General features: G+C 35.5%; 1 long non-coding RNA gene across 2 annotated transcripts; it reads left to right on the forward strand.

Moving 5' to 3' along the window:
* The first annotated feature begins 20,506 nt into the window (after positions 1-20,506).
* On the forward strand, positions 20,507-47,415 carry LOC134807689 (uncharacterized). 2 transcript variants are annotated; one of them, XR_010148772.1, is made up of 4 exons: positions 20,507-20,594; positions 29,449-29,537; positions 38,903-39,024; positions 47,177-47,320. It is a non-coding gene; the product is annotated as an uncharacterized LOC134807689 (long non-coding RNA). The 2 variants fall into 2 exon arrangements; XR_010148771.1 differs by lacking the exon at positions 38,903-39,024 and having other exon boundaries at positions 20,512-20,594; positions 47,177-47,415.
* The last annotated feature ends 24,674 nt before the right edge of the window (positions 47,416-72,089 follow it).

Here is a 72,089-nt window from a genome sequence, read left to right on the forward strand (position 1 = left end):
GCTCATTGTAGTCTCTAATTCCTGGGCTTAATGAATCCTCCCTTCTCAGCCTCCCCAGTAGCTGGGTCTACAGGCACATGTCACCACACCCAGCTAATTTTTTTAAAACATTTTGTACAGACGATCTCTCACTATTTTGCCTAGGCTACAACTTGCTTCTTTATAGCATGCATAAAAATAAATGTAAAAAAAAAAAGATAAAATTGCTCTACATTGAGAAAAAATGAATAAACTAGAGAGAAAAAAATGAATAAATAAGTTCTGGATGAAAGAGAGATGCGAGGAGACAGAGATTAAATAGAGAGAGAGAATCACTGAGAGAGTCAATGTAAACTTATTGTTTCCTGTGATATTTCCAAATCCTGTTTCTCATTTTTCCTGTTACCTTGAAGTATCTAAGACACCTTGTTGGGGTTGACAGATTTAGCAAATATAAGTACAGGGCATCCAGTTACATTTGAAATTTAGATAAACAATCAATCGAGTGTTTAGCATAAACATAGCATAATAGTGCAAGATTTGGGACAAGTTATGGTAGAAAATTATTTGTTGTTTATTTGAAATAACTATGGGTCATCCTGCATTTTGACAACTCTTCCCCCAGTATCCTTCCTAAAAGACAATTCTTATTTTAGCTAGAGGCCCCTTAAGAGGTTCTCTTTAAGGAGTCAAACTGTCGGTGCAACTGCAGCACACATTTCCCTGTATGTTTACACCTGGTTTCTTGAACTACAATATTTCACAATCATTATAAACTTCTGATTCTTCCACTGGCTAATTTCTGCAATCGCCTTTGTTCCAAGATAATAACCACCTCACAATTTTTTCTTCCTTACATAATGGCCTCTAAAAAAAAACCCCAAACTTCCATCTATTTCTTGTCATTTTCTATAGGTCATAATTCTGTGGTCTTCTAGTCCTTCTTTTGAAAAATATTTCTCAACAATATACGTGATACTTGTTATAACTTAACATGAAGAGAAATAAACAGGATGTTAAAAACTTGAAGGTAAATGTTTTATTTTAAGAAACATATTTTTTTCTTTACTATTTTCTTCTCAGCACCTGCTTGACTTCTCACAGTTCTCAGTATGTTAAGAATGTGGGCATTTTTTACTGCACAGGTGGTATTTGCTTTAATGTTGAAATAAAAAATAAAAGACTTTGCTACATTTCTTTAGGTTTTTCTTATAATGTGTTCATATGCCCTGACTCTTTAACTATTCACATTCATGAAATCAAGATGCAAAATTTTTAATCTATGCTTGGAATTCTGTATAAATTTAGGGAAAGGCATGCCACCAAGTGGTTTCACTGGTAGGTAACTGGTGAAATCGAGCCCTGAACCTCGCTTTGTGATGAAAGACATGCACTTTCTGTGTTTCTTTTAACTATATGAGAGCAAGCGGCTCTCAACAAAGATTGTAGATTGTGCATATGGCACCTAAACAGAAAGCATGCTACAGTCTTGAGTGTTTTGAAATGTTCTCTGGTAATACATGACATACATAACATGGATGTGAAACTATTACATTTTAGACTGGATAATTAACTATACTATCAATAACCTCTTTTTGGGAATATCCATTTCAGGTGAGTCTTTAAAAACATCCTGGGGTATATAATTGTCTTAAATTGTGAGTGTTTAGGTGCCAAAGGTAGATTATTTTTTCTACTCTTTACTGCACTGTCTTTTCAATCTAAATACATTCAGAAATGAAGAGGAAACAAAAGTTTCAGTTTTTCAGTTTCTTGGCATACTTTCCTAACTTCCCTTCAAATGGGTAAAGAGCAATACAGTTACAGAGAAATTAGAATGTACTAAACAGAATTTGTTCATATCTTTAACCTTGAGAATGAAAAGTAAATGTGCTCTTTTGCTCCCTCTAAACAAACATGCAATACTTATATTCATATATATGTACATACATATCTGTTATATATTTATATATTTATCCAAGAAGTGCATTTGACCACTATTCTAGCTCAGAGAAAGATCCTGAGTTGGTGACATTCATTTTCATATATGTTCAGGTGTTTGGCAATTTGTGTTTTATACAACCATTCCACTAGATGTCCAGGACTCCACCTTTTATCTCAGGCTATCAACATGGGCAAAAGTAGGATGGGGGCTGATATGGTTTGAATGTGTTGTCCTCTCCAAATCTTATGTTGACATGTAATCCCCAATGTTGGAGGTGGGGCCTACTGAGAGGTATTGGATCATACATGCAGATCCCTGGCTTAGTGCCACTCCCAGGCTAATGAGTAAGTATTTTCTCTGAATTTAAGTGAGATCTGGTTGTTTGAAGAGCCTATCTTATCCTTTCTCTCTCTTGTTCCTCCTCCCACCATGTGATACACTGGCTACACTTTAACTTCCGCCACTATTGAAATCTCCCTGAGGCCTCACCAGAAGCTGAGCAGATGTTGGCGCCTTGCCTGTACAGCCTGCAGAACCATGAGCCAAATTAAGCTTCTTTTCTTTATAAATTACACAGTCTCGGGTGACTATCTAAAGGAATGCCAGAATAGACAGACATGGTAGCTATATTAGTTACCTATAGATACTGTAATAGGTTAGATATAAAGTAGGCGATTATATATATATATGATATTGGAAAGGTAATATCCTGAGATAAAAGCCACAAACTCAATGGCTTGAAACAATAGAACTTTATTTTCTTAAGTTCTGTAGGTCAGAAGTCCAAAAAAGTGTCCACAGGGCCACATTTCCTCTGAAGGCTCTAAAGGAGAATGTGTTCCTTGCTTTTTCCATCTTCTGAGGGATGCTGGCATTCCTGGGCCCATGGTTATATCCCTTCAATCCCTGCCTTCATCCTCACAATGCCTTCTGCTCTGTGAGTCTGTGTTGTCTCCCTCTATCTTTCTCTTTGACTTGTCATGTTATTTAGGGCCCACCAGAATAATCCAGGATTATTCTCTCACTTAAGAGTTTTAACTAATTACATTGGCAAAGACTCTTTTCCACAATAAGGGTATCACAAGTTTGAGGGATTGGAAGGTGGGTATAGCTTTGGGAACTTTTTTTTAGCCTACCACAGGGCCTAGTTAGACCTAAAGCTACCAATAAGCATCACTCTAACAAGGCAATAACATCATGTGACTTTTTGGCTGTTACCAAGAGGATCTTCATGAGGCCACCTAGAAAGAAAACTAACAGTTCTTTGATACACACACCATATGACCATTCAGGTGAGGGCTGAATGGTTTCTGGATTCCAGTTGATGTGTTGGGCAGTAACTGGGTACTGGTGATAGAATCCACAAGAGGATAACCTGTGAATCTATGGCTACTGACTCAACTCCAGTCCACTGAAAAAAAAACTATTTGTGTCCCCCATCAACTTCTTCCTCATGATATCTCCACTTTCACTTTCTGACTTTGAGAATCTTTAAGTTGTCTTGAGAGTTAGGGGTTAGGCTTGTCTTTAGAGTTAGGGCTTAGGTCCTAATTTTTGCTCCTAGTCATCATATGTTCCTCAAACATTTATGGACCCAACTCCTGTGAGTGAGAAGTAAATCCCCCCAACCCATATTAATATATAATATTTTATAGAAATATATTCATTTCACTATATAAACGAACCCAGAGAACAGCAAACAGGTTGAATGAAAGTTACTAGTAACACAATGATTATTGCTAAACAAAGAAAAAAATAAACATATTTTGTATAAAAATCAACATGATTACTTCATGATAATAAATCTTCCAAAGAGGACTATAATATTTTATAAGATTATAATTTGACAGTTATGATGAAAATTTACTAGTTAAATTTACTAGTTAATTTACTAGAAAATTTACTAGTTAATTTACTGGAAAATTTACTAGTTAAAATAATCTGTGAGATTTGACGATTTTGAAATGTTCCAGAATTAAATTATTTAAAATTTTAAAAGATCAATGGCGATAGATAATATATGAGAATATGGAATATGTACAGACTCAAGAAAACTATGAAATGTTCTTTTATAACTAAAACCATATTAACTCAATTTATATTTAAAAACTTGACTAAAGCCTCTAGCTTATTATGATTAGGCATGGTTATAACAGAAAAAAAAGACAAATTATGCCACATTTTGCAACAACTTTCTAAGTTCATCATGAGCTAATTTTCTGGCTCTAATTTATATTAAAAATAAGTTATATTTGTTGTATTTGAATATGGCAGCTGTATTTTTCTTTTCTATATGTCATCCAAATAGATATTATTTAATTATGAAAAATTTATGTAACAGGACCTTTTCTTCAATGTAATCAGGTATGTTCGGTACATACTATGCCTGCTCAAAATAATTTCACAGCTTATACAGAGTAGGGAGATAATTAAAACACAAATAAACATCTTTTTTTTTTTTTTTTTTTTTTTTTTGAGATGTAGTCTCACTCTGTCACCCAGGCTGGAGTGCAGTGGCGCGATCTCGGCTCGCTGCAAACTCTGCCTTCCGGGTTCACGCCATTCTCCTGCCTCAGCCTCCTGAGTAGCTGGGACTACAGGCGCCCACCACCACGCCCGGTTTTTTTTTTTATTTTTAGTAGAGACGGGGTTTCACCGTGTTAGCCAAGATGGTCTCGATCTTCTGACCTCGTGATCCGCCCGCCTCGGCCTCCCAAAGTGCTGGGATTACAGGGGTGAGCCACCGCGCCCGGCCATAAATAAACATCTTGATTTTGTCTAAGGAAGTAAGAGGAATTTATCATAAGTATACAGATGTTGCCAGCCATGGTGGCTCATGCCTGTAATCCCAGCACTTTGGGAGACTGATGCCGGCATATCACTTAAGGTTAGGAGTTTGAGACCAGCCTGGCCAACATGGTGAAACTCTGTCTCTACTCAAAATACAAAAATTAGCCAGGCTTGGTGGTGGATGCCTGTAATCCCAGCTACTCAGGAGGCTGAGGCAGGAGAATCGCTTGAACCTGGGAGGCGGAGGTTGCAGTGAGCTGAGATTGTGCCAGTGCAGTCTAGCCTGGGTGACAAGAGCAAGACTCTGTCTCAAAAATAAATAAATAAATAAATGTATCTTGAAGAAACTGTGAGATATAATTTATTCCTATATCCAAGCTGCTCTTGCCTCCTCCACTTCTCCCTCCCTTTCTTATGACCTCATTTGGCATAGCATGGGATCCTATCACCAGCAGTAATTGTTCTATTTTTTTTATGTGCCTTACTTTCTTCATTCTCATAAACCCATTGGCAAAAACAGGTTTCATCTTTTAGTATAGACACCCAAAGGTGGAAAATGGTTCTATATCCATATGCTAATCATCAGGGAGGACCTCGGCACACTTGGTTGAGCGTTCCATCTTTGAACAGATTGAGTGTGGTTGTATGGGCAGAGCGGCATTGCTCAGAGATAATAGCTCCACAATGATCATGTGGATCAAGTGGGAGAGAAGCTATACTGAACAGAAGATTGCTAGCAGACATTTTTTTATGTTTCCACCATTCTGCTCATCAGCACTAGTCCGTTAGTCTTGAACATATTTAAGTCTTGGCTTTCTTTTCAGATATGTCACATCCACTCCTTCCTTCTAAGGAGTTTTGCCTTTGGATGAGAAAACTATATAGGAAGAAAGGAGAAAAATAACTCTATTTTACATTTATTATTCAAATTAGCCCTAATATATTATAATATATTATTTTCTCTCCTTACTATATACTTTAGCTGAGTTGCTTATTTTCTTCTGCTGCACCAATGCAATAGCCTTTGGACAGGGATGCCTCCTTCTGATTGAAACCTTTTTAAACACAGATACCATTACCATCTCAGATAAAATGTGGATATTTCAAGACCTCAGTCTTAAATATTTCACAGATTCTCATGTCTTATTCTAACTGTTGAGAAATTTTCAGTTAACAATAAAGGAGAGGAATCTTTGTGAAAATATGCAAAAGCAAAATAAATCATGTAGTTTAGTAAACAGGTGACTCAGAAGTTATGATTAGAAAGATTGTAAAAGAGTGGTTTGTATGTGGGAAATTCTTTATCAGCAATTTCTCATGGCATTCATTACTGATAATTTGTATTATATTTAATTTATATGTATGCCCCATCTGTCCTACCAGACAGCACCTCAAGGGCAGAATCCACACAATTGACATTGAACCATTTCGAAATTTAACATCAGGATTTGCACTAAATGGTTTTTGTCTGTTTTTGTTTTTAAAGAAAGTAAAGAAATAAAAGAATGGCTACTTCATGGGAAGAGCAGACAGGATTTGCACTACATAGGTTTATAACATATGGTAAAAGAAAAAAATAAAGAAGGTAAAAGATCAAAAGACAGCAAAAAGAGAAACAAAAAGTAAAGAAAAAAGGATAAAAATGGTGGAAAAAGAAAATAGTAGAGGTAAGCATTTAAAGGTATGTGGAAAGGAATAGCTGAATAAATATTTGTTTTGATACCACATTGGTATAACAACGCTGAGGGAGGCAGTATGCTAAGATACAAGTTATAAACTATATGTAAATGAAGAAAGGTATTAAGTGTGCAAGAATTAGTCATAAACTTTTATTTATTTATTTTACTTTAAGTTCCAGGATATATGTGCAGCGTACAGGTTTGTTACATAGGTAAATGTGTGCCATGGTGGTTTGCTGCACCTATAAACCCATCACCTAGGTACTAAGCCCCAAGTGCATTAGCTAATTATCCTGATGCTCTCCTTTCCCCTGCACCCCTACAGGCCCCAGTGTGTATTGTTCTCTTCCCTGTGTCCATGTGTTCTCATTGTTCAGCTCCCACTTACGAGTGAGAACATGTGGTGTTTGGTTTTCTGTTCCTGTGTTAGTTTGCTGAGGATAAGGGCTTCCAGCTCCATCCATGTCCCTGCAAAGGACATAATCTCAAGCAATAAACTTTTAATTAGAACATTAAGGTTGTTATCCATGGGATCAATAATTCACATATTCTAGTCTAATACTATCCACAAAGTTAGAGGCTTTGAAAAACTTTACTGGGAAAATATACAACAGTTAATATAGAAACCAGAGAAAAGAAGGAAGGCTTTTTTCCTTTATATTTTCTCCATTTGAAGGTAGAAGTGAAGCTCATTGTCATCAAGTTTATTAATAAGAAGTTAGCCACAGGATTTTAGGGTCTCTTATGTGATGACAATACAGATGTTTATAATTTTGCCAGAGGATCTTCCCATTTACACTTTATGATTGAGTGTGATATTACTTGAGATTTCATGGTCAAATGTAAGTTATAAGCATACTGTTAACATAACTGGTTAACATATGAAATATGTGTACATAAATTTTTATCAAGCAATCAGCAAATCTTGCAAATATTTTCTTAACTTTCTATTTTCTATGTGGTTGCCACTCTATGAGGCAGTGTGGAAAGATAAAAGACATATGTGACATAGCTCATTCCCCTACAAAAGTTAGTGTCTATTTTGGAATGACATCGTAAATACTAAGACTACACATATATAAAGGCAATATCCTATGATTAGGAGGGAAACTGAAAGAATAATCAGAGGTACAAGAGAGCTAGAAAAGTTGCCCTAGTAAAGGGAGATTCATCAAAAAGTAGAATATGGGAAGCAAGATGGCCAAATAGAACTGTCTAGGTATCATCCCCCTGCAAGAACACCAAACTGAACAACGATTCACACAAGAAAGCAGCTTCATAAGAACCAAACAATTAGGTGAATGATCATAGTACCTGCTTTTAGCATAGTAACAAAGAAAGGCACATTGAAGAGAGTAGGAAAGTTAACCCGCCACTGCTTAAACCACCCTTCCCCCAGTCTCAGGACGCCCTGTATGGAGAGAATCTGTGTGCTTCAAGAGCAAAGTACTGTGGAACTTTGCATTGTAATTCAGGGCTGCGCTTTCACAGCAGAACACAACACAAGACAGAATTCTGCCAGTGCCCACAGAATGAGCATTTAGACCAGCCATGGGCCAGCGGGGAATCTTCTGCCTAAGCAGGAGGAACTCAAGCCTTGGATGACTTCACCACCAGCTAAGTAAAGTGGTCTGGGGCCCTGAATGCATTTGAATGGAAGTTAAGCTACAAGGACTCCAGTCCTGGGGAAAGTCCTGGTGCCACACTGGTCTTGGAGGCAATGGGACTTGAGTGCAGTCCAGTTCAACACCAGCTATAGGGGATATTGAGTGCCTGCATAACCCCTCCCCCAACTCTAGCAGGGCCACTCTATGAGAGACTCCTTTCACTTGGGGAAAGGATAGGGAAGAATACAGAGGACTTTGTCTTGCAACTTGGTACCAGCTCAGCTGCAGTAAAATAAAGCACCAAGTAGATTCCTAAAGCCCCTAATTCCAGGCCTTAGCCCCTGGCCAATGTTTCTAGACCCACCATGGACCAGAAGAGATTCATCCCTGAGATGGAAGGGTAGTTCAACATATCCAAATCAATAAATGTGATACTGGCATCAACAGAATGAAGGACACACTATATGAACATTTCAATAGATGCCAAACAATAGTCAATAAAATTCAATCTTCCTTCATAATAAAAACTCTCAACAAACTGGGTATAGAAGGAACATACCTCAACATGATAAAAGCCATATATGACAAACACACAGCTAGCATCACACTGAATAGGAAAAGACTAGAAGGCTTTCTTCTAAGATCTGGAACAAGACAAGGATGGCCATTTTCACCACTGTTATCCAACAGGTACTGGTAGTCCTAGCCAGAGCAATTAGACATGAGAAAGAAATAAAGGCATCCAAATTGGAAAGAAACAAGTCAGATTATTCTTGTTTGCAAATGATATAACCTTATATTTAGAAAAACCTAAAGACTTCACCAAAAACATTAGAACTGATAAATTCAATAAAGTTGCAGGACATAGTATCAACATAGAAAATTCAGTAGTATTTCTACATGACAATGGTGAGCAATCTGAAAAAGAAACCAAGAAAGTATTCCCATTTGCAATAGCTACAAATAAAATAAAATACATAAAAATAAACATGACCAAAGATGTGGAAGATAAAAATAATAAAAACTATAAAACATGAATTAAAAACTTTGAAGAAGGCAAAAAAAAAAAAAAAATAGAAAAAGTTTCCAGGCTTATGGATTGAAAGAATCAATGTTGCTAAAATATCCCTAGTATGTAAAGCAATCTACCGATTCAATGCAATATCTTTCAAAATACCAATGACATTTTCATGGAAATCGAAAAAAAAATATATCATTTTATGGAACCACTAAAGACCCAGAATAACCAAAGTCATTCTGAGCAAAAAGAGCGAAGCTGGGGGCACCACATTACCTGACTCAAAATTATACTTCAGTGCTATATCGACCCAAACAGCAAGATACCAACATGAAAACAGACACATATACCAATGGAACATAATACAGAACCCAGAAATAAATCCATACATTTATGGTCGACTCATTTTTGACAAAGCTTCTAGGAACACACATTGGTGAAAGAACAGTTTCTTTAGTGAATGGTGCAGGAAAATGTGGATGTCCATATGCAGAAGAATGAAACTAGACCTTGCTATATACAAAAGTCAAGTTAAAATGAATTAATGACCTAAATCTAGGACATGAAACTACTAGAAGAAAACATTGGTGTGACACTCAAGGACATTGGTCTGAGTAAAGGTTTCTTGAGTAAGACCTCAAAACACAAGCAATGAAAAAAAATGGACAAAAAGGATCACATCAAGCAAAGAAAACAATCAGTAAAGTGAAGAGACAGCCCACAGAGTGAGAGATAATATTTGCAAATTACCCATCTAACAGGATTAATAATCAGAATGTATAAGGAGCTCAAACTGCTCAATATGAAAAAAATATAATAATCTAGTTAAAAAATGGGCAAAATACCGAAGAGACATTTTTCAAAGGAAGACGTCAAAATGGCCAACATGGAAAAATGCTCAACATCACTCATTTGCATTTGCATTTGCATTTCTCTCATGAGAATGCAAAACTACAATGAGATATCATCTCACCCCAGTTAAAATGGCTTTTATCAAAAAGACAGGCAATAACAGATGCTGGCAAGAATGTGAACTCTTGCATACTGTTGATGACAATGTAAATTAGTACAACCACTATAAAGAATACTGTAGACGTCCCTAAAAAAAACTAAAAATAGAACTACCATATGATCTAGCAATCTCACTATGGGGTATATACCCCTCAAAAAAGAAATCAGTATATCGAAGATATATCCACACTCCCTTGTTTACTGCGGCACCATTCACAATAGCCAAGATATGAAATTAACCTAAGCAGTGTCCATCAGTGTTTAAATAGATAAAGACAATGTGGTACAAATACACAATGGAATATTATTCATCCATAATAAAGAATGAAATTCTGTCTTCTGAAACAATGTGGATGGACCTGGAGGACAGTTAGGTTAAGTGAAATAAGTCAAGCACAGAAAGACAAATATTACATGTTCTTACTCATATGTGGGAGCAAAAAAATATTGAACTCGTAGAGATAGAAACTAGAATGATGGATACCAGAAGCTGGGAAGAGAATAAAGAAGAGGTGGTTAATGGGTACAAAATACAGTTAGATAGAATAAGATCTAGTGTTCAGTAGCATAACAGGGTGACTAAAGTTAACAATACTTTATTGTATATTTCAACATAACTAGAAAATTGGAAATGGAATGCTCATAACACAAAGGAATGATAAATTGGGTGGTTTCCCAATCACCTTGACTTGATCATTACACACTATATACATATCAAAATGTCATATGTACCTGATAAATATGTACAACTATTATGTGTCCCCAATAGCATGTTGTCGACCCTAAAACAACAACAACAACAACAACAAAACCCAGTAGAATATAAACAAGGTCTTGAAACAATATGTAGGGTTTGGGCAAATCATTTGGGCTTTGGCAAAATTTCATGATTCCACAGCAATTGAAACAACTAAAGAAATTTATTTATTTTTTATCTTTGTATGAGAGGGTTGGGGGGTTAGGGTGGTGACAGTGTAATCATTGTATGTAATTTTATGTTTGTCTTTTTTTTGTAACCTGTAAAGAAAATGTGATAATGATGATTATTTCATAATCAAATTGATATTTTCTTTTTTGCTTCATATTAAACCATTCTCTGCAGAATATGCAGAGGCTGCCATCATGTCTTACCATGTTTATGTATTTAATTCTAATTTAAAACAGCAGTTGCAAAACTCATCAGATGCTGGGAGGTCAAACAAAATCAACCTTCTCAGAATTATTTCATAATCTGAAGATACTATAAAAAATAACAGAGCTTTTGGGAGGTACGATATTAGCGACTTACTTAAAGGCATTTCTGTCTACTATCCAGGATCTACACTTACATTAAACATACAACATAATGTGGATGTAAGTATCCCCTTTCCTTGTGGTTTCAGTTCATTTTACCTGCCTGGGTATATCAATGTAATTGGTTATAGCAATAAATTTTGTGTTACAAAACATATTAGATAATAATTAGATAATGAGTCTAAAAGACTTTTTTCTTTTAAACATACAGTATATTTATTGATTCAAAATCTCATAATCTTATCCATTCAATTTCTTGTTTGATGGGTCTCACTTTTTTCCTAAAGGAGACATTAGGACAATCATCATAAAGACTGTCTCTTATTGTGAAATATCATATGTCTGTAACGGACATTAGCTTAACTAGACTGGAAGTTGTTCTCCCTCCCTCAAGAGTTGTGTTTATACCTTCTTCAAGACATGATATACTCAGTAGCCAATCTACATTAGTGGGAGATGCTATTTATCAGGATTCTTGCTCTCTCTGGTGAAACTACAAAAGAAGTAAAAATACTGTTTGAAATATTGATGGGAAATTTGAATGGAAAATTCGATGGGAATGAAAATTCCATCATCACCATGTCTTTCCATAATTTAATAGTGTTTTACATATTGAAAAAGTCAAAAACATATTTAGTAGCGCCTGTGAATAGCTGAGGCACAGATGCCTAGCACCTGTTGGCTACAGGTCTCTGCGTGGCAAAGTAGTTCAGGAACACAGAGGCTTCACACTCAAAATGCATAAGTTCAGGGATTTACAACACTATTTAACTTTTTTAAACCTTGGATATTTAATGAAACTAAAGAAAAAAACTTGGCTGGGCACGTTGGCTCACGCCTGTAATCCCAGCACTTTGGGAGGCCGAGGCAGGTGGATCAGGAGGTCAGGAGACCGAGACCATCCTGGCTGACACGGTGAAACCACGTCTCTACTGAAAATACAAAAATTAGCCAGGCGTGGTGGTGGGCGCCTGTAGTCCCAGCTACTCGGGAGGCTGAGGCAGGAGAACGGCAGGACCCCGGGAGGGGGAGCTTGCAGTGAGCTGAGATTGTGCCACTGCACTCCAGCCTGGGCGACAGAACGAGACTCTGTCTCAAAAAAAAAAAAAAAAAAAAAGAAAGAAAGAAAGAAAAGAAAAAAACTATAATGGATGAATAAAAATAGAAAACAAAATTCGAAAACAAAGTCGACTCATTGTTTTACCAATAAGCACAAAGATAATAAGCAAAGATTCATATTACTGAATCCTAAACACACCGGTAATAAAAAACTAGGAGATGACTAATATAAAGAAGTGGAATAAAAGTTGCTTGGCAGAACAATAAACATCAAAATTAAATATATATGTATATAATATAAAAAATAAATCCTCTTATATATAGGAAAACCTTAAAGGCATTTATATTAGGGACAGTACATCTCTCTTCTTATGTACCCACCAACTAGGGAAAGAGGGCCAAATGTGTCTGTATATTGCTCAAAAACATATTATAAATTTGCATATGGATATTTAGATTTTCCCATAATTAAGTTACAGTGTGGATATTCATTAACTATGTCAATAAAATAATTATGCTTTCATTTGTATTGGAAACTATATAATTGTCTGCATGTAGGTTTAAATTATTGCAATTGTATTTGACCCATCTCTAGTCAAAGTGTTTGAAAACACCATAGGTGACCACTTCCAATGAAATAAGAAATATTGAAACTGGAAGTCACTGGCATGCAGACACCCACATCACTTAAAGAACAAAAACAATTCAGCTATGAAATAACATATATTACAACAAAAACGTTTGGGCAGGGTGATGACAGTCACACATTGTGTGAAATCAAGCCATTCATTTTTCATGGGAACTGACAGATGAGACTACAAGGCAGGCAGCTAACATAAGCAGCCACTACTGTAAAATGTTTAATAAATGCCAGAATGAACAGTTGGAGATGCAGCCACCTCTCCAAATTAGTCAAAATTACAACCATATCCTAATATAGTCTGAGATAAACAGAAGGAATTAGTCCACTCTGAAGCTCTTGTCCTTCCCTCCAATAACAGGGAACAGAAAGATATGGTTTGGCATACGTACTACTAATTTTCATCTCTAACATACAGTTCAATACCACGAGGAGTCAAAAGCAGAGTTAACCTGATTCCTTAAAAGTAGCACTGCTTTTCAAATAAGCAGCAGTATAAATACTGTTAGATGTTTGCTAATACACCATAACCTTCTTATGTGAAAACTATTATTAAGAAAATACTTGTGCCTTACCAAGTTTGAAAATTTTGTTTCTCTGTTTTAATCTTCAATATGCAAGGCTTTGATTGGGCAGCTGTGTGTTGTTCGTTAGGTGAGCAACAGAAGAAGACTATTATACTCATTCTTTAAAAAGAATTCTTTACTGAGTTATTATTAATTTAACATTTCTCCAATCCCTGGGTTCTTCTCTTCTATACAGAAATAATATGAATTTTTGGCTTAAATATTGGAGTGATTTTGTTTCAATAAGATAGTTAAATCATTTTGAACAAATGTAGGAGGCTTAAAATTGCTAAATTGTTTGTTGATTTTGTTGCTGTTTTTAATCATCAGACATTAGTGCATATATGGTCTCCCTAAGGCCAAAGTTGGATTATTTTTGTGCCACATTGTAAGAGCTGAGTTTGCATCTTTTACTAAATCTACTATTTTGAGAAAATAAATAAAGCAAAACCTATAATATAAAGAAGACATTTGTTTCTGGTGGTGATTCAGAGTATTTGTTTGGAGTATAAAAATAAAATAAGAGGCATGTATTCTAATGACTAAATAGCAAAGTGAGATTCCATGGAAAAATATTAATCTACATACATCCATAAATCAAGAAAACTACACAGGTGATCTTGCCACTATTGTGCCAATTTAAATATATCTAGCAACCAAAAGAATGCTGTAGAAATCTGTCCAGATTTTCACGTGACTCTAACCATTAAATAAGCTCTGCTTCAGTCTGGTTGTTTGGTATGCAAAGTCCTAGCCTTAGGATACTGAAACAGTGTATATTTTAAATGGATAATATTATATGAATTACTGTTTTTTTCATTAATGAAAATAATTTTTATAGAAAGATTAACTTTTATTCTTTAACTATTTTTCAGTAAATACAGAAACAAGTTGTATATTGATGCCTGGCATTTGATGAAACACATGCTTATTTTCTGGGACTCCAAAGATATTTAGGAGACTATTACACGGGATATAATGCTGATAAGGATTATAGAGTTGGAAGGGTTAACATATGTATTCTCAGGGCAACTGTGAAAGGAGCAGCATTTAGAACTGTCATTTAGATTTAGTGTGAGATAATGGAAGTAAAAGTATTTTGTAAACAGTTAATACTTGTAGAGAGTATTGTTATTTTCCAATAACATTGTAGGCCTCTCTTTTTTGTTCAGCTGTCTTATATTTTGAAGACAGCTTATATTTTGTTCCAATCTCACACAGTAGGTCATGATTAAAACTCACATAATTATGATCAGTCATCTCCTTTGTTGATGATCTGTCAGAAACCCAGACTGAAGTCTAAAGGTTAGTTCATGAATGGGCATATAACCCAGCTGGGGTCATGGACAGCCAAGGGGAAGCATACTGGAGATTATGGATGAAAGTCCTTACTGTTAAAAGAAAGTTAGGAAGAAGAAATTGGTCTTAATTTGCTAGAAATGCAAATGAAAGGCTTAGGAAAGCTAGAGCCATTTTTCTATGAACATGAATGATTAAGAGGTACCCCAGAGGGCCCAGAGTGGTGATCCATGCCTGTAATCCCAGCACTTTGGGAGGCTGAGGTAGGCAGACCACATGAGGTCTGGAGTTTGACACCAGCCTGGCCAACATGGTGAAACCCCTACTCTACTGGCAATACAAAAATTACCCAGGCTGGTGGCATGTGCCTATAGTCCCAGCTACTCTAGATGCTGAGGCACGAGAATCACTTGAACCCAGGAGGCGGAGGTTGCAATGAGCCACAACTATGCCACTACACTCCAGCCTGGGCAACAGAGTGAGACTTCATCTAAAACACACACACAAACACAAAACCACGAAACAAAATTAAAAAACAGAGATACCCCAGAGGAGGGAGATATCCAAACAATTAGAGAAATGAGACCACGCTGGCTGAATTAAATCCAACTAAAGCCTCTTATACATCTGAATTCCAATTGTATGAGCTAATTAAGTTTCTTATTTTTAAGTCATTTTAAGTTTTCTGTAACTATTGACAAAAGCAGTCTAAGTAATCAATGCAATCCCACAAAAATGTAGTGAATAAAATGCCTCAATAATATAGCCTACCACTGTAATTTTAAAATAACACTGGCCTAACAAGTTTGAAATGGCCTAAAAGTATGATGACATATGGATAAACTATCAATGATTGTAATAGAAAGTCCATCTCAAATGGTTTTATCTTAGCTGAAAAATAATGTAGTCAGATATTGTAAAGAGATGATATAAAATAGAGTAAGTCATTGTCACTTCAAAACTACATATGTAAATTCTAATCCTATATTTTAAATGATGTGTTAAAAGCCCCCTTTTTACCTTTAATAAATATGGTAACAAAACTATAAATATGTATATGAACATAATTATTTTCAAACTGATTTCAACATTTAAAAATAAGGCAAACCCCTCCAAAAAGCACACAAAAAAACTGACTTCAAGTTTATCTTGAATTAATACAGAATATAAATTTACTTATTAATTTCCCCTTCCAAATTTTTATGGTTATATCGTTATCTAGTAGAGAGCATGAAAATATAATTTGTAAGGTGCAATCTGAAAAATAAAGAAAATGGCAAAAAATTACTTTGAAATTGTATTTCTGAGATGAACATAGGTAATGAGCAGTATTTTCATTCTAAAGAAAAATTGCAAAACATAACTGAAAAATTACTATCATTATTAGAAACATACTTGGCTAAAACATGTAATTTTATTGGCATTTCTAAAACATCTGTCATCCTCATAAAATACAATAAAAATGCTTAAACTAAATTTATCTTAATTATTCATTTATGATTTTCTATGTTATGAATTTAAAAATAATAATAATATAACATTTTACAGATAGTGCCTACATACATTTAACCTTAAAAGTGCCCTGGAAATTTATAGAATGAGGAAGAGAAACTCAGAGGGTTCTGTGACTTCTACAACAATGTATAATTACTAAATAGTTAAGATTCTACTGAGGCTTCTAACATAATTTCTTAAACTGTGGTCCTTCAAACATTTAGAAAAAAAGAAATATTTGCACTTACATGATAAACTATTTAGAATGTTTTCTTTTACCAATTTTTTATAGATATAGCATATTTATAAAGTAATAATAAGTAATTAAGAATTGCATATTTTTTAAAGTCCCATGGTCACATTTGCATAAAATTTATTTCATAGATATTTAAGTGTATACTTATCTTGCACATCCTGTGGGAATATAGTTTATCCCACTATTGTTAAAACTTTTTTTCTATATGAGATTTTGATGAATATTGTATTTCATTCATGATTATCTAATTTATGATTATGTTGATATATTTTACATATGAAACCATTCAAAATCAATATATGTTTTGACTTCAACCAACAGCACACCATTTTTTAAATTACTGTGTAATCAACTCAATATGTACAACCAAGATGTCTGTGTCTATTGATCATAAAAATACAGTAAAGGAGAAAGGATATTTTTTATGACGTATCTCCCTACTATTAATATCTACAGTACCAATAACCATGCAATGGATATAGTAGTGAAGGAAATGTTTTTTGTCTTCAAATAATGTTTTCACCAGTAGACACTTATGATTAACTGGGCACAAAAAGGAAGGTGTGGTCAGATTTGTATGAGGGAGAGATTAATAATAGTATCTGAGTGTCAAAAGTTAATTAGACATTTTCTAAGCTGGCTAGAATGAGAAAGGAATTTTAATCAGAGGGAGCAACATAAATGACAACACAGATACTTACACATCCAATTAATCATGTCTATTAAGCACCCACTCAGGCTTACTCTGCTGTTTGGATAATGGAAAAGTTACATAAAGCATTGTCAAAGTATTAGTGTTCCCTAAATCAGCACAAAAATAATGTTTTTTTTTTAAATTTTCCTACTGAAATTTTCTTAGGGTGACAATGAATATCAATAGTAAACTCAAGAAGAACAGATAGTTATGTGCTTTCACTTTTTTAAAAAGATTCTAAGTCATACTATAAAGGTATGTATAATTACTAAATACTTAATAAGTTGTAATCATTACCACTATAACGTTTTCCCCTTCTGTTTCCATTTTTACCCAAATAAAAGAGACAATATTAAAAAAAAAAAATGTTGGCTAGCATATTCTGGATTGCCTGTGCATACCACCTACATTCCACCAAAAATTGCCAGTCTCTATGCACTGTGTAGACATGGCAACTAAGTTATTTTGGGTAAGTCATTTGTTTTATTTGCAACACATGAGCCTTCATTTTCATGGAATAGAGAAAACCCAAATAATACTAAAGTGCTCTATAGAATATACTGGAGTCAATTTTAAAGACAATTACTTTTATTTAATACATTTGAGCTTTCAAAATTATGTTTACTTTTTAAGCATATTTCTGAAATTTTATATTCTCAGAATACATTTCTCTCTGTATATGCAGAATTATAGAATTTCCAAAGAAGTATTACAATTTAAGAGATAATTTAAGGCAGCATACTAAGAAGGCTCATCTTTAGTAATGGAACAAGAAAGAAAACTCAGATGAATTTAAAACTTCAACTACGACTTTACAAAGACCCAAAAAAAGTGAGCTTAATCAATGCAAGGGTAAGCATTCATTCCAATTGCTCTAGAAATGTTTTATAAAACAAATAACTTTTTGTTTGAATTTTTTCACATTTCAAATTCTGCATACAACTAGAAAATACATATTCCTTTTTTGTATCTAGCCATAAAAATTATGGGATTCAAATTGTTTTTAATATTCAATATTTTATATATATTTGTCTCTCATAATCGAGATTTCCACAGGAAAATATGGATCTTCTTGCCTTATACTCAAGAATTATGGGGACATTAATTTCCAGATGTTATATTCTTTTGTCCTGCAGTAGGCACGGCTCTGTCTCAAATGTCACTGGATATGGGTTGATTGGATAGCATGCAGACCCACCTAGGAAACTCAAGATTCCGTTTAGTCTTTCCTCTATAAAGCAAGAGCTGTGTGATATTTAAAAGAATATCACTTGCCTATCTAAGCCTCAACAGTTGCAACTGAAAAGACATAGAATAATAAGAGTATAATTTCTTAGAGTCTGGGATTCAAAGTAACATTAGATGTCAGAAGCAAGGCTAATTTGATTTTGGACGTCTTTACTTGAACCAGAAATTCTTTACTAAAACTCAAGAAATGAGAGTCTATAATTATCTGATATAGAAACTTTGAAATTTTATGTAGTAGAACTTACATATAGCACAATGCCAGAAGTTCATGCTTTGATACAAGTGTTCGGCTAGAAATACATACCAATGACAGGTAATTTTAAATATGGCTAAAGCAAAAAAGACCTAATTGAGCAAAGAAGAGAAAAAGAGGACCAACAACTAAACAAACAAAGAACGAATTGAATTTTGTTACTTATAGATACGCTGGGCTCCTTGTGAAGGAGAGGCAATAGTGGCTGGGATATTGACATTCTAGAGGCAACAGAAACTAAAGATGCTCCATAGGAGGTGCAAGAGTAAAGTTCAAAGCTTGAAATCTGAGTTTAGGGTGGAGCTAGCCCATGCTCTACAATGGAGAATAAATAAAATTCCCAGTCCAATCATAGGCTTGGTTATCATTTACAGAAAGTTCTATGTATCAGGAGGCAAGAAGACATAGAAAGAAGCAGGCTTGCCTCGAGAGTATGAACTCATCTCCCCATTCAGTAGTTAACTATATCTGTAATATCAAAAGAAGACAAGAACCCAAAGCAACGTTACAAAATGGGGTTGTACATTGGGGACCCTGGGTGATAAGTTGCCAAAAAAAAAAAAAAAAAAAAAGCTACATAAGAAATACTGAGAGAAAGAATAAGACAGAGAGAAAGAAAACTATAAACAAACACAAAAAATGGGCCAGCCAATTGACCTTGTATAAAATTTTTCAAAAATATGTAAAAATTCTGATGCTAAGACAGGTAATAGTAAACATATTTTTAAAAACACCATTTAAAAGACATCAAAAATATTCTATACAAAGTAGTACATTTAAAATATTCACAACCTTTCACTAATATTTATAAAATATTGCTGAAAGAATTTAAGAAGATCTTAATGAATGAACACAGACTCAATGTTCTTAAAGACTCAATATTATTAAGATGTCAATTCTTCCCAAATTGATTTATAGGCTCAATAAAATACCTATTAAAATTCCAACAAGCTCTTGTTATAGAAGTACAAAAGCTGAATCTAAAATTATTAACTGAAGTAGTCAAAGTGAAGTGGCATCACTGTCTGGGATAAATACATGAAATTTGTTGTCTCACAGCCACGTAAAACTAGAAGAACACAAAGAGTGAGGTTCAGAGAGGAAGTTTAAAGGGCAAAAGAAAGAGAAAATCTCATGCCGGGCATGACATGCCTATAATCCCAGCACTTTGGGAGACTGAGGCAGGGGGATCACTTGAGATCAGGAGTTTGAGACCAGCCTGGCCAATACAAAAATCAGCAGGGTGTGGTGGCACGCACCTGTAATCTCAGCTACTCGGGAGGCTGAGGCAGGAGAATTGCTTGAACCTGGGAGGTGGAGGTTGCAGTGAGCCAAGATCTTGCCACTGAAACCCAGCCTGGATGACAAGAGCAAGAATGTCTTAAAAAAATATATATATATAGAAAAGAAAAAGAAAGAGAAAATCTTTCTCTGCTGCAGAGAGGGGTGCTGGAGAAACGGGTTGCTGGCTCCCTGGTGCAATGCAAAGGGTTTTATATATGGGCTTCAGGAGGTGGTGTCTGATTTACATAGGGCACAAAAGATAGGTCAGACCAAGTGTGTCATTTGCATAAGGCACAAAAAACTTGTTAGGACTAGGTGTACATTTGCATAGTGCACGGGAACGGGGCTGCCCCCACCCTAATCTTTTATCACGCAGGCGTGTTCGCTTCCTGACCTGCGCCATGTTGCCTGTTTCTTTACATGTGCTGACGAAGAAAAGGGAAGATGAAGCGTCCATGTTGAACATGCCTGGCCCTCAGGTAACCCTTTTCTGTTGGCACAACTGCTGGCATTCACCTGTGCAAGCTTCCAGCTTGCTTATCTGTGTTTGCAGCTCGATATTTCAGGCTGCTCTTTGTTAGAAAATAAATGATTTGGGGGCTGCTTTTTGTTAAAAGGGAAATTCTGCCGAGGACTCTGTTCTCCTTACTATCTGCCTAAATAATTTCTTTCTAGCTCCTGTATCAAAAGCATTTTTTAATATTATAAATTTGGAATATTTTGTTACCTGATTTTAAGACTGCTTTAAAGCTAGAGTAAATTAAATGTGTGAGATGAACATAAGAACAAACATATGGATAAGTGAAACAAAACGGAGTTCAGAAATAAACCCACACGTATATAGAAAATTAATATTGGATCTAGGGGCGAAGTAATTAAATTTAGGAAGTTTTTTTTCATTTAATGATACCAGAACAAGTGACTATTCCTGTGCACAAAAATAAACCTTGCTTCTTTCCTCATATATATCAAAATTAATTGAATGCCAAAATTTTAACCAACCTAAATGTCATCTACTGGTGAATGGATGACCAAATCGTGGTTACATTTTACAATGGAGCACTGATGAGCAATACAAAGAAACAAATAACTGATAGACAACTGATAGGAAAAAATCCATCCTGCTAAGTGAAAGAAGGAAGACACAAATGGCTACCCTGTGTATAATTTCTTTTAAATAAATTATAGAATACATAAAATTATAGCAACAGAAAACAAATCAGCTGTTGCTAGAGGCTCAGGGTAAGGGTTGGCAATTGATTGAAAAGAGTACAAGGGGAAATATTTTAGTTAGTGAAAGGAATTCCCCATCATTGAGATAATGGTTACTTTACATTTATCAAATTCATCAAATTTTATATTTAACATTGGTCAAATTTCATATGTAAATTATGTACCTAAATAAATTGACTTACAAAAAAATAGATCTTTTCAACTAAATATAGGGAAAACTGTTGTCAACTTACACTCTTATAACATGCAATTTACCTGTCATGCATGGGAAAATAATAACATTTTGGTATTTACATAAAAATTAGTATTTAACACCAAAAATCAGTTCATCAAAGTGAACATTATTGGGGCACAGAGAAAAATAACCCAAAATTGGTGCTTTGGCATGCTAAGCACTTTTAAATTAAAGGCAATTAGAAGGCCTAGAAGCTACCTGAGAATCAAGGACTTGCTAGCTTTCTCTTTTTTCTTTCTCCCAAGTGCAGGGAGTGTCTGTCTCTGGAAGTTCTCTTATCTGTCTGAGAAAAACTTCTTTCAAAAAAATGCAATTGCCTTAAGACCTTCTCCCTAGAATTCTTATCAAATTATCAGAAAAGATTAACCACCAGAGAAGAGGAAATACTAAACTTTGCCACCATGCTGAGATAGCCTTTCCAGCTATTCTTTGAGACAGCTCTAGAGGTTACCTGGGATACTTTACCTGCATAATAAGGTAACTTTTGTTCATGGCTAAGTTCCACCCCTCACCTTCCCACCACCTTCTCCTGCCAGAGCTCAGAGGAACTTTGTCCCTGGCTATTGTCTGTTGTTTGGGCTCACATATCTCTCCTGAAAATCACTTAACTACCCCTCATAATACTTACATTCCCTATCTTCCTCTCTCCTGTGAGAAGTGTGCTCTTTAAACCTCAACCATCTGACTCTTCCTGGAGTCTCATATTTGGAAAACCCCTTTGTCTATGTGCAGATTAATCGATTTACATGCCTTTTCTCCTGTTAATCTGTCCATTATAAGTATATTTTGACAGGATGACTCAATCATCAACCCTTCAGAGAAAAGGTTTAAACTTTACTACAACATTGAAAGATAAATATATGAGAAGACAGAAATAATCAGTTACAAGCAACATTGTTAATCACTGAAAAATAATAAATTTAACTGTACATATTTCAAAAATAATTATTTTGAATTAAAATAAGAAAATCTAAAATTCTGAACAATAATAAGATGAAGGATGAAGAAAGTTTAATAAGCAGCTAGAGTAAGTTCTTACTAAGTTCAGGCAGTGGATTAAAATATTAATAACTAAAATGCAAGAAAAAATAGCATTAAATAGTTTTGCATGATAAAGCTTTAATACCAATTTCTAAAAATTATATTTCAAACTAAAATAGAATAATATGAAAAAAATTACCAATTCAAGCCTGAAATGGAGGGAAAAACAGAAAAGGATGGTAAATAGCACAAAATGAGATTAAACTAATATTAATTATATCAGTAATTACAATAAATGAAAGAATATTAAATTACCTATTTAAAAAAACAAAGGTGTTAAGTTCAGCTGAAAAATATAGCAAAGCACATGTAAAACTTACAGAAAAATGAAAACAAAAGGATGAGCCATTTTATAGGCAGCAATGAATAATCCAAAATTACTCACATATAAAAACTAATAAGTAAAAAGAATATTACAAAATGACAAAAGGAATAATCTACTATAAACTTCTATGCTTCTAAAAATGTATCTTCAAAATATATACAAACCACATGTAAAATTTTTGAAGGCAAACATTGACCAATTTACAGTTGTTAGGGACATACAATCTTGATGAGGGATTAGTAAGAATTAGTACAATTTGAAAATCCAGTTTTATACATGTATAACTTATTTATATAGATATATACATACATATATATTTATTTTTTCAAAAATTTCAACAATTTTTATTGAAAGTAATTGAAACTGAAAGACAACTCATAATAGTTTAAGAAAACAATGCAGTGCACACTGCAATTTGATTCAAAATGAGAGGAGGGAAGTGCCCTGGAAGCCATTCACCTCCTTTACTTGAAGTGGGAGAGTTGTCTTATTAAAAAATAACAAAACAACAAAAAGCCTATAACCTACATAGCATAGTGACCTCATCTTTTCAACTCTATCTCTAAAGTAAATAGGCTAGCAATATTTTTTACAAAGAGGAGGCTTTGCCTCTGAAATGTCCTTACCAGGACATCACTCGCTAAGGGCAGAACCTAGGATCTATGAAGCTATACAACTGTTTGAAGTATAAAATAGAGAGGTTTCATAATTTAAATGATCTAGCTATATGAGAAACTGCGCGACCCTCACGTTAAGATCATTTATTCTAGGCCAGAAAGGCATGTCTGACTGGGAAAGACAGACACAAGTAACAACCCAGTCCTGGACCTCTCTCTTTGAGCCTTTTGATTGCCTGTATCCTTAAAATTACTTAGAAGAGTGATACTGGGTTAGATGTCTGGCTTGTGTGCATCTGATTTGATAGTCTAATTCTGTGTGTTTGCTCAATGATAAAGGGAAATCTATTTTTATATTATAATCACTTACTGAAAAATTTAAAATACATTTCTTAATAACTCACAGATTAAAGAAGAAATCAGAGTAGAAAATATAACATCTTTTTGAATAAAACAATGATGAATGTGTCATTTGTAAAAAATGTCAGGGTGTAGCTAAAATAGTAAATATAATTTTAGGTTTTCAGTGAATTTATGTGTAATAATGAAGTTTCAAATATGTGACACACTTATGTTAAATAAAGGAATATGAGATAAACAAAGAAATATATTGAAGAAAAATATGTGTATAAATGAACAAATAGAAAACTAACACTCAAGAAAATAGACAATAAAAAATCCGCTTACTTAAAAAGAAATAGACATTTATCAGTCTAAATGGTATTAATTCTTCAAAATTCCATATAAAAGGTAGCTTTACCTGATTTATCATACATTAAAACCATACAATTAAAAGGGAGAAATAGAAACATTGTTAAAAGATTGAAGAAGAGTTAAATATGAGAAAATGCTATGAACAAATTCTTGGTTAAAAATTTAAAATGGAGGAAAACTGGCATTTTTATGTAAAAATATTCATTATCAAATTTACTTGGGAAAAACATAGGATCATTTTTAAGATCACAATTTTTAAAATTTAATTTTTTTGAGGTCCCTATATCCCCGCAAATCGCACTGGATATGTATTATTCTATGATCATATTCTATCAAGTCTCCAACTTGCAGTTAATTCCTGTGTTATCCAACACATTTTAGAGAATTCAAATTAAACATAAAAAGGAAATGTTACCAAACTCATTTTATGAGGATAGAATGAAAGAAGCGAGAACAGAAGTGAGAGCAGAAAATAACATTAAAAAATCAATATGAATATAGACATAAAGCACTAAGTAAAATATTACGAAGCTGAATTCTTCAGTGTATTAAAAATGCATCATAGTCAAGTAAAATTTATATAATGAGTGCCTTTTGGGGAGATATTAGACAATAGTTAATAACATTGCAGACCTGCCTATGGAATTCCAGTTCTTACTCTTCAACTATTCCACCTGAAGTATTTTTCTCTGAAAGCACTTTTACACATAAATATGTATAATGAAACATACTAGACAACTCATTGTCATATGGTTTGTAAGATACTCTGAATATTGAGGGGAAACCTACATGCTATTTAATAGGGAATAAAGAAATAAACATTTGTATGATGGAAAACAGTGAAAATAATTGACTAGAGCTGTTTACAGCAACATTGTTATATATAAAATTAAATTAAAAATTCATATTTCAGAGAGTTACATAAATTATGAAAAATTCATGTAAAGTTTAAAAACATTCTGAACAATTCTATTATTATATTTGGACATATATGTATGCAGTGAAAATAAAAAAGCAGGCATGGAAATGATAAACTCAAAATTTAGGATGGTATTTACCTCTATGCAACAATAGGAATATATAGAAGCTTTTAAATTGTTATTCTTAATATAGTTACTTAAAAAATATATATACTGACATTAATATCCTGGAATGTTTATGTCTGAGAAAGCTAATCATGGTACATGAATGTTATCATTTTATGTATATTTTTAAACAATTTAAAATAAAAAACAATGTTAAAAAATAAAATTGGCCAGGCACGGTGGCTCACGCCTGTAAACCCAACACTTTGGGAGGCCGAGGTGGGTGGAACACCTGAAATTAGGAGTTTGAGACCAGCCTGGCCAACATAGTGAACCCCGTTTCTACTAAAAATACAAAAAGTAGCCAGGTGTGATGGTGTGCACCTGTAATCCCAGCTGCTTGGGAGGCAGAGTCAGGAAAATCGCTTGAACCCGGGAGGCAGAAGCTGCAGTGAGCCGAGATGGTGCCACTGTACTTCAGCCTGGGCAACAAAGACTCTGTCTCAAAAATAAATACATAAACATAAAAAATGAAATAAAATTATATTCAATCATGTATTTCTGTAAACATCAAAAATGTTTAAATCTGAGTTCTAAAAGCATAATGGTTTGTTTACATTGTCATACAAATCTGGAATTAGATAAGAAGAAACCAGTTTGAAAAGATTATTAAAATAAGGTGAAGGGAACTCTTGATGGCAATGGGAGAAACTTCCTACCATAAGATCTGTAAAAGTCTTCAAGGTCAGGCAGAAAAAGGCTCTTCTTTTAATAGGCAGGCGCAGACAAGGCTAGAAAAAAATGGAGTATGGGCGAGTGGAAAGAGGTGAGTGGTATGATGGGACCACAGGGAATGTGTGTTTCCCTGAGTTAAGCAGCTTCTCAGAAGGGTCCCTTAGAGAATAAGTGTGTTTCTGGATCAAAATGAGGATGAGTCAAAGTTCAGGGGCCTAAGGAAAGGAGAGAAGTTTCACTAAAGTCAGATAAGCCAGGGATTTAGTCCAGATTTCTTTGTGGGTAAAAACAGCTAAGCTATTCATCATTCAGGTAAAGAATGAGAATTTGGAGGGTATGTCTGGTCTTGTCATAGGGAACAAAGGTGTCATCTGCAAATCATTTGAAGAAGGGTGATTCTTTGCAGTAGCCTTGTCAGGAATACACAGGTTGGAGATTTCTTTAACCATCACTCTTTAGAAACCACAGGTCTCAGGTTAAGTTTAACATTATCAAAATTTGAAAGTAAGTAAACGGTAATCTGTGTATATGGTGTCTCCAAAACCTATTTGGCAAGTTTTTTTAGGTCTAGTCTTTTAAGTAAAACTAGTACATTTCCTTATCTAACATTAGAAACTGGGTTATATTGGAAAGAGACTTGGAGTGGTCAGTGGAAGATCTAAGTCACAGCTCTCAAACTCATAGCCAAATCAGGCCAGCAGCATTATTAAGAATGACTGGCTCAGTTTATGTTGCTTGCCTGCTTGGATAGTCTATATTTTTTGTTTGTTTGCTAATAGATTTCAGTGCATTTCAGTTGGCATGCACTCTTCACTTCCCAAAGACAAGCCACGGCCCCATTGCTTTCGCTGTTTGTCTCACAGGTTTATATTTCTTTTCTGACCACTGAAGAATGTGAGCTTGCCACCCCTAGTCTAAATCATAATCCAGCTATTCTAGAAGCCCATGTCATATGGTTTTCTTGAATGTTACTATTTTCATATAATTACTTTAAGACTAGACTAGATTAAATCGAAAGTACCTTCTGAGCTCTAAAATGTTGCACTATTAGTAGATATTTTAGTAAGGACATTTCTCACAAGCAAGATATTTAGTTATAATATGACATAAATAAAAACATTGAAGACATAATAACTTCAGTTAATTTATTTACTTAAAATAGTTGTTTTTCTAAATAAAATATTTTTAAAAGACCAAACCAAAACTGTATACAGAAGATACATTTGAACCTATTTATCTCTCAGTAAATAAAAATGTTAAAAACACATTCATAAGAAAATGTGATCTTTAGCTTAAGCATAAGCATATTTCTGTGTAATTCTGCAGAACAGCAGAACAAAAGTGATTAAATTTGAAACACTATTACATTTCTAAAGAATAAAGTTTAAAGCCATTACAGAATGCAATTGCAGCAAAAGTGCGAATATCTAGATAGATATTTATACTTTGTCTCAGACTAACACAAAACATTTTAAGATACTTTTGTTCATATGTTAAAAAAATGAATACAAGTGAAAATGAATGTATATAAAATAGTGTGTTTAATTATCAGAGTCCTAAGATATTTGTTTTGATTAAAACACACATTTATATCTGCATTTTATCATTGGTTTTAACTTGATTCTTTTACTAACTATTGAAAAGTAATTTTCATAATAAAATATTAAAGCAATAACTACAAATCAATGTTATCTAACAAAATTAAGCATTGAACAAGAACTATTTTTGTTTTCACAAATTAAAATATATCATAAATATCTCATCTTTTTGCTTTTTTTTTTACAAAGTTGACAAAACCTGATTTGGGTCGGAATCTGTAAGGTATAGAATGGGGGCCAACTGCTGATAAGAGAGACAGAGGGAATGTTATAGCTAATTAACATTGTTTCATGCAGAACATCTGTTCTGCCCATTCTCCTGGCAATTTTTTTGTCTATTCCCAGAATGTACAGTAACATTGATCTCTAGTTTAAAGCCACACACTACTAGAAACATCAGTTTCTGTATGATTTTGAATTAATAACCCTACTTTACTTGTCTAACAGTGTAAAATAAGATAATAGATGTGACAGCACCAAGGGGGATGGTGTTAAACCATGAGAAACCACCCCCATGATCTAATTACCTCCCACTAGGCCCTGCCTCCGACACTGGAGAATACAATTTGATGTGAGTTTTGAGCGGGGACACAGAACCACACCATATTAACCTTTATGGCATATTGAGTATTTTGAAGAAAACGCATGTTAAAAATGGCAGGTGCAAAAATAATGCTCTCTGATAGCTTTCAATTTTTGTTCTTGTTTTAAACTTCCACATGATACTAAAAGATCCTATTATTGTTTACTTTTTTATACATGAAAGTTAAGGCTAAGAAAAATTACTAATGTCACACTCTCATTAAAACAAACAATGCACAACTCCAGGAAATGTGGTGAAAGAGTTTGGAATATATCACCCCAAAATATATCTCTGTAGATATATCTTTATAGTATTGTCCCTTAACCTAAGATATCTCTTAATCTAAACCAGTGTAAAAATAATTGCATTGGTTTAGTGTATTAGTCCATTTTCACACTGCTGATAAAGACATACCTGAGGCTGAGAAGAAAAATAGGTTTAATTGGACTTACAGTTCCACATGGCTGGGAAGGCCCCCAGAATCATAGTGGGAGGCAAAAGGCACTTCTTACATGGAAGTGGCAAGAGAAAATGAGGAAGATGCAAAAATGGAAACCCCTGATAAAACCATCAGATCTCGTGAGACTTATTCACTACCACAACAACAGTATGGGGGAAACCACGCTCATGATTCAAATTATCTCCCACCAGGTCCCCCCGACAATACGTGGGAATTATGGTAATACAATTCAAGATGAGATTTGGGTGGGGACACAGAGCCAAACCATATGATTCTGCCCCTGGCCCCTCCAAATCTCATGTCCTCACATTTCAAAACCAATCATGCATTCTCAACAGTCCCCTAAAGTCTTAACTCATTTCAGCATTCACCAAAATGTTCACAGTCCAAAGTCTCATCTAAAACAAGGCAAGTCCCTTCCACCTATGATCCTGTAAAATCAAAAGCAAGCTACTTACTTTCTAGATACAATGGAGGTACAGGTATTGGGTAAATACCTGTACCAAATGGGAGCTATTCCAAATGGGAGAAATTGGCCAAAACAAAGGAGTGACAGGGTCCATGCAAGTCTGAAATCCGGTGGGACAGTCAAATTCTAAAACTCCAGAATGATCTCCTTTGTCTCCACCTCTTGCATCCAGGTCACACTGATGCAAGAGGTACGTTCCCATAGTCTTTGGCAGCTCCGCCCCTGTGGCTTTGCAAGGTATAGCCCCCATTCCTGGCTGCTTTCCCAGGCTGGCATTCAGTGTCTGCTGCTTTTCCAGGTGCATGGTGCAAGCTGTTGGTGGATCTACCATTCAGGAGTCTGGAGGATGGTGGCCTTCTTCTCAGAGCTCCACTAGACGGTGCCCCAGTAAGTACTCTGTAGGGGGGCTCTGACTCCACATTTCCCTTCAGCACTGCCCTAGCAGAGGTTCTCCATGAGGGCTCTGCCCCTGCAACAAACTTGTCTTGGCATCCAGGCGTTTCCATACATCTTCCGAAATCTAGGTGGAGGATCCCAAACCTCAGTTCTTGACTTCTGTGCACCTGAAGGCTCAACACCACATGGAAGCTGCCAAGGTTTGGGGCTTACACCCTCTGAAACAATGGGCCACGCTGTACCTTGGCCCCTTTTAACAATGGCTGGAGCAGCTGAGATGCAGGGCAGTAAGTCCCTAGGCTGCAAACAGCATGAGAACCCTGGTCCTGGCACAGGAAACCATTTTTTCCTTCTAGGTTTCCTGATCTGTGATGGGAGAGGCTGCCATGAAGATCTATGACATGCCCTGGAGACATTTATCCATCCTCTTGGGGATTAACATTGGCTCCTTTTTACTTATGCAAATTTCTGGAATCAGCTTGAATTTCTCCTCAAAAAAATGTGTTTCTCTTTTCTAATGCATTATCAAGCTGCAGATTTTCTGAATTTTTATGCTCTGTTTCCCTTTTAAAATGGAATGCTTTTAACAGCACCCAAGTCACCTTTTTATGAATGCTCCGCTGCTTAGAAATTTCTTTTGCCAGATACCCTAAATCATCTCTCTCAAGTTGAAAGTTCCACACATTTTTAGGACAGGGGTAAAATGCTGCCAGACTCTTTGCTAAAGCATAACAAGAGTCACCTTTGTTCCAGTTCTCAACAAGTTCCTAATCTCCATCTGAGACCACCTCAGCCTAGACTTGTTCATATCATTATCAACATTTTTGTCAAAGGCATTCAACAACTCTCCAGGAGGTTCCAAACTTTCCCACATTTTTTTCTGTCTTCTGAGCCCTCCACACTGCTCCAACCTTGGCCTGATACCCAGTTCCAAAGTAGTTTCCACATTTCTGGGTATCATTTTTAGCAACAAGCAACTCCTGGTACCAATTTACCATATTAGTCCTTTTTCACACTGCTGATAAAGACATACCCGAGACTGGGAAGGGAAAGAGATTTAATTGGACTTACAGTTCCACGTGGCTGGGGAAGCCTCAGAATCATGTCGGGTTGGGAAAGGCACTTTTTACATGGCAGCAGCGAGAGAAAAATGAGGAAGATGCAAAAGCAGAAACCCCTTATCCTATCAGATCTCATAAGTCTTATTCACTACCATGAGAACAGTATGGGGGAAACCACCCTGATGATTCAAATTATCTCTCACATGTGGGAATTGTGGGAGTATAATTCAAGATGAGATTTGGGTGGGGACACAGAACCAAACCATATTATTTAGGTTATCTATTTACCCAAATAGACAGTAAAATAAGGTACTGTCTGAGCTTTGGTTCCTCATCATTTTAGTCACTCCTGATCATCAAAAATAGATAGGTTTGTTTAAATAAGATAATAAATGGAATGTATTTCATACAGTGCCTGCCAATATACCATAATAAGAACAGCTATGTCCACTATAACCTTTAGATTAACTAGAATGGGCCAAATACTTTGCTTGATTAGATGAGAGAGAGAGAGAAAGAGAGGGAGGAGAGAGAGAGATCACGGCTAACATTTACATTAACACAGAAGGTAAGTATTATATTCATAACCATTTTAAAGTTGAATAAGCACAGAGAATTTAAGTAACTGAACAAAGGACACATAGCCAGTAGGATATGTCTTTCTACTCCTGTATCCCTGCTCAAAGCCTGTTCTCATTTTACTATGCCAGTGTAGTAGAGGCATATTTTTAGCTTTATTATTTTAGGGTTTTGTGCTGGCCTTGAGAATTAAATTGACATAAGACAGATTAACAAGGAACATGCGTGCACATTTGTTTAACATGAGTTTTACATGACACAAGAGCTTTCATAAAGAAATGAAGATTCTCTAAACAAATGAAGACCCAAAGAAGCAGTTAGTGTTGAATGTTTATGTAATGGGTTTGACAAAGAGTGGTCAATTGTGAAAATGTGAAAAGGCAAAGGGATTTAGGTTAAGAGAGTTCACTGGGTGGAAAAGTGACTAGAAAGGTAAGGGTAAGTTTAACAAAGTTTGTGTTTACAGATGTCCCTTACTCTCAACTTTTTGCCCTTGATGATAAGAATGATGTTTTCCTTGTGGTATAGAGAGGGCATTTTTTATGTGAGAATTTTATCTCCTGCTTTTAAGAAGAAAGAACATCAGCTTTATTTTTGCACCTGCCATTTTTAAAGTGCATTTACTTCAAAATAGTCAATATGCCATAGAGATTGATATGGCTTGGCTCCATGTCCCAGCGCAAATCTCACGCCAAATTGTAATCCCCAATGTTGGAGGTGGGGCCTGGTGGGAGGTAATTGGATCATGGGGGCAGTTCTCATGGTTTAACACCATCCCCTTTGGTGTTGTCACTCATGATAGTGAGTGAATTCTCAAGAGACCTGGTTGTTGAAAAGTGTGTAGCACCTTCCCCCTCTCTGTTTCTGCTGCTCTGGCCATGTGAAGTGCCTGGCTCTCCCTTTGCCTTTTGCCATGACTGGAAACTTCCTGAGGACTTCCCAGAATCAGAAGCCAGTATGCTTTCTGTACAGTCTGCAGAACCGTGAGCCAGTTAAACCTCTTTTCTTCATAAATTACCCAGTCTTATGTATTTTTTTATAGTAGTACAAGAAGAGGCTAATACAGAGTTATATTTCGGAGTGACATATACTGAACTCTTTCACCACATTTCTCGGAGTTGTACAGTATGTGTTTGTTTAATAAGAGTGACAGTTATTTTTCTTAGCCTTAAATTTCACATATAAAAAAGTAAGCATAATAATAAAGTCTTCATAGTGTTATGTGGCAGTTTAAAACAAGAAAAATAATTGAGAGATATCTGAAATTTGTCCTGACACACAGTAGGCCTTATTAAATATACTTTATCAACTGGGAACCAATGGCAGCTGTTAAACATAAAGCTTACATTTGCACAAGTTAGATTATTTTTGAACTAAATACCTCTATTACCTCCATTCCAGCCAAAATAATTTATATTTCAATATTTTACCTGTTCCTTGATCATATTGCTTTAATACAAGATCTAATAATGCTCTAAACTGTTGTATGTTTTCCCACAAATTGGATGTAGTCACTTAAAATTTTCTGTAGTTCAATTTAAAATAATTTATTTCTTTCCTAAGACAGTTTTACAGATCACTCCACAGTCCAGACTACTTTAAATATTGTCATAGGATGTTCTACAAGACAAGAATATTGCTATTTTCACACAATGCTTAGATGCAAAGGATTTTTAGGTAGCATTTTCCATGTACGTGAGCCAATCCATATCGTTTTAAAAATATTTATTCAAATATGCAACTCTAAATCATTACCAATCAGGGCTTTAATTTTTACAAATTTTGTATTTATATAAAATATATTATTTTGGAATTTGCTCTTTCCTGATGTTCTATTAGTTGAGCTGTGAGTTTACGGCCATTATATTCAACAATGGATTTTTTAACCTCTCAGAATAGGAGAGATGTTTCTATAACGGGTTTCTTTCCTGCTATAGGTTTCTAAGAATAGAAGATACAAATTTCTACCTCCGCATTAAAAAAATCTAATAATGCTATATATTAGTGATGAATAAATACCCAAACTCTCATCTTCAGGGCAACTTCTTCTCTTACCTAACTATATAAGACCCAAAATACCACTGGCCACTGCATGCAAACAAAGATGCAAATAGGGTTTTCATAAATTTTTCCTTGACCCAGTGTCACCGCCAAATGCATATTCTAAGTATGAGAGTCTAGTCACCATGTTAACATAAACTATTGCTTACGAGCTCCTTTTAGCTAAATAAGAGAGAGAGACAGGCTCTCATTTTACCTCAGTTAATGGGAGTTAATTAGAAGGATTCCTGGGAATTTAGTTTAAATAGGAAAAAAGACTCAATAGCTACACAGAAAAGGCCTGAAGGAAGACAGAACACTGTGAAATATCACAAAGAACTTGTTCATAGTGCATCTGAGTTGAGCAGTGGTACTGGAGGTTCTGTGGTGGTAATAAATAAAAGGTTAGATTAGAGATTTTTCAAAGGTGTAATTAACATTTAATAAGATAAACCAATAAAGCCATTGTCTTTCCTGGAAATTCCTGCATAGGGGCCTTCATTGCCTAAACATTTTAAGTACACATGTCTCAGTACTTCTGGTGTTTTTCATCAGGTTTAACTATTATGTCAATATATTGCAATTAAAAATGGCTAAACAGACTTCTGCTTTTAAATTTGAAAGTATAACTCCTCCATGACTCACATGCCATTATAAATAACTAGAAAATAATGCACAAGATTTGCAACAATTGTTTTAAGACATTGTACGGTAGTCAAGACAGGACTGTGATTTCAGCAAGAAAAAAAAGAATGAGGTAAATCCTACAACTATTCCAGTGTTTTTCCAGGAGGAGATTTTCTCACTATGGAGGAAGAAAGGGAAAACTCCAAACACAAAAAGCCTACGGTCTTAGTGAATTGAGGAGGAAAAAAAAATATCAGAGGGTTCTGCTAGAGGCCACTACATAAAGAGGACTCTGAGGGTAAAGGCTATACAGAAGTAAGCATAACTCAGAGATAAGAAAGAGGTGAATCTTAAAAAATCATTGGAGGCTGATGGATCAAGTCATATCTGAAAACTCATCCTAGACTTTTCATTTATGCAAAAGCACTTATGATGTCTGTTTCTGACTCTTGTAATTAGAAAGACTGATCTAATAAGGATATACCATCTTTTTCATTCTAAACTCAATTTTCCCTACTACTTTATAATTTTAAGATGTAATGATAAATTGGTATTTTATAACAATATAATTTTAAGATGTAAAGTAATGATAAATTGGTATTTTATAACAATAATAAAAATCAGAAAGTGCTTAATAGATGAGTACTTGGATGGACGATTTGTAGTTAGTTAAGTTGGTGTTTTTATGGTTTCACATAGTTTAGACACTAGCAATATAGTCAATTCCCTGAAATTTGCATTATGCTTTTCAAAGAAAATTAATTTAAAGGCAGTTCTGTTCATTTTTACCATGTTAAAGAAAAGAATGCAATGGGTAAGACCTTATGTCTGACAATATACATTCAAATATATCAGAAAAAAATGCAGGTAAAACTCACAGAAGAAATATATCTGATTTTTTAATGTTAGAACAATCATGATAAAGGTAATGAAAGACTTAAATATTAAATTTCACAGTAAAACTAAACAAGAAGAAAAATGTTCTTTTAAAATTCTCACAGAAGACTTTGTCATACATTTCACAACATGTATCACAAATGTCCTACCATGCTCCTGTAAAATGATTAAATCTAGTTGTTTTTCTCAAGCAAACTCATTCAGATTTTAGCTAAAAACATTTTTCTTCACAATTCTAGAGTTCGAATTTAATTTTCAAATTACTACTAAATGTCATAGCTCTGATTACCCATATTAAAATTAGCAGCATTTAGCATGGCTCTCATATCAGAGTATAAATGAATGAAAACAATAGACTAAATTTATCGTTAAAATGTAATATGGTCTTGATTTGTTTCATATGGACTGGTGAATAAACAGAAAATAGAACTTTTTTTAAAACTTATTAAGTTTCAATACTTAGCAGTGATACAGGGACTTATCAGGTGTCCCAGCCTGTCTTTAAAAGATTTAATATGGCTTTCTGGTACACTATTTATACAGACTTTGTACGGTAACTGGTCTATTTAAAAACTTGTTCAGATTCAGTCTTTACTTTAAACCTATCGTATCCATAAACCATATGACTTATGGGAAATGATCTGTGCGGTATGGTACCCTGGAGTTGATCTTGAGCAGAAAAAGTGGAAAAAGTGAGGAAATCCAAATAAAATCTGTAGTTTAGCTTATTGTTTCAATGTTACCATTTAATTTTTGATGGATGCTTTATAGTTATATAAAAGAAACATCATAAATGTAATATGTTAACTTTAGAAGATGTTATGTTATGTAACATGTTAACTTTAGAAAATGTTATGTAATATGTTAACTTTAGAAGATGGACAAATATATTATTGTTAGGTTGTTAAGAAAGATGGATGGATGGTATAAAGAAACTATGTTTTATTGTTAAACTTTTCTGTGAATCTAAAATCACTCCCCCAAAATGTGTATTTTATAAAACAAATTACACTTGGGCCTCATATATTTTATTCACTTTCATATCTCTTGGAGATACCTTCTTAAATTCTGAGACAGAAAAAATCACTTGGCAGCCACTCAGTTTGATGGCTATTTTACTTTATTAATAGCCGTAAAATACAGCTTAACTTGGTCTCTGACTCTGCCGGTGAAGGATGAGATGTGGTTTTCCCTTTAGAGGATCATCTCACAGAGTGCTCTGTGCTCTTGCATATGGTGCTTCCTATTCCTGGAATATTCTGCTTTCCTACTAAATTCATGCTCTTTCTTCAAGACTGCTTCAGTATCTTCTCTTCTGCATATTTTTCTCTAACTTTCCCTACTCTTTAGAAAAATGACATACACTTAAATGTATTAAAAAATTTATACTTTACAGATTTATAAATCTCTCGCTGTAGTTCTGAAATAGTGTTTATCACAATTAACTGTGGAACTTCTTTTCCCAGCATCAAACTCTCATTTCATTTAGGATAACACCTTAGAATCTGAGTCTTTAGTAGGAATTCTCCCTTCAGAGAAACTATACTTTGAGATATACTGTCTTATGTAACAGTAACACACTTCATATATGATTCTGTTCCAAGCATGATAATTTATTGAAAAGTGTACTCACAAAATTGAATTAGTTAAATAATTAAAAATAGGTTAAAAAAGGCAAAAGCAAGTTATATTTAAATTCTCAAGACTTAGCTTGAAAAACGTATTCATGAAACTTAAGCAAAGACAGCCAGGCTCCAAGGTTGCACTTTACTCATAGAACCTTACTGGTACCCCACTTACGTTTGGTTTTCATTGAAAGTGTTTTCAAATGAATGCAAAATTTGTAGTTTTCCCTTATTGAAGACTTTAATGGTTTTTTTAAAAGAGCAAAACATGTGATTGATGTGTTGAAATTGCCTAGGCTGAGAGAGTTTATCAAAGCAATTGGTGTTTGCAAGTGGCCCTGACAATTCTAACAATTAGAAGGTGCTCTACAGCAATAATCTCCAAGCACATCTGTTTGTACCTACCATAAATGAATTTCAAGAATGTTCTCACTTATACATTTTGAGTTGAAATTTAACATTTTTCACCTTAAATTCTAATATAATTGAAAGGGTATAATTTATTGTGTATTCTATATATTGGTATTTTAAAATAAATAATCATATCACCCATTTCGTTTTATCCAATGGAAACTAAATATTTTGCAATACACTGCCCAATATCAACTCTTTAAATACTGCCATAAAAAAGCTTTTATTTAATACCTATTCTCTTATAAATATGTTTTTGTTATACTCTGACTGCTGAGTTTCACTTTACTGTAATTTTTTTATGCTGACAAGTTTTTTTAATCACTTACCATAGTCCTTCTCCAACAAAATTATGTACATAATATGTAATTATTTACAAAATATATTTCCTGTGATTGTACATAAAATGAGAAAATACTGTAGAATTTGAAGAAACAGTTGTATAATCTGATGTAAGATTTTTAAAGTGGATATTTTTATTATGGCTTCTGTTTTGTGAACAGATGGAAATGAAGTACAATGGAAAAATGAAGAATAGTTAGGATGATATTGGTAATAAGGCAAGAGATTTTGAGGATCAGATTATTATGGCAACCGTAATCATGGTGAAAATTGATACCTCCCTGATTATATTTTGAAAGTAGAGGCACAGAATTTACTAATAGCGGTTGGGAGAGAAAAAGAGAGAGAGAGAAGGAAATGCAGAGATATCAGTAATTTCTTTTTAAGACAGAAAGGAACTAGAAGAATGTAATTATCATGTACTACTTGGGGAGCTACATTTGGGACATATTAAGATGACACTTATCCATCCAAGTGACAATGTGGTAGAGGAAATTTGATTTGTGTCTGAAATTCAGAATAGATTTCTAGGCTAGAGACATGAAGTTGGAAGTCTACAGCATAAAGATTGTGCTTAAAGCTATGCAACTTGCTTAGGTTCCTGGAAAGTGAGTAAAGAAGAGGGTTAAGATGAAAAGAAACCGTTAAGAAGACTAAAACAGAGTCGAACCTGTCATGAATACAGAATGTAGCCAATGCTTCCAGAAGGAAGTAATTGGCTGCTTAAAATACTCTTGATGTTAGCTACAGGCAGTATGCTCTATAGTAGACATTCGGAACTTATTTTTTTAAAAATTTGCTAAGGGGGTACATCTTATGTTAAGTGTTTGGGTTGGGGGAGGAAATCTGGTAGATGATGAATATATCTATGGCCTTGATGGTAGTCATGATTTCATAGGTATATACTCATCCCCAAGGTATTGGTTTGTGTACAAAAATAGGTACAGTTTTTACATGTCAATCACACCACAATTAAGTGGTTTTAAAAAATACTGGTGATGAATGAAGTAAGGTAGGGGATAAGAATTAACCATTGGATTTAACATTGTGTAGCTTAGGGCTGACTGACAAGAGACGTGTGATGGTGGAGGAACAGTAAAAGCCCGTTTGGAATAGTATTAAGAGAATATGTAAGAGAATGTTCGTGTGCTGATGATAATGATCCAGTAGAGACATGGCAAAAAAATGATAATTCAGAAGAAGTTGAGAGGGGATGTTATTGAAGCAACAGCTCTTATTGGGTGAGAGGACTTACTGCACAAGTGGAAGGTTGTCCTCAGCTAGAAACAGTCTACTCCTATTAAGAGGAGTGAAAGCAGTTGAGAAACATAGATGTTGAAAGGTAGATAGGTATATGGGATTGGTGGCTAAAATCTAGTCATCTGAAATGACTTCTGGATTTTCATTACAGAATTAAGATATCAAATCTTTGGCCGGGAAGGCATTTTTAATGTGTTTATATTACATTATGAACATAATGGGGGTGGGAGTTTACAAAGAAAACGTTTTAACTGGAAGCACATCTGTATTTTGTAACTGTGATTAAAAGGCATTATCCTTTTATGTCATCTATTATATTAGTAGGGGAGATGCTATTTATAAAAAAGAAAAACATAAAATCCGTGGGCAGATTAAAAGGCATAGTGAAAAACAAAATTAATTTCAATGATCTCTATAATAATTCAGAAGTAAAAATGTTTACAAGTGTACACACTATCAATCAAGCTCTGGTGATTAAACTTATAGTAATTCTTTTTATTTTTTTGTTTTTGAGATGGAGCCTTGTCCTATCGCCCAGGCTGGAGTGCAATGGCGCGATCTCGGCTCACTGCAACCTCCGCCTCCCGGGTTCAAGGAATTCTCCTTCCTCAGCCTCCCGAGTACCTGGGATTACAGGTACACACCACGGCGCCCAGCTAATTTTTTGTATATTTAGTAGAGACAGCATTTCACCATGTTGGCCAGGCTGGTCTCAAACTCCTGACCTCGTGATCCGCCTGCCTCGGCCTCCCAGAGTGCTAGGATTACAGGCGTGAGTCACTGTGCCAGGCCAGTAATTCTTTTTAAATCATCCTTGTTTGCTACATAACTTGTCAGAAATTGGTTAACTCAACCTAAGGAGTACGCTACCCTTATTACTATCCCCCTAAAAAGAAAATCTGACAAAAGTGAGATTGTTTTTTTGTGAAGTTGTGAATTATTTTATGTACTTCAAGGCTTGATAATTTATCCATAAGTGTATCATGATAAGGTAAGGACTTATTTAAAAGTCTATTTTTTAAATTATTAGTTGAAAACCATTAAAATTCACATGCTTTAGAGATTATTCTTAAAAATGGTAGAAACCTCTACCATAATTGAATTATACGGTAATTTTAAAACATTGTATTATGCACTTCCAAAAATATGTCCTGTGGTATACATATTATCAGCTTCATTTCATAGATGAGAAAAGAGTCTCAAAATATGTAGTTTCCCCCAAAACATAAAGACAAGTCTTTGAAAAAGACCGTACTGCAATTAAGAATTCTGAGACTCCAGTGTTCTTTCTAAAGAGTTCTGTGCTCCCAGTCAAGAGGTTTTTGTCAGAATTAGCTTACACTGTCATGCATCCTTCCCTCATGGCATCCCAGTAAAGGCTTCCAGGTTTTGTAGTTCTACTAGCTGACCACAAGAGACTTTTAAGGAAGATTAAGAAGTTTTACTCTGTAGCTAGAATACATTTGGCTCTCTCATCTTTCTGTCTTATTGATTCCCTCCAAGTCACTGCATCATTGAGTGCCCTGGAAAAGTATTTTGCTGCCATTCTTTCACCACTTATTTTTTTGATACTCTGGATGATAGCAGTGGAGGGAAGAATTTCTGACAATGTATTTTGATATCTTCCTGTTATCACATAAGCACTGGGAAACTATCATCACACAAAACCTCAACTGGCCTAGTTTCCCATTTCTTAGGTCGTATTCTATTTCTACACAGCTTTGAAAGTAAAATGTTAAATGCAATGCGTCATTTACTTCAATTTAATGTACTGTTTATGATTTTGTGTTTGCTCCATATTATATATGCCCTATTTTCCTTAAATATGAAAAGGCAAAAAATGCACACAATTTAACTATTTTTAAAGTGCATTTTAATGAAGGATTAAAAAAAATCCTATTTGGAAAAGCTAAGAAGTAAAAACCACAGCATTTGGCTCCTTTTCAATGTAAGTAAATATATAAACAGCCTGTTGAAATGCAGATCTTCTAGCTCACAGATGATTTTTCTTTTCTTAGAAGCTTAGTTAGAATCGTCATTGATCTCCTTCATAAGACAGGTTCCCATTGGAGTTGGACTGGCATGTTCATTTTTACTTTATTGATATTTAAGGCTTTGAAAACATAAAAATATACTCCTAAAATATGTTCTTTAAAATTTAATAAGAAAAATCTGAGTAGGTTTAGATGTGGGTATTTTAGTCCATGACAGCTTTTAAAAAATAATTTTGAAAACAAATTAGGGTGTAACTGCAATTAATTCTTTTAGATCAATTAATGTAAAAATATGTACGTCATAAACCTTTCACCTAAAGCATCTTCTTTATTCTGTACAATGTATAGCAACATCACAGGTATTTTAATGATCGAACAAATAAATTTATTTAACAAATCAAGTGAAAGTGACTCTAAAGAAACACATTAGAAAACATTACAAGTTTTCACATTATGTTTAGAGGTGGCACAAATGAATGACCCGCGTTTGCACTAGGAAAGGAACTTATAATTTAATAGGCCAAAAATTCGTGTAGTATTAGAAATCATCTGTTGTTTTTATATTAAATAAACCCAAAAATAATATGAAGTACACCGACATAATCATAGGTTATATATCAGCAGGCTAATAAGTTGAAGAAATGTCTTTTCTTTATATACCCATGCTAGAAGGAATATTGCAGAAACATACTAAGAAAAAATGTAATCCTGGCGAAGGAGATTACCCAAAAGCAGAGATTTAGGAATAGCAAAAATGAAGTTTTCTCTGCAAGTAATGAAATTTGTACCATTAATTATTCACTATCTACTGATCTACTGAACACCCAAAATGTGATAGACATTATGCCTTTTTTCACTGTACACCTTTAAAAAAATCAACCCTTCAAATTACTTATTAAAAATTTTAATTCAATGTAATTTATTGAAAACTGCATAACTCTAAGGAGGGTGGGAAAAATTCATCTTAAAAATTAGGGATATTGTATTATTTGGACATACTAGGTAGGGTCTATGAGATTTGCATGGCCTGAGATGATATTTGGCATCAGAAAAAAATGCATGGCTCTAAAAATAAAATTAATATTTAATAATGAACACCAACAAATGTTTAATTAGATGATTATTAAACAGTATTATAGTAACTAACCAACAAGAATTCAACTTATTTAGTTCAGAAATAAAACTAAAATCACAAGGATAAAATTGGTAAATTATTTTTAAATGCAAACATTATTTTAAAAGACCATTTTAACATGTAATGTAAGGACTTCAGAAATAAATACCCAGAGCCTACTTAAAATTTAAGATGGTAAATATATTCTTACCAATTATGTTTTAACAGAATGTTAGATATCATGTACTTTGTTAACCAAAACAGACTATATTTCATATGATGATTAGAGGAAGAAGGCAAATATACATGGAGCAGAGATCAACATATAATATGAGTATTTCTACGGTGAATGGTGGTTAGAAAAATAATAACAATTTACAAACCAGTGACTTACCAAACTAAGAAACATATCTGAAGAGGGTGGACGGCTGGTTGGTAAAGAGATAGTTTTTAAACACACTTTAGACTACCTCATTCATCGCTTATTTTACCATAATGTGACACTTCCCAAGTAGACATCAATAACTATGGAAGTAAAAGCAACACAAGTTGAATGAGGAACGTAAGAGGAAAACCTGAAAGTGTTTTTACTAACACTGTACACTTAAGTAATCAATAAGAGGAATTTATCAAAGCTCTCTCTTGTCCAACATAAACTAGAATCACAGTGTTTTATTAGCCGTAGTTTTAACCTTGTCTTCTGTTGTAGAAAAATGTGTCTTAGAATTTAAAAGAGAATCTAAAAGCTCAGTAGAAGGGAGAGCTGTACCCATAGTATGCCAACATAGCAGGGAGATACTATCTTAATGGCTCTGGGTTCATTTAGTGACCTCTGCTTAGCAGAGTTAGAGGAAATGTCCTATAGCCACTAAAAGTATTCCCACACAAACAGCAGCAAATCAACAAGCTATCTTGATTAATTACTGTGTATCGATTAAGAGGATCAGAGCATCTGGGAATACAGAAACCTGAAATTCCGCAACATTTCTGGATTTCCATGTAATTGACATATTACTAATTGGGTTGAGACAAACAAAAAATATTGGCAAGAGTAATTGAAATATGTTCTTTTTTAATGAAATGCTATGATATAGTAGACAAGAATCTGTGGCAGGTGGAGATCAATAGGAAACATGAAAATGAATTCCAGGAGTTTTACTTATACATCTATTTTTAAAAAATTAGAAGTTGACCAAAATTAACATAGTCTATTTTTATTGTGATGTGCTATTATTCCTTGTTGATATTGAGGAGAGATGCTAGCATGTATCTGAAATGTACATAATTAATTTCCTTAGAAAAATTGCAAGAAAAGCAAAAAAAAAAAAGAGCAGAAGACATATACCTTTAATCTTAGTCACCATGGTAGCCTGAACATCCTTTTGGGATAGATATGACAAGAAAAAGCCTATAGCCTAAGAATAAGAGTTTTGGCTTTGGATCCATTTCAAAGGGTGGCTTAAATTACCTATCTACTCTTCCAGTCATCATAAATCATACATCTGGTGTGGCGTTGCTGAATGTATGATTTTAGGGATGCTTCATATGACTTTTAGGAGAGAGCCAGGATTGGAAAAAGATAAAATCAATAAAATAATATAAATTCCTCATTAGGCAATTCTGCAACTGTGTTTTAGTGTTTTTTGTTTGCTTTTGTTATTTTTGTCACTTCTTTATGGGATTACTGGATTAAAATTAACTTCAATTGTGAAGTCCATATGCAGTCAGCTCTCTGTTCTTGTTTGCAGAAATTATTAAGAGGAAGTCAATTTTTCTGGTGACTTAAAAGTTACTCAGATGATTCATTTATTCGTTAAAATATTTATTATCTGCTATTGCATTGGGCACTCAGTTGAGATTAGAGATACTAGTGGTTAAGGAAGGCCACATCTCTTCCTTTATACAGCTTATAGTCTAGTGATAAAAGACTAGAATGGCCAAAATGCAGAACACGGAAAACACCAAATGCTGGAGAGGATGTGGAGCAATAGGAGGGGTCATTCATTACTAGTGTGAGTGTAAAAATTGTACAACCATTGTGGAAGTGTGGAAGATAGAAAATGAGGCTAAGTACACAATGTAAGTGGGATCAAGAAAAATATTTCTAAACTAATATACAAAAGAGAATTAAGATTTAGCCAAAGAAAAAGGGAAGGAGAATGCATTTCAGGTGATGAAAATTAAATGCTTAATGTTCCAGAGATAAGAGAACATGACACATTTAAGGAGCTTAGTTTAATTCGTATGTCTAAGCTTATAGTTTAAGAAGTGAATAATGTAGGAGCAGTAAACACCTGGGGGGAGTAAAACAATTGTGGATATCTATTATTTTCTCTGCATCTATTTGGAATCAACAATAGATATTCATAATTTTATTTTATTAACATAACGTTAATTTTCCTTGGGTAATTACTAGTTAGCATTTTCAGTGCATGCTATTGTATTGGACTTTCTTCTTTTTCTGTAACTCCAAAGATAAGCATGTGACTAAATCTGGCCAATGAAAATCAATTCCGGGTTGTTGATTTTTGTGTGCAGGGAGTGTGAGTGTGTGTGTGTGTGTGTGTGTGTGTGTGTGTTTGCATCCTTTGAGATTATAGTTTTGTTTTTTCTACGGGCTATTTCTGGAGGGATTGAATTTAGCCTGGAAATACTAGGGGACATACTGTCCCAACAAAGAAAAGCTCACCTGAAAATAGAGCAGACCCATTGGCCAAAGGTGGACAGAGAAAGACTGAGACATCATGACACTGTTTGTGCCCCTATACCTGGTCATAGAAGTCTAAAATTGCTCCCATATGTTGAGAGCCAAAATCTTTACGTTTTCCTTTTATTTGTTTATATGTTTATTTATGCTTTGCCAAAGCCATTTTACATTTGTCACTTTTATGTAAAATAGTTTGGAGTAATAAATATGTAAATGAATATTATTTATATAATAATCTCCCTTGTTTTGATGGGAATATAGACATGGGCTTTTTATGAATAAATATTGTACTCCTTTTTCTTTGTGTTTAGCATAAGAAAAAAATTAGGTGGATTTTAGTGACCCAGACCAATTGTTAATATAAAAAATAATAGCTAAATATTTGCTACCTGTTGTTCAGTTGTAGAATTTCATCTGACTGACTTCAATTTTAGGCCACTCTCAGAGAGTTCACATCATAACTGATATAAGACCTATAGCCAAAGTAGGGAATTTTCTCCCCATCTCCTACCTTTAGATTCTACATCAGTGGTCCCCAACATTTTTGGCACTAGCAAGCGTTTCATGGAAGACAATTTTTCCATGGAGGGGATGTGGAGGGGGACAGTTTTGGGATGAAACTGTTTCACCTCAGCTCATCAAGCATTATTAGATTCTCATAAGGAGCACACAACCTAGATCCCTCGCATGCCCAGTTCATAATAGGGTTTGCGCTCCTATGAGAATCTAAGGCCCTTGCTGATCTGACAGGAGGGGGAGCTCAGGCAGTAATGCTCCCTCACCAGCCACTCACTTCCTGCTGTGAATCCGGTTCCTGTGATGCCAGTCTGTGGCCCAAGGTTTGGGGACGACCCCTGTTCTACATGAAAGTGTTATCTCCTCCAGCCTGGTGACAGAGCAAGACTCCATATCAAAAATAAATAAATAAAATAAAAAAATAAAGTGGTACCTCTTTCTGCAAGAGCAAGGTAAATATACGTCATACAAGTTATATAAAGAGTCTTGTATTGAAATGAGTATACCAGCACCATGACTGAATTGACATCATTGGTATTTTCACTTTCCTAGTAGATTAGGACATGGGACAGTCCTATGTCTCTTACTTGTGTTTTAGCAGGGAAACAGGAACCTGAAAATTGAGAAGTTAAAATGTTTTAAAAGGCTTTAACATTCATGTTTAAATGTTTGAGCTTAATCTGCAAGCTACTTAGCAGGTTTGAGATAATCATAGACAGTACTATGGTAATAAGAGTGAAGATGAAACAAGTATTTGGTAGAAATGAAAAATACAATTAAAGAAAATAGTATATTTGGTTTAGGTCTGTGAATTCTTGTGATAGCCTTAAATGCGATCCATGTAATGTTCTTCTACAACTTGAAGCCATGTAATTCAGTCCCAGTCTTTGGGAGGAAGAAGGCTCAGGGTGATTAGACTCAAACTGATGATAGAAGCTCATTTCCTCATGAATCAAATCTAAGATACAAACTATTCTCTCAATTTGAAGTCTTTAAAACATCTCATGTTATTAGGATGAGGAATGTTGAACTGGAGTGTGGGAATTAATTTAGATCTAATTTTTAATATTCTCTTTTCTTTTCTAATTTATGGTACAGTCAGGATTTAAATACAGTAAACATGAACCAAGTGAGTAGAATGCCTGCTGAAGCAATCTCTGGGGAGACTATAAGATGGCCTAGATTTACAAAACAATGACAACAAATATAACCTAGGCATCATTGTTAAATAATCTCTAACCTCAGTGAAAAATCTTTGTGTTCTGTTTACCCATTTAAAAAAACACAGAAAACACTGCTATGAGAACATAGAGAACAACAAATTTCTTTTTTTTTTTTCAACACAAAGCATACAAAATATGCTAATTTTACTACTTTGTCATACACTGGCAACCTCTAGATGTTAAAAAATTAGGACTATTGGTCCATTATATACACTATATACAGAGCAAAACAAAATGCACAAAACATACAGAAAAAATGGTGTCTGAAAATGTCCAAGTATGAACACACTAGCATATTATCTTTTGCAATTTCTTCCCTCCCACCTCCTCTAAACCATTGAGCAAGTATAGACAGTAATATACTGCTCACAAAGGTGGCTTCACAATTCAACTTCCAAAAGTATTTCCTATGAATTTTAGCAAAAAGATATTTACAAAGTGGTATTTTACTACCTCTACATTTAATATACATCGGGCACTTCTAAACATCTAGATAGTCTAAATGTTTCAAGTAAGGAGTTAATTTGTCCACTATGTATGTACACAGCAGTCTTGAATAAACTGCAAACATGTAACAACAGTTATAATTTGAAAGAGTCTTCCAAATGTGAACATTCTGGCCTAGAACCCTTCCCATCTCCATCAACCCAGTGGGCAAGAATGCTCAAATTTTCAGAAGACAGTCTTTCCTAGGACTTGTAAAACAAAATGTACAAAATATATTAGTTTACTAACTCTAGTTTTGTTATACACTGGCAACCTCTTTAACATCCAGAAAGACTAGATGTTGTAAATTAGGACTCGTTTGTCCTTTATGTACATTATATACATAGATAAAACAAAATGCACAGACATAGTGATTCATCTTGCCTCGCTGTAAGCAGGATGGCATAGAGCTCTCTGCACCTCCCCCTCCTCTCTCCTCCCCTGAACCACTGCACAAACACAATGAGTATTACTCAACAGGTGATTTGGCCATTCCCCCCAAAAAACAACATTTCTATGAATTGTAACAAAAAGATATTTACAAAATGTGGTTTTACTACCTCTAATTTTAACATATATCAGACACTTCAGAATATCTAAAAAGAACAGACATTTCAAAAAAGCTTAGCATTGTCAACTATATACATAGTAGTGAGGAAGCGAATGCACACAAAACAATGGATAGAATATGAAAATGTCTTCTAAATATGACCAGTCTAGCATAGAACCTTCTTTTTTTCCTTCTCAGGTCTTCGAGCTCCATGTCATCTAACCCACTGAACAAACGTGAACGTATCGCTTCTAGAGGCCGTCTAACAACTCAGTTTCCAAAAGTCAACTCCGGAAGACATGTATTTTCTATGATTTCTTTTAAACAAATGAGAATTTACAAGATGTGTGACTTTCTAACTCTATCATACGTCGGCAACCTCTTTCCATCTAGAAGGGCTAGATGTGACAAATGTTTTCTATTAAAAGGTTGGGGTGGAGTTGAGAGCAGCTTTTTCATATTATATACACAGGCCTTCCGTAAACGGCCAGTGAATCTTCCCAGAGGATGGAGGGCATTTCCAACAGGCCAAACGTGGCCTGTCATTCTACCATTTGTCTCTTCCGACAGCAAGGTCTGGTAGTATGGAGACCAACCGCCCGATCGCCGCTAACCGTTCCACCCGTCGTCGTTCGGGACTTAGCTCACCTCCCAGGCCCGTTAAGGCCTTTGTCCGTTGTCGTTAGGACTAGGTAGGTCTCGCCCAATGGCGACAGAGTGGTCACCCGGGACCCAGATCTGGCGGCTCCGTGGCCTGAAGAGGCGGCCGAGCCTGCCTGCGTCCCTAGGCCGCCTTCCTGGGCCCTCCATGCCCTAACGCCCTCCGCCGCGCGGCGTTCGAGCGGCCGCCATGCTTCCCGGCACGCTACTCCCACCGCCACCCAAAGGCGCTGCGTCCAGGCTGCTCGGCGGGGGTTTCGTCCAGGCCCGGCAGGCTTGGGCCGGGAGACCCGACGGCCGGCAGGGTCCGGACTGGGAGAGGCCGCCGCCGCCATCAGTCACCGAGGTAGGGTAGGGAAGAGAGGTTCGCCACCGCTTCAAGGCCTGGGCCCAGCCAGTGGGCAGCCACAGCAGAGGCCTCCGGTATCTGCAGGGCAGAGGGCGCGGCCTGTCCCGGGGCGCCCCCTAGCTCACCCGCCGACCCGGGGCCGGAGGGCCTGGAGGGCCGTGGAGGGCCCTGGAGGAGCGGCCCGCGCTGTGCGTCTCTCCGCGCTCTCTGCCAACAAATTTCTTTATTGTTTGTGTTACCAGAAAGGGGTCCTGATCCAGACTCTTAAGAGAGGGTTCTAGGATCTTGTGCAACAAAGAATTTGCAGAGGGCGGGGGAGTCCACAGAGGAAAGTGAAATCAAGTTTATGTGAGAAATAAAGAAACAACAGAATGGCTACTTACAGGCAGAATAGCCCTAAGGATTGCTGGTTGGCTGTTTTTATGGTTACTTGTTAGTCATATGCTAAATAAGTGGTGGATTATTCATGAGTTTTGCAGGAAGGGGGTGGAGAGTTCATGGAACCCGGAGCTTCTTCCCTATTTAGTCCATATAGGGTAATATCCCGACATTGCCAAAAGTATCTGTAAACTGCAGTGGCGCTGATGGGAGTGTCTTTTAACATGCTAATGCATTATAGATAGCATATAAAGAACAGTGAGGACTTTCACTCGAGTCCGTGTGAAGAGACCACCAAACAGCTTTGTGTGAGCAACAAGGCTGTTTATTTCACCTGGGTGCAGGTGGGCCGAGTCCGAAAAAAGAGTCAGCAAAGGGAGATAAGGGTGGGGCCGTTTTATAAGATTTGGGTAGGTAAAGGAAAATTACAGTCAAAGAGGGGTTGTTCTCTGGCGGGCAGGAGTGGGAGTCACAAGGTGCCCAGTAGGGGAGCTTTTGAGCCAGGATGAGCCAGGAGAAGGAATTTCACAAGACAACGTCATCAATTAAGGCAGGAACAGGGCATTTTCACTTCTTTTGTGGTGGAATGTCACCAGTTAAGGCAGAAACCGGCCATCTGGATGTGTACGTGCAGGTCACAGGGGATATGATGGCTTAGCTTAGGCTCAGAGGCCTGACAAGGACAACCAGAGGTTACTTTCTTCGCCATCTTGATTTTGGCTGGCTTCTTTGTCACATCCTGTTTTATCAGCACGGTCTTTGTGACCTGTATCTTGTGCCAACCTCCTATCTCATACTGTGGCTAAGAATGCCTAACTTCCTGGGAATGCAACCCAGCAGATCTTAGCCTCGTTTTATCCAGCCCCTATTCAAAATGGAGTTACTGTCATTCAAACGCCTGTGACATTTGCTATAAAAATCTTCTTTCGAACCTGAAATCCCTAAAATGTTAAGGTTTTTTTTTTTTTTTTTTTTTTCCTGAAATAAACTTCCATAGTTTTGCAGATTTTCAAAGGGGTCTCTGACCTGAAAATCATTGAAAACAAGTTCTACCTGAAAATCATTGAAAACAAGTTCTACAGAGATTATTTTTCAGGTGTGAATGTTTCATGATTGTATCCAAATCTGTTATGTGCCTTGGAATAATGTGAAATTGAATTGGGATATGCAAAACAAAACAGCTCTCCAGGTAGTCATTATAACTTGGTTCAAGCTCCGCTTTGACTGTTTGCTTTATTTGTTTTGTTGAAGACACTCTTTAGAGGACAAAAGGGATTTGTCACTTCTTTGTTAAGCTGCATTTTTCTTGGTGTTCCTTGTGGATAAAATGTTTCTCTTCGGGATTTTTCTTTCTTCTTCTTTTGGAGTCAAATGAGCTTTGACATGAAGCATAAGAAATGTAAAAATGAACACAGAGAGGGTGCTACTTCTTATATGTTCTATTTTCACCCTGCATGACCAAGCTGAACTGTATCTGGCAAGAGCCCCAATATAGCATATTATTTATTTCTTCTGAGATTCAACAATTTCCCTTCAAGGCTGGCAGATGACACATACCTTGTCTTCAATGATATCCTTATGCCCACTCACTTAGGTGTGGCTTGCTTAATGTACCAGGAAAACTATTATAAAATCATCTGACTTTTATGGGCTTCTTGAAATTCAAAGGCATACTGTTTGATTTATATTCACCTTGTAATATGTAAGAAGTAATGAGTCCACCATTACCTAAGCTCATAGAAAAATTCCCACTTGTTTTTCATTTTATCACAAGTGAAGGCATTATTTTCACACTTTAATTCTCACACTTCAACTTCTCTCTCCTTTTCTTTTCTAGAGGCTTTTAAGGGCCTTGGACTTTCTAGCTGGTAAGTTGTTCTTAGGCAATGGTTACCAGGGGTACCAATACTCCAGAAGAGCTCCGTGTTTTGCGATTTGTCCTTTCTAGTCTGTTTTTTTGTCTGACTAAATGGAATGTGTTTAATTACGTACTCACTACTGTGGTTTGAAAGTGTCCACTTTAAGAATCAGGTGTAATAGACCAATGGAACAGGTTAGAGAACCCAGAAATAAATTTTCACACCTACAACATCTGATCTTCAACAAAGTTGACGAAAGCAAACAATGGGGAAGAACTCTCTATTCAATAAATGGTTCTGGGATAACTGGCTAGCCATATGCAGAGAATTGAAACTGGACCCCTTTTTTATACCGTATTCAAAAATCAACTCAAAATGGATTAAAGACTTAAACGTAAGACCTATCACTATAAAAACTCTAGCAAAATACCTTGGAAATACCATTCTGGACCTAGGCCTTGGCAAACATTTCATGATAAAATCTCCAAAAGCAATTGCAATGGAAACAGAAATAGAAAAGTGGGACCTAACTAAAGAGCTTTTAAACAGCAAAAGAAAATTTCAACAGATTAAACAGACAGCCTACATAATGGAAGAAAATATTTGCAACCGTGCATCTGACAAAGGTTTAATATCCAGAATCCATAAGGGATTTAAACAAATTAAGCAAAAGAAACAAAAAACAAAACAAAAAATCCCCCACCAAAACAAAATGCAAACCATTAAAAAATGGGCAAAAGGCATCAACAGATACTTCTCAAAAGAAGACATACATGCAGCCATCAAGCACGTGAAAAAATGCTCAATAAAACATCATTAGAGAAATGCAAATCAAAACCATAATGAGATATCATCTCATACCAGTCAAAATGGCTATTATTGAAAAGTCAAAAAATAACAGATGCTGGTGACATTGCAGAGAAAAAGGATGCTTATACACTGCTGGTGGGAATGTAAATTAGTTCAGCCACTGTGGAAAGCAGTTTGGAGATTTCTCAAAGAACTTAAAACAGAACTACCATTCAACCCAATGATCCCATTACTGGTTATATAACCAAAGCAATAGAAATTTTTCTACCAAAACGACACATGTACCTGTATGTTCATAAACGTACTATTAACAATAGCAAAGACATGGAATAAACCTAGCCAATCAATGGTGGACTGAATAAATAAAATGTAGTACATATACACCCATGACATACTATGCAGCCATGAAACAACAACAACAACAAAAAACTGTAATCATGTGCTTTGCAGCAACATAGATGCAGCTGGAGGCCATTACCCTAAGTGAATTCATGCAGGAACAGAAAACCAAATACTGCATATTCTTGCTTACAAGTGGGAGCTAAACATTAAGTACACATGGGCAAAAAGAAACCATAGACACAGAGGCCTACTTGAGGGGAGAGGTTAGGAGGAGGGTGAAGGTTGAAAAACTACCTATCAGGTGCTATGCTCACTATCTGTGTGATGAAATCATTTGTACAACAAATCCCAGCAACATGCAATTTACTCAAATGGTAAACCTGCATAGGTACCCCATGAACATAAAATAGAACTGGAGAAAAGAAAAAATAAATAAAATGATTTCTGGTGAGAAAAAAAAAATTAAGTATGGCCAACATGATTGTGTTAACAGGTGAGGCCTTTAAATGGTGATTAGACCATGAAGGCTCTTCTTTGTCAACGAGGTTAAGGACAGCATTTGGCTAGCTTGCCCTTCTGCTATGTGAGGATACGAGAAGAAGGTTCTCATCAGACACCCAAAGTTGGGGCATCTTGATCTTGGACTTCTCAGCCTTGGAGCTGTGAGAAACAGATTTCTGTTCTTTATAAATTATTCAGTCTTAGATATTCTGTTTTAGCAGCACAAATAGACTAAGTAACTCACTTGGAAGATTGTGCTTTGATCCATATGTTCCTCTCCCATTGCAGGTTCCCCTCTCATGACTTTCTTCTCTTTCTTCAGCTTCATGTAATCTAATGTATATTAATGAAAAATGCAGATCTGGAAACATGCATCAGAATGGCCCACCACCACCAAAAAGTAAAAATAAAAAGAAGTAGTTATTTCTTGTTAAGCAAGAGCTTGATATGACCTCAAAGCCCAGTTCTCCAAACAAGGATGTGATTTTGCATAGATTTTGGGAAAGCTTCATGTTCACAGATTTTTTAGTGTTTGGGGGTTGCCTGATTTTCAGGCATGGGCATGTGGTCACTAGACAGAGGCTACTGATGATTGGATAACTTTCAGAAGCATGGAAAAGTCACTAATTGGCTGATTTTGAAATGCTTCAGGCACTAACATGAAGCTGTCACTGATTAATTGGGAAAGTTTAAAGTCAATTTAAGTGTTTACTGGATGATGGCTAGGTTGTTATGAAAAAAAAATCAGTCTTTCCTTTTCTTAAAATTTGAGAATAGGAAATTTTTATTCCATTTTTGGCAGAAATTAATTTTTATGATATTTTTCATGTTAATTATCAGTTTGTGAACTCTAGATTGATAAAAGCACATCACTAACACAGTAAACAAATAATCCTTTTTCCTTCAATTTTATCTGGGCCATTATAGCTACTAAAAAGCAAAACACAATTTCTACAAAACTTGGAGAAAAAATTATTTGACCCAAGATTTCTTTAATGAAGTAACCATTCCAGTGTAAATGTAAAAGATGTATCTTCTCAAATATGTAAATATCTTTTGTTGAATTTACTGTGATTGTAGCTTCAATAAAAATGAATCACAATAAGGAAGCAAATATGTGGAAAATTATTAAAAAGGATAATGATGATGGCTAAATTAATTCAAATTAAATTAACTCAAATGCAGAATTAGCTTTAAACTACTTTGGGTACAATGGTTAGGAAAAAAGTGATTGTTAATTTATTTGAATCAAAACACTAGGTGTAAACATAAGAAATAAAATTATTAAATTAAAAAACTCAAGACTATATCAATAACATTACAAAATAAGTATAATTACTGGTGTTTAGAAATGGTGAAAGTTTCAGGAGGGAAAAAGGTTGGATAAACATGCTAATGCATTTATATTTAACAGAAGTAATCTTAAATGCCATTATTACTTTAGATCAATACATTAAAAAATAAAAATTCAGGCCAGGCACAGTGGCTCACGCCTGTAATCCCAGCACTTTGGGAGGCCGAGGCGGGCAGATCATGAGGTCAGGAGATCGAGACCATCCTGGCCAACATGGTGAAACCCTGTCTCTACTGAAAATACAAAAATTAGCCAGGCATGGTGGCACGTGCCTGTAATCCCAGCTACTCACGCTGAGGCAGGAGAATCACTTGAACCCAGGAGGTGGAGATGGTAGTGACCCGAGATCGGGTCACTGCACTCCAGCCTAGCGACAGCTAGACTCCGTCTCAAAAAATAAATAAATAAAAATAAAAATAAAAATTCCAACACATTATTTAACACTATAAACACATTTTAAAACAGATTATATAAACCCAGTCAACTCACATGTAGATGAGAAAACACATGAAAATCATAGTCGAAAATACAACAATAGGACAGCAAAAATAAATAAAAATAAGACAAAGAACAAAGACATCTCTGTGTCAAAAAGGAAACCTAAATTAAGTTCTGTCTACAAGAGACATTTATATAATAACACAGTTTAAAAATTATGATAAATTAAATTTTAAAAAATTATGCAAATCCAAACAAAAAGAAACCAGGATATCACAATGTTCAAATTGATCAAAGTTGAATTGAAAAAAAAAAACACAATTCCGGCAAAAATTAATATGTCATCCAATTTTTACAATTAAGAAAAAAATATAACTGAAAATTGTTTGTGTCTAATACATCCAACTGAATACATAATTTTGAAGTATCAGTAAATATACAAAATTAATAAATTAAGATACTTATAATGAAATATTAAATAGCCTAATACTAAGAAATATTCTCACAAAATATGTGAACAATGGAATTCGAGGCACAAGCAATGACATCACTAAATGCTGGTAAGATTGAAGAAATTAAGAGAAATTAGATGATTCACACTTTACTGGTAAGAATATAAATTGATACCACCACTCTGAACATTTCTTAATAAGCTATATAAAAAACTCTCATATAATTCAGCAATTGGACTTTAGAGCATTTATCCCAAAGAAATGCTGACATCTTCACACAAAACTGTGTATGCAAATGTTTATAGAAGCTTTATTTGTGATAGGCAAAAACTGGAAAAAACCCACGTGTTCTTCAACTGCAAATGGTTAAACAAACTGCGGTCCAGTCATACCACGGAATACAATTCAAAGTATAAAGTAAAAGCAATGACTATTGATATAGACAGCAACCTGAAATAAGTGCCAGAGAACTTTGCTGAGAAGAAAAGAACAATGTCAAAGCTCTTCTCAAAAGGTTACATACTTTGTGGTTTCGTTTACATAACATGCTTAAAATGACAAAATAATAGAACTGAATCACAGATTAGTGTCTGTCAGGGCTTAAGGAGCAAGTAGGGGTGAGTGGCTATAAAAGAACAATATGATAAAAAAAAAATTCTGTGTCTTGACTGTATCAATGTCAACACCTAATTTTGATATCGTACTAGTTTTGCAAGATACTACCATTAGAAAACTGGGAAAAGGAAACACAGTCTCTCTGTATCATTTCTTATAACTTCATATGAATCTGCAATAAATGAAAATAAAATATCTAACTAAGAAAAATGAAGGCAAAATAAAGACATCCCTGCATTGTTGGAAAAAGAGAGATTTCGTTTCTATCAAAACTGCTTTACAAGACATATTGTAGGAACTTTTTTTCAGGAAGAAAACATGTGATACCCGAAAGTAATTTGAATCCACATGAAAAAAATAAAAACAGTGGTAAAGGTAATTAGTAAGTCATTTACAAAGACATTATAATTGCATATTTCCTTTCCTTTCTTCTCAACTGATTAAAAAGCAATTGTTAAAACAATGTGTATGTAATTATATAACAGCACAAAGTAGGTGAATGGGAACAAAGCTTCATTAGAGTAAGGAAATGACACACAATGGTTAACTGAAATACATAGGAATATACGGAGAGAATCAGAGAGGGTAATAAAAAGGTTAGTATAACCATATCTGCAATATATACCTGCTATTTTTCTCTCAGCTTCTTTGAAAGACATAAAATTACAGAAGACAATAATTTAGCATTATATCATTGGGTTTGTAACATAGATTGAATATATGTAACAAATAGAACACAAAAAAGGGGAAGAAATCAATTTATACAGAAGTAACATTTCTATGCTCATTGGAATTAATATAGTATAAATTTGAAATGTGTCCTGATAAGATAAACATTTTATGTTCTAAGGCAATTGACAGACTGGATTAAAAACACAAGGTACACCTATATTTTCTCTACTGGAGACCCACTTTAGGTTTAAAGACAAATATTTTGAGAGCAAAAGGATGGAAAAAATACTCATGCAAATGCAACCATTTCAAAGTTGGAGCAGCTATGCCAAAATAACACAAAATGGAGAGTAAAACAACAACAAAGTGTTACTAAAAGTGAAGAAGGAGATTTTAGGATAATATAAGGGTCAATCTACTAGAAATGTGTAACAATTGTAAAAATGCATGAACCTAAAAAGAGGACTCCCAAAATACATGATGCAAAACTGCTAGAATGAAGGGAAAAATAGACAATTCAACAATAATAGTTGTAGCCTTTAATACCCCGCTTTCAATAGTGCATAAAACATCTAAAAAGAAGATCAACAAGATATAGGAGACTTAACAACATTAACAGATCTCTATATAGCTAATTGCACTCAAAAGCAAGACAGTACACATTTTTCTCAAGAGCACTTGGAGCATTTTCTAGAAGAGACCTTATGCTAGTTCACAAAATAAGACTCAACATATTTTAAATGATTGAAATCAGACAAAAATCTGTTCTCCAAACACAGTGGAATTAAATCAGAAATCAATAACAGAAGGAACAGTGAGAAATTCAACACACATCTAAATAACCAATGGATCAAAAAAAAAAAAAGAAAAGAAAATTAGAAAATACTGTGAGATGAATAAAAGTGAACATGGAACATACAAAACCCATAAGATACAAATAGAACAGAAATTAGAGGGACATTTATAGAATTAAACACTCAACACTTATATTACAAAAGAATAAAGATCTCAAATCAGCAAACTTACCTTTTACCTTAAACTTGAGAAAGAAGGTGAAACTAAAACCAGAGCAAGAAGAAAGAAAGAGCTTTAAATATAGGGTAGACTCAAGTGAAATGGAAATTAGAAAAACAATGGAGAGAGAGAGAGAGAAAGAAAAACAATGGAGAAAATAAACAAAACCACAAGTTAGTTCTCTGAAATGATAAACAAAATTGATAATGCTTTAATCATACTAATATAAAGGAGAAAAGACTCAAATCACTAAAGTTAGGCATGAAAGAGAGGACATTGCTACTATTATTACAGAAATAAAAAGAATTTTAAGGGAGTAATATGAACAATTATACTTCAACAAACTAGATAGCTTAGATAAAATGGATGAATTCCCAGACTAACATAAACTACCAAAACTGAGTCAAGAAAATGCCACAAATCTGACTAGACCTAAGAGGAGAAAGGAGATTGAATTTATAAGAAACTTTCCTTAGAGAAAAGCCAGGTTCCTTTGGCATCACTGCTGAATTCCACCAAACATTTAGAAAAGAATGAATACCAATTAGTTACACCCTTTCGTAAGAAACAGAAGAGGAGAAAATACTTACCAACTCATCTAATGAGGCTAGGGTTGCCATCATACTATCACTAGACAAATACATCATAAGAAAGAAAAACTACGTGTCTAGTGACTCTAGACACAAATGTCTTCAAGAAAATGCTAGAAACCATATATAGCATCACATAAAAAGGATCATCATATACAATGACTAAGTAGATTTTATCCCAAGAATGAAAAGTTTGTTATACATTTGAAATCAAACAATGTAAGTCACCATATTAGTAGAGCAAATGAGGAAAAACTCATAATCATATCAGTAAATACAGAATAAGTATTTGAAAGAAATCCAGCACCCTCCCACTATAAAAACACTCAGCCGTGCAGAAGATCTTTAGCTTAATTAGATCCCATTTGTCAAGTTTGGCTTTTGTTGCCATTGCTTTTGGTGTTTTAAACATGAAGTCCTTGCACATGCCTATGTCCTGAATGGTATTGCCTAGGTTTTCTTCCAGGGTTTTCATGGTTTTAGGTCTAACATGTAAGTCTTTAATCCATCTTGAATTAATTTTTTTATAAGGTGTAAGGAAGGGATCCAGTTTCAGCTTTCTACATATGGCTAGCCAGTTTTCCCAGCACTGTTTATTAAATAGGGAATCCTTTCCCCATTTCTTCTTTTTGTCAGATTTGTCAAAGATCAGATAGTTGTAGATATGTGGCATTATTTCTGAGGGCTCTGTTCTGTTCCATTGGTCTATATGTCTGTTTTGGTACCAGTACCATGTTGTTTTGGTTACTGTAGCCTTGTAGTATAGTTTGAAGTCAGGTAACGTGATGCCTCCAGCTTTGTTCTTTCAGCTGAGGGTTGACTTGGCAATGCAAGCTCTTTTTTGGTTCCATATGAACTTTAAAGTAGTTTTTTCCAATTCTGTGAAGAAAGTCATTGGTAGCTCGATGGGGATGGCATTGAATCTATAAATTACCTTTGGTAGTATGGCCATTTTCACAATATTGATTCTTCTTACCCATGAGCATGGAATGTTCTTCCATTTGTTTGTATCCTCTTTTATTTCATTGAGCAGTGGTTTGCAGTTCTCCTTGAAGAGGTCCTTCACGTCCCTTGTAAGTTGGATTCCTAAGTATTTTATTCTGTTTGAAGCAATTGTGAATGGGAGTTCACTCATGATTTGGCTCTCTGTTTGTCTGTTATTGGTGTATAAGAATGCTTGTGATTTTTGCACGTTGATTTTGTATCCTGAGACTTTGATGAATTTGCCTATCAGCTTAAGGAGATTTTGGGCTGAGACGATGGGGTTTTCTAGATATACAATCATGTCATCTACAAACAGGGACAATTTGACTTCCTCTTTTCCTAATTGAATGCCCTTTATTTCCTTCTCCTGCCTGATTTCCCTGGCCAGAGCTTCCAACACTATGTTGAATAGGAATGGTGAGAGAGGGCATCCCTGTCTTGTGCCAGTTTTCAAAGGGAATGCTTCCAGTTTTTGTCCATTCAGTATGATATTGGCTGTGGGTTTGTCATAGATAGCTCTTATTATTTTGAGATACATCCCGTCAATACCTAATTTATTGAGAGTTTTTAGCATGAAGCGTTGTTGAATTTTGTCAAAGGCCTTTTCTGCATCTATTGAGATAATCGTGTGGTTTTTGTTATTGTTTCTGTTTATATGCTGGATTACATTTATTGATTTGCATATGTTGAACCAGCCTTGCATCCCAGGCATCCCAGTAGCTATCAAGCTTTGGGCCTTATATATTTGGGCATGTATATGCCAAAATATCAACAGTGGTTTTTCCCAGGAAGTGGATGTATAATGTTCATTTTGGTTCGACTGGCTTCTGTAATGCTTGGGTTGTTTTCAGTGAATATGTCCTTTAAAATAATATAGAAGATATTACTAGTAACAAAATAAAATTAACCTACTTTTTAATCCAGAAAGTCCATTTCTAAGAAAATATTTTCCTATGGTTGGAATCAGAGATGCATGCAAATTTTATAAGAAAGAGTACTCATTCCATCATGTTTCAGAAAGTAAGAAATTAGGTTTAGCCTAACAATCCAAAAGTTGGAGTAGAAATGAGATGGTAATACAGTTTTTATATTTGTCTCCATTCAAATATCATGTTGAAATGTAATCCCCAATCTTGGAGGTGGGGTCTGGTGGGAGGTGTTTGGATCCTGGGGGCAGAGCCCTCATTAATGGCTTGGGACAATACCCTTGGTCATAAGTAAGCTCTTGCTCTGAGTTCACATGAGATCTGGCTCTTTAAAAGTATGTGACACTTCCTCATCACCCCCAGTTCTCTTGCTCCTGTTTTAGTCATGTGAAGTACTTGTTCCACATTCAGCTTCTGCCATGTGTTAATGCTTCCTGAGGCTTCCCCAGAAGCAGATGTTAGCACTATGCATCCTGTGAACCCTGCAGGACGATGAGCCCATTAAACCTCTATCATTTATAAATTACCCTATCTCAGGTGTTTATCTACAGCAATGCAAGAATAGCCTAATGCAGAAAATTGGTACTGATTGGTGGGGCATTGCTATAAAGATACCTGACTATGTGGAAACGACTTTGGAACTGGGTAACACACAGAGTTTGAAAGCATTTGGAGGGCTCAGAAGAAGATAGGAAGATGAGGGAAAGTTCAGAACTTCTTAGAGACTGGTCAAATAGTTGTGACAAAAATGCTGGTAGTGATACAGATAATGGAGTCAAGGATGACACGGTCTCAGATGAAAATGAGGAACTTATTGAGGACTGGATCAGAGGTCACATGTTATACCTTAGCAAATAACTTTTTCATGCCCTAGAGATCTGTGGAACTTTGAACCTCATAGTAATGATTTCAGGTATTTGCTAGAACAAATTTCTAAGCATCAAAGCATTCACGATGTGGCCTAGCTACTTCTAACAACCTATACTCATATGCGGGAACAAGGGAATGACTTAAAGTTGTAACTTCTATTTAAAAGGTAAGCAGAGAATAAACGTTGGAAAAATGTGCAGCCTGGCCATGTGGAATAGAAAGTAAAAGCCTTTTCAGGAGAGGAATTCGAGTAGGCTGTGGAACAACCATTTGCTAGAGAAATTTACATAACTAATAGGGAGCCCAGTGCTGAAAGTCAGGACAATGGGGAACAGGCCGCGAAAGCATTTCGTAGACCATCATGGCAGCCCCTCCATCACAGGCCTTGAGACCTATGAGGGAAGAATGGTTTCAGGGGCCTGACCAAAGGCCCCACTGCCCTGCTCAATCTCAACACACTGCTCCCCACATCCAGGCCACTCCAGCTCCAGCCTTGGCTCAGAGGACCCCAAATATAGCTCAGGCCACTGCTTCAGAGAGTGCAAGCCATAAACCTTGGTGGCTTCCATGTAGCATTAAGCCTGTGGGCACACAGAGTGGAAGAGTGAAGGAGACTTGGCACCCTCCCCCTATATTTCAGAGGATGTATGGAAAACCTGGGTACCCAGGCAGAAGCCTGCTGCATGGGCAGAGCCCCCACAGAGAACTACTGGGCAATGCCAAGGGAGACCATGGGGGATTGGAACCCCCACTCAGAGTCCCCAGTCAGGTACCACCTAATGGAACTGTGAGAAGGGGGAAACTGCCCTCCAGACCTGAGAATGGTAGATTCACTGGTAGCTTGGACCCTGTGCCTGGAAAAGCCACAGGCACTCAACAACTTGTGAGAGCAGCCACAGAGGCTGAACCTTGCAAAGCCACAGGGGTGGAGCTGCCCAAGGCTTTGGGAGTCCACCCCTTCTAACAGTGTGCCCTGAATGTGAGACATGGAGTCAGAGGAGGTTATTTCAGAGCTTTAACACTTAACGACTGCCCCCGCCTCCTTTCTTTTGGGTGATTTCTTTCTTTTGAAACAGAAATGCTCACCCAATGCCTATGCCCTCATTGTATCTGGGGAGTAAATAATCTGTTTTCGATTTTACAGGCTCATAGGTTGAAGGGACTTGCCTTGTCTCAAATAAGACTTTGGACTTTGGACTTTTCAGTTAATGTTGAAAGGAGTTAAGATTTTGGGAGACTATTGGGAAGTTATAATTGTATTTTGCAATGTGAGAAGGACAGGAGATTTGGGTGGGAGCAAGGGCGGAGGGCAAAATAATGTAGTTTGGATATTTGTCTCTACCCAAATCTCATGTTGAAATGTAATCCCTGTTTTGGAGGTAGGGCCTGGTGGTAAGTATTGGGATCATGGGGGCAGATCATAGGGGCCATCCCCTTGGTGATAAGTGAGCTCTTGCTCTGAGTTCACATGACATCTGATCATTTAAAGTGTGTGGCAACTCCCCCCCACTCCTGCTCCTGCTTTGCCATGTGAGCTCCTGTTTTGCTCCTGCTCTGACTTCCACCATGAGAAACAGCTTCCTGAGGCATCTCCAGAAGCAGATGCTGGCACTATGCTTGCTATATAGCCGGCAGAACTGTGAGCCAATTAAACCTCTTTAAAAACAAATTACCCAGTCTCAGGCATTTATTTATAGCAAGGCAAGAGTGGCCTAATACAGATGATGTGGGTAGAGCCATACCGTGGAGTGCTATCAGGCATTGGAATGTCTGTACACCAAAAACACTTTATGACATAGGAAAGACAGTGTGTCAGTTAAATGTACACAATACAGACATCTAAAAATTATAACTGCATTACATATAGTGATCCTATTTTTGTATATTTTTAAAACAAGTAACTGATTCCAAAATTCTTAGTGTATTTTTGCAATTACTCATGACATTTATTATTTCTATCTTTCTACATTTTGTGCAATGTCAGCAATAAATTTGTATTACTTTTATCATACAAAACACATAGAATGTGGCTGGAATATAGGAAATGCTAAATAAATAGTGTTTAAATATAAATACAATTAATCAAAATGTTCACAATGGGATAATATGACTGCGTATGGTTAGGTGTTGCCGTTGTGTAATGGGAAATAGAGAAAAGACTTGAAATGTCAGCAATAGAGAGTTAAGCTACTGTATATTTATGTACTAGATTATACTATATGGAATTGCTACTTTTACAGCTCAAAATGGTCAAATATTGGAGTTTTTATGCATTTCAAGCTACATATTGGGAAGATACTTCAATAGGTAAATTGTGGGAATAAATACCCCTATGGAACGCATATGGGAATAAAATATCATTTCTGCCCCAAAGCAGTAACAGTTAAATCTTCAGTCTTGTGAAAGTAAAACAATTTTACCAGGGCATATTTTCAATGTTAATGATTTTAAAAAAATTTAGCTTGGACTCAGAATTGATTTTTCTCTAGTAGCAGCTGTATATGAGGTTATAATATCTATAGTGTAGCCCACAAAAGCCTATTTAACCCACAGTGCAGCTGAAATACAGTAGTAATTTATCCACATAAAATCATGTTCATAATAATGTTGCTTTAGGGAGTCAAATGCAGAGTTTATTTCTAATGGAAACATTAGAAAACGTGGCTCTCTTGGGACTAGAGCCCATGTTCCTTTTGTTTTTCATTTTAGTGTGGGTAAAACTGCTTTAAGAACGTTTGTGGTGCCACAAAAGCATGTTTTGCTTCAAGCATTCATGGACTGGTCTGGCAATGCACGGCTTTGCTCCTTCTTTGTCTGTTGTCCTGGGAAGACGAGAAGAAGTAGGCCAGGCATCTGAGGACTTGGACTGCATCCTGTTTTAGCGCGATTTCCTCAGTGCCGTTGGTCAAGTCACTAAATGTTCTGGGACCAAATTTCCATATTCGATGGAATCTATATATTTTTTCACAATGTATTCAAAGTGGTTGTTAGTAAATATAAAGAAATTGGTTAAATGTTATTATATAATGTAAGTTTTGCTGTGGTTTTTTTATAAGAAAAGAATTCACAATTTTAGGCTAATAATTTAACTTTGTGGATACAAAGTACAACTGAACGCTACTAATAAGAGAAACAAAAAATACTCCCTAAATGTGTTTTGTTTTAGATTGGGTTTTATGTGTGCTTGACTTCTCTCTTGGGTTTTATGTGTGCTTGACCTCTCTCTCTCTCTCTCTCTCTCTGTGTGTGTGTGTGTGTGTGTGTGTGTGTGTACATACAACTGCGTGTATAAAATTGTTTTCTCTTGAAGAAAATGATACGTAGGACAAAGAAGGGCAGAATAACCTTGGGGAAATACATACACATGAATGTAAATAAACCCCACGCTGAGTAATATAATGTTACATACCATAAATAAGAAATATTATTCCTCTAATGGAACATCAGAATAATGACTGTAATTGTCAGGTGCTGTTCAATATAGTATGTTATTAAATCAATTTAGGAATAATTTTTTAACTTAGGAAATTTTTTAACTTAGGACATTATAGAAATAAAGGAAAACGAAACAAAAAAAGAGAAATCGATAGTGGCAGAACATACCCAATAACATGCTTTATGCAGCTAACTATACAGGTTATTTAGTCATAAACAAAGTATACCCTCATTAACATAGCATTATGCTTTTGATATAACACTTATGCTTTTGATATAGCACAGTTCTAGTATTTAATTTCTGGTTCCTGTTTCATTCTTTATAGGTGTAAACTGTGAGCCAGATGTAGCTAAGGAAAATAAATCTGTTCTCCTCTGTTTTCATTCATTTTTGCTATTCCTTTTCTATGTGCCCTAGATGGCGTTTTAATCCACGTGGTTCCTATTTGGAATGACTGTTTTCTTGTTATCAAGAGATAGTATAGGATATTAGTTAAGAGCCTGACTCTAACCCTAGACTCTGTGGGTTTAAATGCCAGCCCTGCCATTCCTACCTACCTGACCTAGAGCAAGAGGCTTCATTTCTCAGAGGCTCAGATTCTTCTGTACAATTGGAAATGAAATAGGAAAGATAAAAGAATTAGATGAGTTCATGCATTTTGGACAGTTCTTGAAACATTGTGATCTTTGAATAGATGTCAGCTACTACTATTATTTCTATCTTTTCCCAAGTGTTCTTTAAATGTTGCCTGTGTATTCTGTGCCACTGGTCTTGGGGCAGGCATAATAATAATGTTAATAATAAAATAACAGAAAGCAAAGTTTATTTAGTGCTTTCTACGGGTCGTGCATTGTGCCAAGTACTTTAAATAATATCCACTGATCTCCACAATACTTGACCAAAGCAATTTAAGCAACTTACCAAAGCAGTTTAAGTAATTTGCAAAGATCATATTGCCAAGAAAGGGGTGCTAGAATTTGATTAGATCCATACATAATACTTATTCCAAAAGACACCTAAGGAATGCCCTTTGGATGTCCACTCTCACCTATGCTACATTCCAAATAAGCCTGACTACAAACTGGAGAATCCGTTATGACTTTTCCTTACCCTGCTCACTGGAATGTAAGGTCCTATTAAGCAGTTTCTGTTTCGCTGCTTAATATTTAGATAACAGGTAATTCATTTAGGCAACTTTACAGCTCTGGATTTTGTCCAAATGCACAAATATTCTTTAAAACATTCCAACAAGTGGCAGGAAGAATTATATGACAGAATAGAAAATTTAAAATGGCTGTGAATTACTACACTTTAAGGACATCATCTGAAATTAAAATTAGAAAACTACTTCATTTAAGGAAGAAAATTCTTTGCCCTAAATTAAATATTGCAACTTTGTTTTTGAAAAGTTTTATTTGGACTTCAAAAGACGTGTGTGTGTGTGTGTGTGTGTGTGTGTGTGTGTATACATACTTTATATTTCCTTTATTTGAATAACTTTATGCAAGATGTATACTGTCCCATTCGAAGACTTTACTTCTCCCTTCTTTTTTTCATTTGCCATGCACCAATATGCACCTAGACTAATTGACACCTCTGTGTTACCTCATTGATATTTTTAAGCCTTCCAGTCATAACCCTTGCATTTAACTAAGTAACTGGTATGAGTGTGGAAATGAATATTTCCCACATTCTTGTGAAAGAATTTTAATTTAGGAGTACATGATTATTTGCTTATACATCCCCAAGCCCTGTAAGTCCCAAGCAGAATATGAGTCAGATATTTGGAATATTGAGTTTTTTCAGCTTCCAAGAGTGTGCCCTTGATTCCTTTAGATATGATGAGAAATATGAGACATGGTGATAAGACAGAGATTCTGTAAGGCCATCCCACTTTCTATCTGCATCAACAATTTCAAGGGATTTCATGTCACGTGTCCTACTCAAGGATACATACATTTGTGTGAGTGTGTGTCTTAAAGTATGCACCTGTGACTGAAAAAATTAGATACAGATTTATTTGCGCTGTTTTCTAAGTGTGAAATTTTCAGATGTATTTCCTATTTGCTTTTTTGATTATTTAAAATAATGCTGTTATAGAAACATTAAGATTAGACAAAACAGATAAAATAAATTAATATTTAATGAGGAGGGCAGAAGGATATTCACTAGGAGCCAACATTTGTGTAGTAACATGAAGCTTTCCATTAAACTCTGTTGCATCATCCTATTGGGAGTAGTTCTAGAGAAAATATCTCTGAAGGTGATGAGTGAGAGGAGAAGGTGCCAACCCAAAACAGAGAATTCTATAGTGCCTACTAAGATGATGACAAATCACATAAGAGAAAAAAGTATTTTAAGGTGCATGACTGTCAGCTCCCGGGCTATCAGAGCTTTTCATTTTGCCTTAATCACTGTTCCCATTTTATTTGAACAGAATGTGAATCCTTCACTTACTAGTGGTTTGTTTTTTCTTTCATTCGTTCATTATATATTAAAAATATTTATTGCCTACTGTATTCTAGGCACAAAAGAGGGAGATATAAATATACAGACCCAATCTCTGGTAGACAATGTCAGTATCTGATCCATGTTGTTCAGGTATTATGGACATTATTACTATGTACTCTATATGACTTCCCCTTGCCAGTCTGCACTTGTGATGAAGATCGATTGTGCACAAACTGCAGATAGCCCTGCTAAACTCCCCAAGCAGATTGAAAATGATGAGAAATTAATATCTCTTGGATTTTACATTTAACTTGGGTTTTGCCTTTACCAGTGACTCTTAGGAGTTGGGATATAAATACCCAAGTTCTCTTTCCCTGTTGGTGAAATAATGTTGAGGCATGCGTATGGTGACATTTATCAGAAACTCCTCAGGGTTTAGGCTTCAGTTGGCCACTGTGGAAAATATCTTAATAGTCCACCTTTTATTAGGTCTAACCCTTTCCTCTATTGCATCCCTCTCTTTTTTGTTTATTCATATAAAGTGCACTCCACAAATAAAGTTCTATCACTAGAATCCTATCAGATCAGCTCTTGGAAGAATCAAACCATGGCACAATACCTGCAATCATGTAAATTACACTGTAGTCCAGTGTATTTCAAAATAAGATCCTATACCAACTGCATCAAAAGTCAACTATAAAACTTGATGACAGACGAGCCAAAATCTCTGGCAAAAGAGCTTGGTAATTTGGACTTTTAACCTGCTCCCCAGTTGATTTCTGCGCTACCTCACATTTGAGAATCATTGGCCTAATAGCTGTCATTGCATTTTGTAAGTTTCTGTCTTTGATTCGAAAAGGTATCGAGTTGTAATGATTTAATAAAATTGTTTGTCAAATATTTTATGTTTCAAGAATTAAAACATGTACAAATAAGGTTAAACACTTCAAGAAAATAATTATTTTGGTTATAGTCTTTAAAATAACAGTGTATTTGAAATTCATGAGAATCTTTAAATGTCAAATACAGTATTAAAATAGGAAGGAAGGCCAAGTCACCATTTTTATATACTGAGAGTAGAGCCATACTCAATAAATAATATAAAATAATAATTGTACTTTGGTGAGAATATTCGTGTTTTGGCTGAGGATATTTTTTGCATTTACTTATTTCTTCATTCATCCTTAAAATCATTCAATAAACATGTACTGAGTAAGACAAACAGATATTAAATTAAAATACAGAGGCAAAGAAATTAAGGAGAAAGATTTGGCTCCTACCCTGAAGCCTAGTCTCTCTGTATGAAATCTAAGACATTCCTACTGAAACATAAACCTGAAAGAAATGCAAAAGTGAGGTATCACCCTAAATTTCACATGGAAGAAGAATCTATAATTAATGATTAATGTTTATTATATCCTATTCTTAAAAAACATGGTCATAACTTTCTCTACGCCTTTGTTATTCTCCAGGAACTGTAGTGAGTGAGAGGAATATATTTACTTCTTGTGCAGGAGATGTGGCATAGTATGGAGGAAGATGTGAATTTTTTTCACTTTTTATGTACTTAAAAAATTCTCCAAATTAAGTTTACTGCTGTAGCATTTTTAAAAATTTAACTGATAGCATGGGTAAGTTTTCAAATGCAGTTATTTTCCGTGATTTCAAAATACATGTTTCCAATTAGTAATATTGGAAAGCTTATTTTTCTTTTAGGAGGACAGAGCATCAACCATATCTAACTTTTCAAGAAATCAGGTCTGGGTACATGTAAGTCAAATATTCTATCAAAATATAGAAGCCATATATTCTTTCTAAGTTTAGAGATAACAATGAACCCCCACTTATACTTATCTCCTGTAATACTGAAAGTTTGGAATCTCAAATTTCAGTTTTCAAAAATATTTAAAAATTTGTTGGTATTCGATGGGACTATCTTAAGCAAAACAGATTAGCAATGATGTTTTGTATAATACGACTATACATTTAAAAACTCATTTTCATAAGCTCAAATGCTTGCTTGAAATACTGTCATAATCATCTCTTTGTGCAAAATTTGAAAATTTTTCCTTCTAAATCATATGCTTATGTAAGTTTCCTATTAACAATTCATTCTTCTCAAAACCCCCCTCCTGCCAGCCCAGATATCTTGACTTGTGTTCTAACAGTTCAAAAAATTTGATGATTATTTTTCTCTCTTGTTCTCCTCTCACATTTTAAATTTTTCCTGCTACCTTTGAGTTTATTGCCTTTTTCTTGAAAATATGCTTACTTTAGAATCATTTACTATCCCCTGATTGTTTTGTATAAGCAATAACATATATTGATACTTAAAATGATGGCATATTCTACCACGTAAGAAAGAAAATGACACAGACAATGTCAAAACAACCACCTGCCATTGAAATTGTAGATGGAGAAGAATATTGCTGGTCTTAACATTTTCTACATTGTAAGCTTTTCATCTCAACACATTGTTGGTGAAGTGTGAGAAATGGTTTAATTGGTGAAGTTTATCCTCCACCTCTGTTATATACAATTCACGTTACACATTACACATACTATATAAAATCTTCTACTGAAGGAAGAAAGAATTTTCTGTACTTTTGGAACTTTGCAAGTGAAGTATTTAATGTAAACAGATAATTAATGGGTAAACAGAAGTATTCTATAACTCACCTTTGTTTGTGAACAAGGCTGTCCTTTAAATTGAAGTACATTTGTGGAATGAGAGGAGAGTGGTCATAAAATTAGGAGTCAAGTAATTTCTTCATGATCTTTATTTTCTTACATCTTGGGCCTACATGGATGCGATAAGGCCTCGCTAGCCAGATCCTTTACATACATACTACTTTCCACTTTCAAATGATTATTCTTATGTTCAGCTCAATTAAATATTTATAAAATAATCAAGTGTTTTTAAACATAGTTAAAGAGGAAAGAAGAGAAGGAAGCTGTTCGTATTTTGATCTACATTAAAAGGGCAGTTCGTTGAGTAGAAGTAGTCAGAATGTTGCTGCCAGTAGCATAACAATAACAGGATAAACATAAATTTCAGGGAAAATTATTATGTCTCCAGGGTACACATGTCTCTCTTTATGAGGATATTCTCTTCTCCAGTGATAATGTAGAGGTCTTAGGTTCTATTTATGAATGAAGACAAACTTCTGAGAAACATCTGCTTCCTGCTGAAATCACACTAAAATATCAGAAAAGAGATAAAAGTTTATACACCATAAAATCAAAAATGGAATAGGAGAAACAGCGATATATTTTAGAAAACTGAAAACAGGCTGGGTGCAGTGGCTCACGCCTGTAATCCCAGCACTTTGGGAGGCCGAGGCAGGAGGATCACCTGAGGTCAGGAGTTCAAGACCAGCCTGACCAACTTGGTGAAAACCCATCTTTCCTAAAAAAACAAAAATTAGCTGGATGTGGTGGCAGGCACCTGTAATCCCAGCTACTCTGGAAGCTGAGGCAGGAGAATCACTTCAACCTGGGAGGCAGAGTTTGAAGTGAGCCGAGATCACGCCACTGCACTCCAGCCTGCGCAACAGAGTGAGACTGTCTCTAAAAAAAAAAAAAAGAAAGAAAGAAAGAAAAAAGAAAGAAAACAAAAAACAGATGAACACACGATAACTGATTAGAACTAGAAGAAAGTGCATTCTAATGCAACCATGCGTAGAACCCAGCAAAAACACATTTGAATCACAGAACTGCATAAATTGGAGGCACTTCTGATAGTTGGGTGTATGTTGGGCTGATAAAAAGGAGGATTGTTTGGAAATCTGTGTAAGGAATAATCATCTGCTTTAAACTGAAGGTCAGTTGTCTAAAGAGGTTAAGTCAGACATTGCTTTAGACTTGGGGATCCAAGCATAGCTGAGGGTGAAAATACTATGTGGAAAGGTGGGCATCTGTGGAAATCTATATAGAGAGTAGTAAAACCACCTCCTCCACTCAGCTGTGAGAACATTGGCTACTGGGTTTGCAGTCTTCAGGCAGAATGATAAATAATTCCTCTCTAGAGAAACTGAGAGAGTTTGACAGTTGAATTTCCCCAAGAAAAAGCTCAGCAAGATTATCATACAGAGAACATCTGCAGTTAATATATATATAAATGACAAAAAGATACTGTTTATAAATATACAAAAAGGGATTAAGAAAAAGAAAAAATATTTGAAATTTAAAATATATTAGAAAAAATTAAAAACCCAATAGTAAAGTGTTGGAAAATAAAGTTACAAAACTTCTCAGAACAGAAATGGAAAAAAACATGTGAAGAGATGACAAAACCAGATGACCCACACACAATATATAAACAATAGGAATTTCAGAAGAAATAACAATAAAAAGAGAAACAATATGTCAGTGACACTGGAAGCTAGAATTCTGCATCAAATATAATTACTTATCACATGTGATGGTAGAATAATGCTGTTGGGTGTTTGCATAGTGTAGGGCTAAAACAGAAACTTTAGAGTTGGATTTCAGGGGTTTTAATTCTGGAACAGCAAGCTTCTACATATCTTGGGGCTTAAATTTCAATTTCTTAAGTTTTTATTTTTCCCAGTAAATCAATAATTAATTCTCTTACTGGGTTGTTTTGAGGATTAAATAAGTAAACACACATAAAATGCAAAGAGTAGAGTATGGCATCTAAGAAGTTCTCAGAAAGTTGTTATCACAATTATTTTTTTAACAGACACACAAATCCTCAAGAAATTTACTTTTCTTCAGATAATTTCCAACGTGCTACTATAAGATATAGCCCATTAAAATTAAAGCCATAAATTAAGAGTAAAGAAGAAATGAAAACAAAAAAGTCGGGGGTTCAGTGCAGGAAGGAGTTGATAGGAATTGCTAGGATGAAGTTAAATGTCAATCCCAAAGTGACAAGACATAAGCTATCCCACAGAATTCGAGAATAAACTTCAGATTAGAGAAGAAAAGGAGAGGGCCTCAAGAAGTATTTATTGAAGAACAACATTAAACCAATGAATTACATAATGTATGGACATAATGAAAGTATAATTATAGTTCTGGAGAAGAGGTATGGGATGAATTAATGGGAAGTAATATTTAATCCCCTATAAGAAAATAAGGAAACAAAATAATTGTTAAGTCCAGTTACAACAAAAAATATGTAAAAAAAGAGAACAGAGAAGAGTGAGGCAAAACAAGATGGCTGAACAGAATACTCCAGCAATCTTCCCCACAACAGGAACACCAGATTGAACAACTATCCACACAAAGAAGCACCTTCGTAAGAACCAAAAATCAGGCAAGCAGTCACAGTACCTGGTTTTAACATCATATTAAGGAAAGAGGCTAAAAAAGACAATCTTAAATCACCTACACTACCCCTCTCCACCTCCCAGCAGCAGCCACGTGATGCGGAGAGAAAATCTGTGTGCTTGCAGGAGGGAGAGCACAGTGATTGTGGAATGTTGCATTGGAACTCAGTGCTGCCCTGTCACAGCAGAAAGCAAGAAGGGGCAGGACTCAGTCAGCGCCCATGGAGGGATTATTTAGGCCAGCCCTAGCAGTAGGAATTTTAGTTCCAGCAAGCCACATCACCACAGGCTAAAGGGCTCTGGGGTTCTAAATGAACTTGGATGGCAGTTTCAGCCACAAAGAATAGAATTCCTGGGCAAGTCCTGGTGCTGTGCTGAACTTGGAGCCAGTAAATTTGGGGCGCATGCAATCTAGTGAGACATCAACTGAGATGGCTAAAGCAGTGCTTACATCACCCCTTCTCCAACCCAAGACAGTAGAGCTTGCAGATCCAGGAGAGACTCCTTCCTTCCACATGAGGAGAGGAGAGAGAAGAGTAAATAGGAATTGTCTTGTGAATTGAATACTAGCTTAGCCACAGAAGAAGTCACCAGGCAGAGTTCTGAGGCCCCCTTTCCAGGCCCTAGCTCCTGGATGACATCTCTAGGCACACCCTGAGCCAGAAGAGAACCTGCTGCCTTGAAGGGAAGGAAGGATACATTCCTGACAGGATTCATCACCTGCTGAGTAAAGAGCCCTTGGGTCATGAATAACTAGCAGTGATAGCCAGGCAGTATTACCATGGGCCTTGGGCGAGACTCAGAGCCGTGCTGGCTTCAGGTGTGACTCAGCACATTTCCGTCTGTGGTGGCTATGGGGAGAGACTCCTGCTTGAGGAAAGGAGAGGGAAGAGTAAAGAGGGGACTTTTTCTTGCAGCTTGGGTGCCAGCTCAGCCACAAGTGGGATTCTGCTGCCCCTGATTCCAGACATTGGCTCTTGCATGGTATTTCTGGACCTGCCCTAGGCCAGAAGGGAGCCCACTGCCCTGAAGCAAGAGATGCAGGCCTGTCAGTATTCACCACAAGTGAACTGAAGAACCCTTGGGCCATGACTGAACATCAGCACTAGCCAG

The sequence above is a fragment of the Pan troglodytes genome, chromosome 11 (genome assembly GCF_028858775.2).
Source record: "Pan troglodytes isolate AG18354 chromosome 11, NHGRI_mPanTro3-v2.0_pri, whole genome shotgun sequence".
In the NCBI taxonomy this organism is placed as follows: Eukaryota; Metazoa; Chordata; class Mammalia; order Primates; family Hominidae; genus Pan; species Pan troglodytes.